The sequence below is a fragment of the Ornithorhynchus anatinus genome, unplaced genomic scaffold (genome assembly GCF_004115215.2).
Source record: "Ornithorhynchus anatinus isolate Pmale09 unplaced genomic scaffold, mOrnAna1.pri.v4 scaffold_93_arrow_ctg1, whole genome shotgun sequence".
Taxonomy (NCBI): Eukaryota; Metazoa; Chordata; class Mammalia; order Monotremata; family Ornithorhynchidae; genus Ornithorhynchus; species Ornithorhynchus anatinus.
This window is the reverse complement of record NW_024396943.1, coordinates 1,805,279-1,856,570: the sequence shown is the minus strand read 5'-3', so window position 1 is coordinate 1,856,570 and position 51,292 is coordinate 1,805,279. Positions and strand designations below refer to the sequence as shown.

The window sequence follows — 51,292 nt, the reverse complement described above, 5'->3', positions numbered from 1 at the left end:
AAGCCATGGGAGCAAACGAGCTCTCCAAGGGAGTGGGCATAGATGAAGAACAGAAGGGGACCCAGAAGTGAACCTCGAGGGACCCCCTCTGTCCGAGGATGAGAGGCAGAGGAGGAGCCAGCCAAAGAAACTGAGAAGGAGTGGCCAGAGATATAGGAGGAGAACCAGGAGCGGACAGTATCCGTGAATCCAAGGTTGGATAATGTTTCAAGGAGAAGGGGGTGGTCTACAGGGTCCAAGGCAGCCATGACGGGGGTCTTCTTTGCATTGGGTGAGGTCTCTGAGCCTTTTTTCCCCCCTGCTAAGGACACAGAGTGGGGTGTTTTGTTTATTCATTGGTGCCTTTGTGTGTGGATCCCAGGGTAATAGTAATAATAATGATCATGGTATTTGTTAAGCACTTACTATGCACCAGGCACTGTACTAAGTGCTGGGGGGGGGATACAAGCAAATCAGGTTGGACACAGTCCCTGTCCCACGTGGGGCTCATAGTCTCAATCCCCATTTTACAGATGCTTGAACTGGGACAAAGAGAAGTGAAGTGATTTGCCCAGGGTCACACAGCAGCCAAGTGGCAGAGCCGGGCTTAGAACCCATGACCTTCTGACCCCCAGGCCCACACTCTATCCATTATGCCATGCTGCTTTCTCTTTCCTTGTTTGCCTTTTCGCACACCATCCCCAACTTCCATTCTCCCATTGCACACCACGTACGATTCCCAATTTTTGAGTTTTCAGTGAAGGCCCATTTGTACATCTAATGCGAGCACTTGAGTCAGTGAGAGTGGATGTCACAGCAATCAATCAATCAATGGTATAGATTGTGTGCCTACTCTTTGCAGAGCACTGTAATAATAATGGTGGCATTTGTTAAGCACTTACTATGTGCCAAGCACTGTTGTAAGTCCTGGCGTAGATACAAGGTAATCAGGTTGTCCCTTGTGGGGCTCACAGTCTTAGTCCCCATTTTATAGATGAGGTAACTGAGGCACAGAGAAGTTAACTGACTTGTTCAAAGTCACACCGCTGACAAATGGCGGAGCCGGGATTAGAACCCCCGACCTCTGACTCCCAAGCCCAGGGTCTTTCCACCAAGCCATGCTGCTTCTTACTGTACTAAGCATCTGGGGGAGTACAGTAGAACAGTGGTGAAAAGTGATCCCTGCCCTCAAGGAGCTTACAGTTCAGTGGGGGAGGCAGACATTAAAATACATTTCAGACAGAAATGGGAACATTAAGGTACATAAGTGATGTGGGGCTGGGGGTGGCATGAGTATTAAAGTACCTAAGGGGTGCAGGCCCAAGTGCATAGGTAGCATGGAATAGGGCAGGGATATGAGGGCTTAGTCAGGGGAGGCATCTTGGAGGTGATAAGATTTTAGTAGGGCATCGGAGATGGGGAGAGTGGAGGTCTGTTGAAGGTGAAAAGGGAGTTCCAGGCCAGAGGGAAGATGTGAGCCAAGGGCAGAGGATGAGAAGGATGAGATCGAGGCATATCGAGTAGGTTGGTCCCTCCTCATATCAGGCACATCAAAGCCTTATCTCCAAGAAGCCTTCTCTGATTAAGCCCTCCTTCCTCTTCTCCCACTCCTTTCTGCATCACTCTTACTTGCTCCTTTATTCATCCTCCTCCCCTCCCCACAGCACATATGTATATATCTGTAATTTACTTATTTATTTATTAATATTAATGTCTTTCTCCCCCTCTAGACCGTGAGCTCGTTGTGGGCAGGAAAGTGTCTGTTTGTTGTGATATTGCACTCTCCCAAGCACTTAGTACACAGTCCTTCACACACAGTAAGGGCTCAATAAATACGATTGAATGAATGAATTGAATGAGAGGAGTGAAATGTGCGGAATGGCTTGTAGTGGGGGACAAGTGGGGTTAGGTAGGAGGGGAGGAGCTGATTTGAGAACCTTAGAGCCGACGGTAAGGAATTCCTGTTTGATGCGGTGGCGGACGGGCCACCGTTGGAGGTTTGTGAGAAGTGGGGAGAGGTGGGACAGAATGGTGCTTTTAGAATAATGACGGGGGAAGCAGAGCAGAGTATGGAGCGGGAGGCAGTGAGTCAGCGTGGAAGCTGGTGCAGTAGTTGAGGCGGGATACGTTAAGTGTTTGGACCAGAGTGGTAGCAATTAGGATGGAGAGAAAGGGATGGGATGAATTCTAGAAATATTGTGAAGGTAGGGCCAACAGGATTTGGTGACAGACTGAATGTAGCAAGAGAGATAAGGGGCAAGATCAATCCATCAGTGGAATTTGATTGAGAGAAAACAGGGCCAAGCTCTACAAGCATTGAACAGGGATGGGCTCTACAAACATTAAATACACAGTAGGTGCTCAATAAATCCCCTCTCAGAGTCACACCTGGAGAGTTTCCAGTCCTCTACCAGTCTCAGCTATGGGAGGGAGAATCAGGCAGAGGCCTACCCATTCCATTCCTAGCTTGGGCAGTGGCTAGCAAATGGAAGGCAATCTGCCACAAGTCAAAATTCACCCATGCCGGGCAGCAGAGGCGTGGGAGAGAGTCAAGGGCGGAAACTCGAGTTTACTGAGCGGAAGGCAGCAATGGTAAACCACTTCTGTATTTTTACCAAGAAAACTCTATAGATCCACTACCAGAACAATGGCAGATGGAGAACGGGTCGTTCTGGGAGAGATGTGTCTGTGGTGTCATTATGGGTCAGAAATGACCTGACCGTGTAAGACAAGACAAGATCAATAAATACAATTGATGAATTGGTCACAGGGTGATCAGGTAAGAGCTTGGATGCTCAATTCAACCCTTCACTATTAATCAGTCAATCATATTTTTTGAGTGCTTACTAAATGCAGAGCACTCTAGTAAGTGTTGGGAGAGTACACTATAACAGAGTTGGTAGACAACTTCCCTACCCACATCGAGCTTATAATCTAGAGGGGGTTATACTCTGCACTTGGATTTGCACCCTTTATTCAACCCCTCCCTCAGCCTCACGGCACTTAGGTACATATCCGGAATTTACTCATTTATATTTATATTTATATTAATGTCTGTCTCCCCCTCCAGACTGTGAGCTCGTGGGCAGGGAATGTGCCTGTTATTGTTGCATTGTACTCTGCCAAGTGATTAGCACAGTGCTCTAAACACAGTAAGCGCTCAATAAATATGATTGACTGACTGACTGCTGAGGGGCTGAGGGAGGGGTGAATAAAGGGAGCAGATCCAAGTGGAAGGGCGATGCAGAAGGGAGTGGGAGGAGAGGAAATGAGGGCTTCGTCAGGGAAGGCTCTTGGAGAAAATGTGCTTTTAATAAGGCTTTGAAGGTGGGAAGAGTGGCCATCTGTTGTATATGTAGAGGGAGGACATTCCAGGCCAGGGTCAGGACGCGGGTGAGAGGTAGGTGGCTGGATAGACAAGACTGAGGTACAGAGAGGAGGTTAGTATTAGAGGAGTGAAGTGTGTGAGCTGGATCTGTCATAGTAGAGTAGCGAGGTGAGGTAGGCGGGGGAAATGTGATGGAGTGCTTCAAAGCTGATGGTGAGAAGTTTCTATTTGATGCAGAGGTGGGTAGGCAGCCACTGGTAGGGGGGCATAGAGGAAATGGAACTGAGAATGGGGGTAAAGCAGGGCTGAGGGTGGGGAGAGCTTGGTGTGGATTAAAAAATGTGGCAGTTATTATCCATTAATCAATCAATCATTCCTATTTATGGAGCACTTACCACCTGCAGACCACTGTACTAAGCGCTTGGGAGAGTAGACACAGAGTTGATAGACACATTCCCTGCCCACAGTGAACTTACGGTCATGATTATAATTCTTGTTCTAGGATATAGACTGAAGGGGTGAGAGGTTGGAGGGAGGGAGCCCTACCTAAGGTCACAATCAAACTTACATGGACAAGAAACAGGAATATTGGTTCAAGGACTATAACCAAAGAGATTTTACCATTAGTGAATCCCTTGTTCTTTTATAATCTTCTATATTTCCTTGCGTGTTGTTATTCTTTATCTACAAGAAAAGCATATTTTCAAATTATTTAGATTGGCTAGTTTCAGAACATTCTCAATACAGTAAAATGCATTAAGGGTGCAAGAACATTTCATCAACAGTAGTCGTAATCGGACTGTTTGATTTATCATTCTCTTATATGGTGTATATTTTCCCCGGGAATGGAAAACTTATTATCTTGTCACAATTCTGCCATTCATTTCCTGGACAAGCTTTAGAGCCCTGGTTAATCAGAACACATCTCTGGGTCTGAAGAAAGGAAGATGAGAAATTTTCCAACTATCTATCTAATAGGGCTGTTGTGAAGGTATCTTGGAATTTAAAGTTAAATCCCTGAACACTAGGTCCTATAGAAATGTTTAGGGCAATCAGCCCCCCAGCAGTCATTCGCTCTCTGTGGAGCACTGTAAAACCTATACAAGTTACAAAGGACGTACAAGACACGATCCTGGTCTTCATGTGACTTCCTAACCCATGGAGAGACATGCATGAAACCACGAGTTAGTGCTGTATATCTTCACATGACTAACATAAAAATATAGGCACAACCCACAGTCTTGTACATAGGCTAAAATAAGTTTTCAAGCCCTCACAAATATTCTAATAATAATACTAATAATTGTATTTGTTAAGTGCTTACTATGTGCCAGGCACTGTGCCAAGCCCTGGGGTGGATCCAAGCAAATCAGGTTAGACGCCATCCCTGTCCCATGTGGGGCTCACAGTCTCATTCCCCATTGTATAGATGAGACAACTGAGGCCCAGAGAAGTGAAATGACTTGCCCAAGGTCACCCAGAAGACAGGTGGCAGAGCTGGGATTAGAACCCATGACCTTCTGCCTCCCAGGTCCGGGCTCTAGCCACTAGGCCATTATTATTATTCTACCCACACGCCCGTCTAAATTCCTTGTATTCAATCTCTCAGTGGTATTTATTGAGCATTTACTGTGTAGTGAGCTCCGTACTAGGCACTTGGCAGAGTACAATACAGTAGAGTTGGAAGACACATTCCCTGCCTTTAAGAAACTTCCATTCAAGAGGGGAAGTTAGACAGTGAAATGAAGTACAGTTGGGGAAAATGGGAAATTCCCTCCTCCTGCCCCTTCTTCAACTCTCCCATTCTTTCCCAGCAGTATCTCAAGAGGAGCCCTGCTGCCTTTACTCAAAATCCATCCCCTCCACCTGCGTATCTGGCCCCATTCCTTCTCACCTTATCAAAGCATTTGCCCCTTCCCTTCTTTCCTCCCTGCCCACCATCTTTGACTATGCGCTCTCCAATGACTTTTTCCCCACTTTCCAACATGTTCACATCTCCTCTATCCTAAAGAAGCTCTCCCTGGACCCCACGGCTCCCTCTAATTATCACCTCATCTCCCTCCTACCATTCCTCTCCAAACCCCTTGAGCGAGTTGTCTACACCCACTGTCTCATGTTTCTCTCCTTCATTTCTCTCCTTGACCCTCTCCACTCTGGCGTCCTTCCCCTTCTCTCCACAGAAACGCCCATCTCAAAGATCACAGATGATCTCCTTCTTGCCAAATCCAACGGCCTCTACTCCATCCTAATCCTCCTCGACCTCAGACCTGCCTTCAACATGACCGACCACCCCTTTCTCCTGGAAACATTTCCCAAACTAGGCGTCATTCATTCATTCATTCACTCATTCATTCAATAGTATTTATTGCGCACTTACTATGTGCAGAGCACCGTACCAAGCGCTTGGAATGTACAGTTTGGCAACAGATAGAGACAATCCCTGTCCAATGACGGGCTCACAGTCTAATTGGGGGAGATAGACAGCAGAGCAAAACAGAACAAACAAAAACAAGACAACATTATCACAATAAATAGAATCAAGGGGATGTATACCTCATTAACAAAATGAATAGGGTAATAAATAATATATACAAATGAGCACAGTGCTGACGGGAGGGAAAGGGGGAAGGGGAGGAGCAGAGGGTGGGGTGGGGAGGGGAAGGGGAGCAGAAGGAAAGGGGGCTCAGCTGAGGGGAGGGGAATGGGGAAGGGGAGGAGGGTGGAGGGGGAGCAGAGGGAAAAGGAGGGGAGCTCAGTCTGGGAAGGCCTCTTGGATGAGGTGAGCTCTCAATAGGGCTTTGAAGAGGGGAAGAGAGATAGTTTGGTGGAGGTGAGGAGGGAGGGCATTCCAGGACAGTGGTAGGACGTGGGCCAGGGGTCGACGGCGAGATAGGCATGAACGGGGGACAGTGAGGAGGTGAGCGGCAGAGGAGCAGAGTGTACGGGGTGGGCAGTAGAAAGAAGGGAGGTGAGGTAGGAGAGGGCAAGGTGATGGAGAGCTTTGAAGCCCAAAGTGAGGAGTTTTTGTTTCGTGTGAAGGTTGATAGGCAACCACTGGAGGTTTTGGAGGAGGGGAGTGACATGCCCAGAGCGTTTCTGTAGGAAGATGATCCAGCAGCGGAATGAAGAATAGACTGGAGTGGGGAGAGACAGGAGGATGGGAGATCAGAGAGGAGGCTGAGCCAAGAATCCAGTTGGGATATTATGAGAGCTTGTACCAGCACGATAGCCATTTGGATGGAGAGGAAAGGGCAGATCTTGGCGATATTGTGAAGGTGAGACTGGCAGGTGTTGGTGACAGATTGGATGTGTGGGGTGAATGAGAGAGCTGAGTCAAGGATGACACCAAGGTTGCGAGCTTGTGAGACAGGAAAGACAGTCGTGCCGACCACAGTGACAGGGAAGTCAGGGAGAGGACAGGGTTTGGGAGGGAAAATAAGGAGCTCAGATTTGGACATGTTGAGTTTTAGGTGGCAGGCAGATGTCCAGGTGGAGACGTCCTGGAGGCAGGAGGAGATACGAGCCTGAAGTGAGGAGGAGAGAAGAGGGGAGGAGATGTAGATTTAGGTGTCATTTGCATAGAGATGGTAGTTGAAGCCATGGGAGCAAATGAGTTCACCAAGGGAGTGAGTATAGATGGAGAGCAGAAGAGGGCCAAAAACTGACCCTTGAGGAACCCCTACAGTTAGTGGATGGGAGAGGGAGGAGGAGCCTGCAAAGGAGACCGAGAATGAACGGCCAGAGAGATAAGAGGAGAACCAGGAGAGGACGGAGTCCGTGAAGCCAAGGTGAGATAAGGTGTGGAGGGGAAGGGGATGGTCGACAGTGTCAAAGGCAGCTGAGAGGTCGAGGAGGATTAGGATAGAGTAGGTGCCATTGGATTTGGCAAGAAGGAGGTCATGGGTGACTTTTAATAATAATAATAATGTTGGTATTTGTTAAGCGCTTACTATGTGCAGAGCACTGTTCTAAGCGCTGGGGTAGATACAGAGTGATCAGGTTGTCCCACGTGGGGCTCACAGTTTTAATCCCCATTTTCCAGATGAGGTAACTGAGGCACAGAGAAGTTAAGTGACTTGGCCACAGTCACACAGCTGACAAGTGGCAGAGCTGGGATTCAAACCCATGACTTCTGACTCCCAAGCCCATGCTCTTTTCCACTGAGCCACGCTGCTTCTCTTGAGAGAGTAGTCTCGGTAGAGTGGAGGGGATGGAAGCCAGATTGGAAGGGGTGCATGAGAGTGTTGGAGTTGAGGAATTAACGGCAGCGAGTGTAGATGACTTGTTCTAGGAGTATGAAAAGGAAGGGTAGGAGGGAGATAGAGCGATAACTGGAAGGGGAAGTGGGGTCGAGAGAGGGTTTTTTTTAAGGATGGGGCAGACATGGGCATGTTTGAAGGCAGAGGGGAAGAAGCCATTGGATAGTGAGTGGTTAAAGATAGAAGTTAAGGAGGGGAGGAGGGAAGGAGCCATAGTTTTTATAAGGTAAGTGGGAATGGGGTCCGAAGCACAGGTGGAGGGGGTGGCACTTGCGAGGAGAGAGGAGATCTCCTCGGAGGATACTGCAGGAAAGGATGAGAAAGTAGGGGAGAGGGTTGGGAGCGGGGGGATGGGAAAGAGGGAGCGTTGACCTGGGGGAGCTCAGACCTGATTGTGTTAATTTTCATAATGAAGTAGGTGGCCAGATGGTTGGGGGTGAGGGATGGGGGAGGGGGAGGAACAGGGGACCTGAGGAGAGAGTTAAAAGTCTGGAACAATTGGCAGGGGTGACGGGCATGGGTGTCAATGAGGGAAGAAAAGTAGCTTTGCCTGGCAGAGGAGAGGGCAGAGTTAAGGCAGGAAAGGATAAATTTGAAGTGAATAAGGTTGGCTTGGTGCTTGGACCTCCACCAGCAGTGCTCAGTAGCTCGAGCATAAGAACGAAGGAGGCAGACAGAGGCAGAGATCCAGGGCGGCAGGTTAGTGGAGCGAAAGCAGCGGAGGGAAAGGAGGGTGAGCGAGTCAAGTTGAGTAGAAAAGGTGGAGTTGAAAGTGGTAACCTGATCATCGAGAGTGGGAAGAGAGGATACGGAGGCAAGGTGAGGTGAGATGCTTTGGGAGAGACAGATGGGATTACAGATACTCTCCTCTCCGGGTTCTCCTCTCATCTCTCTGGCCGCTCAGTCTCTTTTGCAGGCTTCTCCCCTACCACTCATTCAATAGTATTTATTGAGCGCTTACTATGTGCAGAGCACTGTACTAAGCGCTTGGGATGAACAAGTCGGCAACAGATAGAGACACCCACCCCCTAACTGTGGGGGTCCCTCAAGGTTCAGTTCTGGGTTCCCTTCTGTTCTCCATCTACACCCACTCCCTTGGAGAGCTCATAAAGAAGCATGGCTCAATGGAAAGAGCATGGGCTTGGGAGACAGAGGACGTGGATTCTAATTCCGGCTCCTCCACTCGTCTACTCTGTGACCTTGGGCAAGTCACTTAACTTCTCTGGGCCTCAGTTGCCTCATCTGTAAATTGGGATTAAGACTGTGAGCCCCACATGGGACAACCTCATTACCTTGTATGTACCCCAGCGCTAAGAACAGTATTTGGCACATAGTAAGCACTTCACAAATTCCATTATCATTATTATTATTATATTATTATTCACTCCCATGGCTTCAACTATCACCTCTATGCAGATGATTCCCAAATCTACATCTCCAACCCTGATCTCTCTCCCTCTTTGCAGTCTCGCATTTCCTCCTGCCTTCAAGACATCTCTACTCGGATGTCCTGGCGTCACCTCAAACTTGACATGTCCAAAATAAGACTCCTCTTCCCATCCAAACGCTGTCATCCCCCTGACTTTCCCATCACTGTAGACAGCACCACCCTCCTTCCGGTCTCACAAGCCCTTACCCCACACAGCCAATCCATCACCAAAATCTGCCGGTCTCACCTTTGTAATATCGCCAAGATCTGCCTTTTCCTCTCCACCCAAACGGCTATCTTACTGCTACAGGCTCTCATAATATCCCGGCTAGATTACTGTGTCAGCCTGCTCTGTGATCTCCCTTCCTCCTCTCTCTCCCCACTCCAGCCTATTCTTCACTCCGCTGCCCGACTCATCTTCCTGCAGAATCGCTCTGGGCATGTAACTCCCCTTCTTAAAAACAGTGGTTGCCTATCGACCTCCACACAAAACAAAAACTTCTCACTCTAGGCTTCAAGGCTCTCCATCCCCTTGCCCCTTCCTACCTCTCCTCCCTTCTCTCTTTCTACTGCCCACCCCGCACGCTCCACTCCTCTGCCTCCCACCTTCTCACCATCCCCCATTCTAGCCTATCCCACCGTGGACCCCTGGGCCACGTCCTCCCGTGGTCCTGGAATGCCCGCCCTCCTCACCTCCGCCAAACTAATTCTCTTCCCCTCTTCAAAATCCTACTTAAAGCTCACCTCCTCCAAGAGACCTTCCCAGACTGAGCTCCCCTTTTCCCTCTGCTCCCTCTACCCCCCCTTCACCTCTCCGCAGCTAAACCCTCGTCTCCCCCCTTTCCCTCTGCTCCTCCCCCTCTCCCGTCCCATCCCCTCACCACTGTACTTGTCCGCTCAACTGTGTATATGTTCATTACCCTATTTATTTTGTTAATGAGATGTACATCACCTTGGTTCTATTTATTTGCTATTGTTTTTATGAGATGTTCTTCCCCTTGATTCTATTTATTGCCATTGTTCTTGTCTGTCCGTCTCCCCCGATTGGACTGTAAGCCCATCAAAGGGCAGGGACTGTCTCTATCTGTTACCGATCTGTACATTCCAAGTGTTAGTACAGTGCTCTGCACATAGTAAGCACTCAATAAATACTATTGAATGAATGAATGAACTTTGGCATTATCCTTGATTCATCTCTCCCATTTAACCCACATATTCATTCAATCATATTTATCGAGCACTTACTGTGTGCAAAGCACTATACTAAGCACTTGGGAGAGTACATTATAACAACAAACATACCCATTCCTGCCCACAGCGAGCTCACAGTCTAGAGGAGGAGACAGACATTAATCTAAACAAATAAATAAATTACAGATATATACATATATGCTGTGGGGATGGGAGGGAGGAGGAATGAAGGAGTAAGTAAGAGCAGTGCAGAAGGGAGTGGGAGAAGAGGAGAGGAGGGCTCAATCAGGGAAGGCTTCTTAGAGGAGATGTGCCTTCCATAAGGTTTTGAAGTGGGGGAGAGCAATTATCGGTCTGATATGAGGAGGGAGGACATCCCAGGCCAGAGGTAGGATATGGGAGAGAGGTCGGTGGTGAGATAGGTGAGATCAAGGTACAGTGAGATTAGCATTAGAGGAACAAAGTGTGTGGGCTGGGTTGCAGTAGACGAGTAGCGAGGTGAGGTAGTAGGGGGCAATGTGATTGAGTGCTTTAAAGCCAATGATGAAGAGTTTTTGTTTGGTGTGGAGGTGGAGGGGCTTGATTCCTCTCTCTCATTAAATCCATCACTAAATTCAATCCATCACTAAATACTGTCAGTTCAACCTTCATAGCATCACTAAAACCCACCCTTTCCTCTCCATCCAAACTGCTGCCATGTTAATCCAAGCATTTAATCCTATGCTGCCTCCATTACTTTATCAACCTCCTTGCTGACCTCCCTGCCTCCTGTCTCTCTCTGTACTCCAGTCCATACTTCACTCTGTTGCCCAGATAATTTTTCTACAAAAAGTTCAGTCCATATTTCGCCACTCCTCAAGAACCTCCAGTGGTTGCCTATCCACCTCCACATCATAGGGAAATTTCTCACCATCGGTTTTAACACACTCCATCACCTTGCTCCCTCCTACCTCACCTCCCTACTTTCCTGCTAAAACCCAACCCGCACACTTCACTCCTCTGATGCCAACCTTCTCACTGTACCTTGATCTCATATATCTCTCCACTGACCCCTCACCTACATCCTGCCTCTGGCCTGGAACACCCTCCCTCTTCATAGCCAACAGACAATTACTCTCCTCCCCTTCGAAGCCTTTTTGAAGGCACATCTCCTCCAAGAGGCCTTCCCTGACTAAGCTCTCTTTTCCTTTCCTTCCACTCCCTTCTGCGTCGCCCTGACTTGCTCCCTTTGTTCACCCCCTCCCAGTCCCACAGCACACATGTACATATCTGTAATTTATTTATTTATATTAATGTCTGTCTCCTCCTCTAGGCTGTAAACTCACTGTGGGCAGGGAACATGTCTGTTTTATAGTTCTATTTTACTCTCCCAAGCACTTAGTACAGGGCTCTGCACATAGTAAGCACTCAATACAAACGATTGATTGATCCCGGAGATGAAAAAATGCAGAATTGGGACCCCGGGCACCCCCTATTTTCCCACAAGTTCTATAAACCAGGACAGAAAAACAGAAGTCCAACTTGACAGGAGAGGGACTGGAAAGAGGGTAAACAGACCATAAAACCCCACCCCGGACTTCATCTTTCTGTAGCTTAAAAGCCAGCTATGGTCCATTCTGCAAATCCACGTTCCTGGAAAGTTAAAGGGATATAGATAAAACAGAGCACCAGGCAAGCCAATGTGGGATAGAGCAGCTCAGGTTCCTGTCTGGAGAAAAACTGTGTGGTCTGGGCAAGTTGGGGGAACTCATCTATATAAGGCTGAGTTTGAATCCATGTGAGGCCTGAGGTAGCTGCTCTAATCAATCAGTCAATTGTATTTATTGAGCACTGACTTTGTGAAGAGCTCTGAACTAGACGCTTGGGAGATTACAGTGTAACAGAGTTGGTAGAGACAATCCATGCCCTCAAGGAGTTTACAATCTAGTTGGAGAGACAGACATTAAAGTAAATTATAGAGTATAAGGGAATGTACAAAAGTGCTGAGGGAGTGAGGGTGGGATGAGTATCCAAGTACTTAAGGGGTACACACCCAAGTGTGTAGGCAACTAGAAGGGAGGGAAAAGAGGGAGGTGACATGAGAGGTTTGTCAGGGAAGGCTTTCTGGGGGAGGTATGGTTTTAGCAGGGCTTTGAAAATAGAGAGCGGTGGTCTGATGGATATGAAGAGGGAGGGAGTTCCAAGCAGGAGTGAAAGCATGAGCAAGGGGCCAATGGAGAGAGATATGAGACTGAGTTGTAGTAAGTAGGTTGGTGGTAGAGGAGCAAAGTGTGCAGGCTTGGTTGTAGTGGGAGAGGAGCGAGAATAGGTAAGAGGGAGAGAGCTGATTGAGTGCCTTAAACCCTATGGGCAGGAGTTTCTGTTTGATGAGGAGATAGATGGGCAACCATTGGAGGTTTCTGAGGAGTGGGGAGACTTGAACTGAGGTTTTTTAGAAAATGATCCAGGCAGCAGAGTGAAGCATAGACTAGAAAGGGGAGAGGCTGGAGGCTGGGAGGCCAGCAAGGAGGCTGTCTCAGCACTCGAGGAGGGATAGAACAAGTGCTTGGACCGGCGTGGTAGCAGTTTGGATGGAGAGAAAGGGGCAGATTCTAGATGGTGCGAAGGTAGAACCAACAGGCAGGTTGAATGAGAGAGATCAGTTGAGGATAATGCCGAGGTCACAGGCTTCGGAGGCAGGGAGGATGGTGGTATTGTCTACAGTGATGGTCAAGTCTGAGGGAGTACAGGGTTTAGGTGGGAAGATGAGAAGTTCTGTTTTGGATGTGTTAAGCTTAAGGTTTCAGTGGGACATCCAAGTAGAGATGACATGAAGGCATGAGGAAATATGAGACTGCAGAGAGGGAGAGAGGTCAGGGCTGGGGAGGTAGATTTTGGGAATCATTCACATAATTGAAGCCATGGGAGCAAATGAGTTCTCCAAGGGAGAGGATGTGGATGGTAATTAAAAAGGGAGCCCCACAGTTCGAGTGTTGGAAGCAGAAGAGGACCCCGTGAAAGAGACTGAAAATGACTGGTCAGAGAGTTAGGCAGAGAACCAGGAGAGGACAATGTTAGATAATGTTTCAAGGAGAAGGGGGTGATCCACAGGGTCAAAGGCAACTAATTCTCTTCCCCTCTTCAAAACCCTACTTAAAACTCACCTCCTCCAAGAGGCCTTCCCAGATTGAGCTCCCCTTCTCCCTCTACTCCCTCTACCGCCCCCCCTTCATCTTTCCACAGCTAAACCCTCTTTTCCCCCCATTTCCCTCTGCTCCTCCCCCTCTCCCTTCCCATCCCCTCAGCACTGTACTCGTCTGCTCAACTGTATATATTTTCATTACCCTATTTATTTTGTTAATGAAATGTACATCGCCTCGATTCTGTTTAGTTGCCATTGTTTTTACGAGATGTTCTTTCCCTTGACTCTATTTATTGCCATTGTTCTTGTCTGCCTGTCTCCCCCGATTTGACTGTAAGCCTGTCAAATGGCAGGTACTGTATCTGTTGCCGACTTGTTCATTCCAAGCGCTTAGTACAGTGCTCTTCACATAGTAAGTGCTCAATAAATACTATTGAATGAATGAACTGAGAGGTCCGGGCAACTTCAGATCGGATAGAGTCCATTGGATTGAGTGGAAAGGAAAATCATCGGTGACCTTGGGGAGGGAAGGTTCAGTAGAGTGGAGGGGGAGGAAACCAGACTGCAGGGGGTGGAGGAGAAAGTGGGATGAGAGGAAATGGAGACAGTGGGGGTAAACCACTCTTACAGTCTAGAGAGGGAGTCAGACATTCGTATGAATAAAATGATTTCATATCCATCGCCTAGGCCAGGGGATCTCCTAGGGAAGCATTTCATCCCCCAGAAGGTGGCCAAGCTGTGTCCTACAGAGACGTTTCCTCCCCAGAGGATGGAACAGCGGGTGTCCGAGAGAGGCATTTCCTTTTCCAGAGATTGGTCAAGTGGGTGTTCTTGGGAGGATTTTCCTCTCATAGAGAATAGCCCAGAAGGTGTTCTTGAGAGGAATTTTCTCTCCTGAGAAAGAGGAACAACAGGTGTCCTAGAGAGATGCAGCATGGCATAGTGGATAGAGCTCAGACCTGGGAGGCAGAAGGTCCTAATCCTGGCTCCACTACCTGATTGCTTTATGACTTTGGGCAGGTCACTTCACTTCTCTGGGCCTCGGTTACCTCATCTCTAAAATGGGGTGTGAAACTGTGAGCCCCAAATGGGCCAGGGACTGTGTCGACCTCGATTTGCTTGTATCCACCCCAGTGCTTAGTACAGTGCCTGGAACATAATAAGTGCTTAACAGATACCATTATATAGAAGAGGTTACCCAGTGAGTGTCTTTGAGTGATATTTGCCTCCTTACACAGTAGGCCAGAAGGCATTCTAGGGAGGAATTTCTTCTAACAGAGAGTGGCCCAACAGATGTCCTAGAGAAGTATTTTCACTTCCAGAATTGCCCTTAGGAGGAACTACTTCTTCAGAGCCTGGCATGGGGGTGTCCAGAGAGTGGACTAGCAGTGTATCCTAGAGAGGCATTTCTTCTCCCAGAAAGTAACCAGGCTGGGTCCTATACTGGCATTTCCTCTCCCAGAGAGTGACAGAGCAGATATTCTAGAGTGGCATTTCCTTTCCTGGAACCCAAGATATGCCCAGAGATGCATTTCCTCCCCTAGAGAGTGGTCCAGCAGATGTCCAAGAGAGGCATTTCCTCTTGGCTCTGTTAATGTCCTAGCGAAGCATTTCCACCCTTAGAGAATGGGATGGAAACCCCCCCGGGGGAAGCCTTTCCTCTCACAGAGAGTGGTCCAGCCGGTGCCCTAGGGAGGCAATTTCTCTCACAGAGGGGGACCCAATTGGTGTCTTCAGAGAGGAATTTCCTGTCACAGATAATGGCCCTGCAGGTATTAAGCATCCGCTTGGTGCAAAACAGTGTACTAAGCGTTGGGAGAAAATATACTGGTTGCAATTAAAAATCAATCAATCAATCATACTTTATTCAGAGCACCATACTAAGAACTTGAAAGGGGCAAGTCGGTGGAGACGATCCCTGCCCACAAGGAGCTTACAGTCTAGAGGGGGGACAGGCAATAATATAAATAAATAAATCACAGATGCACCCACAAACATACATATATATGTATATATATATATGGGTATACATATACACATCTGCAAGTCCTATAGGTCTGAGGGAGGGGTGAATAAAGGGTGCAAATCCAAGTGGAAAGGTGTTACCGAAGGGAGTAAGAGAAGAGGACATGAGGACTTGGGATCCCTCTACCTTGTGGGACTCACAATCTAAGAGTGAGGCATTTCCTTTTCCAAAGGGTTTGCTAAGCAGGTGTCTGGGAGAGACATTTCCTATTAACCAGTCAATCAATCAATGGTATCATTTACTGAGCGCTTGCAATGTGCAGAACACTGTATGAAGCACATGGGAAAGAATATAATCCGATAGAGGTTGAAGACATGATTGATGCCCCAGAAGGAGCTTATAGTCAACAGGAGGAGACAGACAATAAAAGAATTACAGGTAGGGGAAATTCATTTATTCAATCATATTTATTGAGCGCTTACTGTATGCAGAGCACTGTACTAAGCGCTTGGAAAGTGCAATCTGGCAAAAAATACCAAAGTATAAGGATCTGTACATAAGTGCTGAGGACCTGGGGTGAGGATTAAAGTAATCAAGGGGTGCACAGTGAAGTGTGTAGGAAAGGTAGGAGGAGCCCAGGAGGTGTCTTTCAGAGGCATTTTTCTCCCAGAGGGTCTCAACTTGGGGAGCTACAGAGGTGGTTCCTGTTGCGGTGTCCCGGTGAGTATCCTAGCGAGGCATTTCCCCATTTAGAGTGGGCCTGAGGAATCCTAGGGAAACATTTTCTTCCCCAGAGGATGGCCAAGTGGCTGTCTTTGAAAGGCATTGTCACTTACAGAGAATAACTCTTAGAAAGGCATTTCGTTTCCCATAAATTGGCCCATGGTCTGTTCTAGTCATGAATTTCTTCTCAGAGAGAATGGCCTGGCAGGTATCCTATTTTATTATTATATTTGTCAAGCGCTTCCTATGTATCGAGCAAGTTCTATGCAGTGGGGTAGATACAAGTTAATCAGGTCAGACACAGTCCCTTTCCCACATGGGGCTCACAGCCCAAGTAGGAGGAGGCCTCGACTCACCATTTTACAGATGAGGAAACTGAGGCACAGAGAAGTTAAGTGCCCCAAGTCACAGCAGGCAAGTAGCAGAGATGGGATTAGAACCCAAGTCCTCTGACTCCCAGGCCCATGCTTTTACCACTAGGCCACGCTGCTCATCCTAGAGAGGCATTTCCTCGCCCAAGGAGTGGATAAGCAGATATCCTGGAGAGCTATTTCCTATCCCAGGGAATGGCCCAGGTAGCGTCGTAGAGTTGCATTTGTCCCTTAGAGAGAAGGCCAGAAGGAATCCTAGGGAGGAATTTCCTCTCATGGAGAGTGACCTAGAAGGTGTCCTAGAGAGATATTTTCACTTCCGGAGAATAGCCCAGGGAATGCCCTAGGGAAGCATGTCCCCTTCCAGAGAGGGAGCCAGCAGGTGCTCTGGAGAGGCAATTCCTAGCTGAGAGAATGGCCAAGGGAGGGACCTACAGAGGCATTCCTGCCCTTAGAGGTGGGATCAGAAGGAATCCTAGGGAGGCATTTCCTCTTTCAGAGAGAGCCCCAGCAGGTGTCCTACAGTGACATCTCCCTTTACAAAGGCTTGCTCAACAGATGTCCAAGAGTTTTCTCCTAAACACTGGCCTCTTCACTTTCAAGGACCCAAGGACGATTCAAGCATCTCCTCAGGGTATTAGCGGATTAAGTAGGTTTTGCTGTCTTTTACCTCACCTACAACGCTTAAACTTCATTGACCCCACCATGACCCTTCAATCCCCATCCCCAGTCAGCCCCTCCCAGGCCTCCCCTCCCTCCATGCCTCCCCTTCCCCCTCCTCCACCCAACCTCCCCCCACCCTTTGCGACATCCCAACTCCTCCTCCCCATCCCGTCCCTGTCGTCCTCACCCAGTGCCACCCCTCATCCCCAACTCCACCTGCACCGGCCCCTGTCAAATCACTCCATCCAACCCCTCCCCACCCCTTGGGCCGTCCCCTCCCCCACAAACCTTCCCCCTTGCCCCCACAGCCTCAACCAAGTGCAGCCTGTGGAACCTCTGCTCCATCATGGGGCAGCTTCCCTTTATCTGTGACCTGTTCCTGACCTAATCACTCCTCCTCCTCGCCATCACTGAAATCTGGCTCTGTCCAGACGACACAGTCTCCCATGCTGTTCTCTCCAGAGGGGGCCTCATCTTCACCCACTCCCCCAGACTCACAAAGAAAGGAGGAGGTGTTGGCTTCCTTCTCACGCCCCAGTGCCGCTTTGGTACCATTCCACCTCCCCCATCCCTTTCTTTCCCTTCCTTTGAAGCCCGTATATAATAATGATGATGATCACATTTGTTAAGCACTTACTATGTGCCAAGCACTGTTCTAAGCACTGGGGGAGATCCAAGATAATCAGTTTGTCCCACATGGGGCTCACAGTCTTAATCCCCATTTTCCAGATGAGGTAACTGAGGCCCAGAGAAGTTAAGTGACTTGCCCAAAGTCACACAGCAGACAAGTGGTGGAGCTGGGATTAGAATCCGCATCCTCTGATTCCCAAGCCCATGCTCTTTCCACTAAGCCACGCTGCTTCTCATATCATCTGCCTCTACCACCCATGCCAGATTCTAGTAACAGTCATCAAGGCCCTCCCCCCGCCCAACCCCCCAGTTCCCACCTCCACGTATTTTAAACATTTTAATCCCTAATCCACATAGATGTTCCTAATGACCCTTCTGCAGCCCTCTTTTTGTCATTCCTCAACTCCACGGACCTTCTGCTCCACCCCACCTTGCCCACTCACCAATTTGGATACACACTCCATCTCATCATCTCTAGCCACTGACCAATCTCTTCCCTCACCAATTCTGAAATCACTCTATCTGACCACAACCTCCTCACCTGCCTTCTCTCCCACACACCACTTCCGCCTCGCAAATCCTTGCTGTTCCCCCACAGAGACCTCAGTTTTTATGACCCCTTCCAACCTAGATTCTGTCCCATTCACTTCATAGAAACCACCCTCTCAAAGGTCACCAATGATCGCCTTCTTGCCGGATCCAGTGGCCTCTGTGCCATCCTAATCCCTTCGACACTGTCGACCACCCTTCTCCTGGAAACATTATCCAACCTCGGCTTCACTGACACCATCATTTTCTGGTTCTCCTCCTATCTCTCTGGCTGCTTATTCTCAGTCTCTTTCCTGGGTTGCCCCTCTGCCTCCCACCCCCTAACTGTGTGGGTCCCTCAAGGTTCAATTCTGGGTTCCCTTCTATTCTCCAGCTACTCCCACTCCTTTGTGGAACTCATTTTCTCACATGGCTTCAACTACCATGCAGATGAATTCCAAACCTACATCTCCAGCCCTGATCTCTCTTCCTCACTGCTGTCTCACATTTCCTCCTGACTTGAAGACATCTCTACTTGGATGTCCTCCTGTCACCTCAAACTTAACATGTCTAAAGCAGAACTTCTGTTCTTCCTAGGCAAACCTTGTCCTCCCCCTGACTTTCCCATCACCCTAGATGGAACCACTGGCCTTCCAACCTCACAAGCCCGTAATCTTGACTTAGTGGCTAGAGCACAGGCCCGGCAGTCAGTAGATCATGGGTTCTAATCCCAGCATGGCCTCTTGTCTGCTGTGTGACCTTGGGCAAGTCACTTCACTTCTCTGGCCTCAGTTATCTCATCTGTAAAATGGGGATTGAGACTGTGAGCCCCATGTGGGACAGGGACTGTGTCCAACCGGATTTGCTTGTATCCATCCCAACGCTTAGTACAGTGCCTGGTACATAAGAAGGGCTTAAACAAATGCCATCATTATTATTAGTATTATCCTTGGCTCCTCTCTCTCATTCAATCCACATATTCAATCCATCACTAAAATCTGTCGGTTCCACCTTCACATCGGTAAAATCCGCCCTTTCCTCTCCATCCAATCACTTATCCTATCCCACCTTGATTACTGTATCAGCTTCCTTGCTGACGTCCCAGCCTTCTATCTCTCCCAACTCCAGTTCATACTTCACTCTGCTGCCCAGATCATTTTTTCTACAAAAACGTTCAGGCCACATTTCCCCTCTTCTGAAGAAACTCCAGGGGTTGCCCATCAAACAGAAACTCCTCACCATTGGCTTTAAAGCACTCCATCCCCTTGCCCCCTCCTATCTCACCTCGCTACTCTCCTACTATAACCCAGCCCGCACACTTAACTCCACTAATGCTAACCTTCTCACTGTACCTCGATCTTGTGTATCTCGCCGCCGACCTCTCGCCCACATCCTGCCTCTGGTCTGGAATGCCCTCCTCAAATCCAACAGACAATTACGCTCCCCCTATCCCCATCCCTTCAAAGCCTCACTGAAGGCACATCTCCTCCAAGAGGCCTTCCCTGACTCAGCCCTCCTTTCCTCTCCTTTCTCCTAATACTGCGTCGCCCTGACTCGCTCCCTTTGCCCTTCCCCTCTCCCAGCCCTACGGCACTTAAGTACATATCTGTAACTTATTTCTTTATATTTATGTTTGTCTCCCCCTCTAGACTCTAAGGTCATTGTGGAGAATGAATGTGTCTGTTTATTATTCATTCATTCATTCAATTGTATTTATTGAGCACTTACTGTATGCAGAGCACTGTTACTAAGTGCTTGGAAAGTAAAATTCAGCAACAAATAGAGATAATCCCTGCCCACTGCGGGCTTAAAGTCTAGAAGCGGGGGAGGGGGGGATATAGACATCAAAACAAGTAAACAGGCATCAATAGCATCGATATCGATAAATAGAATTGTAGATATGTACACATCATTAATATAAATAAATAGTATAAATATGAACATATATACACAAGTGCTGTGGTGGGGGGCAGGTAGAGCAAAGGGAGCAAGTCAGGACGATGGGGAGGGGAGAGAGAGCAGAGGAAAAGGGTGGCTTAGTCTGGGAAGGACTGTTGTATTTTGTGTTATTATAGTGTATTCTCCCAGGTGCTTAGTATGGTGCTCTGTACCAGTAAACACTGAATAAATATGATTGACTGACTGACTGACCGACTAGCAGATGGTGGACTCCACTGAGAGTGCCCCTCTTCCTCTGTAGTGGAGGTCAACTCCGCCGAGAGTGGCCCCCTTCCCGTGTGGTGGAGTGAAATGTATGAAACAACTGCTGAGGGCAATGGGCATGGGAGTCAAGAAGGACGGAGTAATGATGTTGTCGGGCAGAGGAGAGGGCAGAGCTAAAACAGGTGAGGATGACTTCAAGTGGACAAGGTCGGCCAGATATCTGGATTTCCCCCAGCGGCACTCTGCAGCTCGTGCACCGGAGCGAAGGAAGCGGACTGTGGGGGCGATCTGGGGCTGTGGGTCAGTGATGTGAGATCGGCAAAGGGGTGGGAGAATGAGTGAATCAGATTTAGAAGAGATGGGGATGTTACGAGTGTCAATTTCTGCTCAAATGATGCGATCAATTGACCCATCGAGCGAGGCCTTTCCTGACTAGTCTCTCGTCTGCTCACCCTATTTTCCTGCCTTACTGCCCTGTGAACTTGAATCTGTATCTCCTAACTACTTGGACACTGTCCCCATTCCCTACCCTGACAGCACTCATATCCATATCTTTACACTCCGGTGCTTCTCCTCCCTGAAATGTATCGAAGAAGCACTGCAGGATGGCCCAGTGGAAAGAGCCCGGGATCTAATCCTAACTCTGCCGCTTGCCTGCTGGTGACCTTGGGGAAGTCACGTAAACTCTCTATAAATCGGTTTCCTCATGGTCTGTAAAATAAGGATTAGATACTAGTTCTCCTTCCCCCCTCATTCGGTGGCATTTATTGAAGATCTACTGCAGGCAGAGCATTGTACTAAGCACTTGACAGTGATTCCCAAGTGGGAGTGGGCCGTGTCCACTTGTATCTACTCCAGTGTATGGCACAGAGTAAGCACTGTCAGCAGTAGTAGTATTAGTATCATTCTTGCTATTACCAACATGACTATGATTATGTATCCCTCACACAAACATTGTAAGCTCCTCGAGGGCAGGGATCGGGCCTACTAACCCTGATGCATTCTCCCAGGTGTTTATCAGACTGCTCGATGGAGAGTTAGCGCTCAATAAACCCCACTGATTGACTGACAGTGTGGGAGCTGGGCGGCGGGGAGCGCTGGGGCCGGGTTTGCTCTGGCGAGGCGCCGCTCGGGACGGTAGGGGGCGGTAGGGAGCGCTGGGGCTTCCGAGGGCGGCGCGCCACCGTGTGGCCTGAGGGGGGAAGGCAGGGAGAGGGACATGGCGCCCCGCGGCCTGTAGGGGGGATTGGGGGGCCGTTTGCAGGAGGAGGAGGAAAGTGCTGCGCAGGCGCCGTCGTCGGGCGGGGCCGGGGAGAAGCTCGGGGCGCGGGAAAAGTGAGGCGACGGGCCGGCCGTGGCGGGTGTGGCCGAGGCGTCGAGGCCGAGGAGGAAGAGCCGCCGCGCTGAGGAGGAGCCGCCAGCGGGGAGAGACCCCGACGAGGACGTGAGGCCGCGGGCGCCGCGGGGCCGGCGAAGGGCGAGGAGCCGGGGGCGGGGGAGGGTCCCGGGCCGTCCATCTTGGGTGGGAGTGGAGTTTGCCCCCGCCACAGGGGTCGAGGGGCGCGATGGGCGGAGTTTACGTCCTTCCTCAGAGGAAAGATGGGGTACTCGACGGAGTTTACCTTCTCCACTGAAGGTGGCACTCTTAGCAGAGTTCTCCTCCACGGGGGAAGGGAGGGCGCTCGGGGCAGAGCTGATCTGCTCCACAGAGGAAGGGGGACGGACGGACACCGTCGTCCGAGTTGAGCCGCCATTAGAGGCGGGCGGCGGTCGAGGGTCGGGCGGAGGGAGGCGGGGCGGCCGAGGCAAACTCATCGAGTCTAGCGGGTGAGACACCGAACCCACTGAGGCCGCTAACGCGGAAGGAGAATCCAGGTAGGTTGAAGTGGAAACAGCGTTTGGAAAGGAAGTGTGGTAAGTGGTAGTAGTCTTCGTAATGGTGTTTATGACGTGTTTACTCCCTGCACAGAGTACTGTACTAAAGAAACAGGTGAAAACTTGTCACGGGTCCTGGCCCCCAAGGTCCTCGCATCGAGTAATGTGTTGGGAGAGAGGGTGACAGGCCCAAAGGGGAAGATGAAAGAGCAGAAACAGAAAAACAGTGGAAAAGACAAGGACGGCGATATACACGATGCGAGGGACAGGGCTCTGGGCGTGGTAGACATGAAAATAAATTACGGGTAGTGGAAGCACCTTACATCATCAGCATCATCATCATCGTGGTATTTTTAAGTGCTTATTATGTGCCAGGCACTCTACTAAGCACTGGTGTGGACACAAGCAAATCAGGTTGAACACATTGCCTGGCCCACGTGAGGCTTACAGTCAGTCTCCATCCCTATTTTACTGATTAGGTAACTATGGTACAGAGAAGTGAAATGACTTGCCCAAGGTCACACAGCAGACAAGGGGCAGAGCCAGGATTAGAACCCATAACCTTCTGACTCGCGGGTCTATGCTCTTGTGAGTGTTGGCGGGTGGTGGGGGCGGGGGGGAGTGCCAGAAGCAGCGTGGCTTAGTGGAAAGATCCTGGGCTCGGGAGTCAGAGAACGTGGGTTCTAATCCCGGCTCTGCCACTTGTCTGCTGTGTGACTTTGGGCAAGCCACTTCACTTCTCTGTGCCTCAGTTCCCTCATCTGTAAAATGGGGATTAAAAGTTGTGAGCCCTACGTGGGGCAACCTGATTACCCTGTATTTACCCCAGCGCTTAGAACAGTAAGCGCTTAACAAATACCATCCTTATTCAGCGCTTAGAACAGTGCTCTGCACATAGTAAGCGCTTAACAAATACCAACGTTATTAAGGGGCTGAGGTAGAGGAAGTAGTGTGACCTAATGTCAGTTAACTTCTCAGTGGAAAGAGCCCGGGATTGGGAGTCAGAGGTCATGAGTTCTAATCCCAGCTCCGCCGCTTGCCAGCTGTGTGACTTTGGGCAAGTCACTTAACTTCTCTGTGCCTCAGTTACCTCATCTGTAAAATAGGGATTAAAACGGCGAGCCCCACGTGGGACAACCCGGTTACCTTGTATCCCCCTAGCGCTTAGAACAGTGCTTTGCCCATAGTAAGCGCTCAACAAATACCACCGTTATTATTCTCCGTGCCTCAGTTACCTAGGTGGGTCAGAGACTGTGTTCTGATCATCTTGTAGCTACCCCAGTGCTTAGTGCAGTGCTTGGCACATAGTAAGCACATAAGAAATATCGTTAAAAAACAAGCTCAAAAGTGACCCAGGGAAGAGGGAAAATAGAATGGGAGAATAGATGAGAGGTTAGTGAGGGAAGGATGCCTGGAAGAGATAGGATTTTAGCAGGCTTTGAAGAGGGTTAAGGGGGTGGGGTGTCAGATATGAAGGTGGGGTGGGGAGGAAGCTCCGGGCAGGGAGGAGGGTGTGAGTCAGCCAAAGAAAGGAGATCGCGATTTAGTGAGTAGGTTGGTGTTAGAGGAGCCCAGTGGGTAAACTGAATTGTAATGGGAGTGGAGTTTGGCTAGGTTGGGGGAAGAGAGCCGATTGAGTGCCTTTAGACAGTGATGAAGAGTTTCTGTTGATGCTGTAGTGGACAAGTAACTATAGCCACCCTTACCAACTCTGAAATCCCTCTCTCTAATCATAACCTTCTCACCTGCCTCCTCTCTCACACTCCCTCCCCCTGCAAATCTGTATTACTCCCCCACAGAGACCTCCGCTCTCTTGACCCCATCCATTTCTCCCAAAGCATCTCACCCCACCTTGCCTCCCTATCCTCTCTTCCCACTCTCGATGATCAGGTTACCGCTCTCAACTCCACCCTCTCTACTCAACTCGCTCTCTCCCCTTTCCCTCCGCCGCTCTTGCTCCACTAACTCGCAGCTCTGGATCTCTGCCTCTGACTGCCTCCTTCGCTCTTATGCTTGAGCTGCTGAGCGCTGCTGGCGAAGGTCCAAGCACCAAGCCAACATTATTCACTTCAAATTTATCCTTTCCTGCCATAACTCTGCCCTCTCCTCCACCAGGCAAAACTACTTTTCTTCCCTCATTGATGCCCATGCCCGTCACCCCCGCCAATTGTTCCGGACTTTTAACTCTCTCCTCAGGCCCCCTCTCCCTCTCCCTCCCCCATCCCTCACCCCCAATGATCTGGCCACCTACTTCATTATGAAAATTAACACAATCAGGTCTGAGCTCCCCAAAGTCACCCCTCCCCCTTCTCCATCCCCTCCCGCTCCCAACCCTCTCCCCTACTTTCCCATCCTTCCCTGCAGTATCCTCAGAGGAGATCTCCTCCCTCCTCACAAGTGCCACCCCCTCCACCTGTGCCTCAGATGCCATTCTCGCTCACCTTATAAAAACAATCACCCCTGCCCTCCTCCCCTCCTTAACCTCTATCTTTAACCACTCACTCTCCAATAGTTTCTTCCCCTCTGCCTTCAAACATGCCCATGTCTCCCCCATCCTAAAAAAAACCCTCTCTCGACCCCACTTCCCCTTGCACTTATCATCCTATCTCCCTCCTACCCTTCCGTTCCAAACTCCTAGAACGTGTCGTCTACACTCGCTGCCTTGAATTCCTCAACTCCAACTCTCTCATGGACCCCCTCCAAACTGGCTTCCGTCCCCTCCACTCCCCAGACACTGCCCTCTCAAGGGTCACCCATGACCTCCTTCTTGCCAAATCCAATGGCTCCTACTCTATCCTAATCCTCCTCGACCTCTCAGCTGCCTTTGACACTGTCGACCATCCCCTTCTCCTCCACACTTTATCTCACCTTAGCTTCATAGCCTCCGTCCTCTCCTGGTTCTCCTCTTATCTTTCTGGCCGTTCATTCTCGGTCTCCTTCGTGGGCTCCTCCTCCCCCTCCCATCCACTAACTGTAGGGTTCGTCAGGGGTCAGTTCTTGGTCCTCTTCTGTACTCCATCAATATTCACTCCCTTGGTGGACTCATTTGCTCCCACGACTTCAACTATCATCTCTACGCAGATGACACCCAAATCTACATCTCCTCCGTGGTTGTCTCCTCCTCCCTCCAGGCTCGTATCTCCTCCTGCCTCCAGGACATCTCCACCTGGATGTCTGCCCACCACCTAAAACTCAACATGTCTAAAACTGAGCTCCTTTTCTTCCCTCCCAAACCCTGTCCTCTCCCTGATTTCCCCGTTACTGTGGACAGCACGACCATCCTTCCCGTCTCACAGGTCCGCAAACTTGGTGTCGTCCTTGACTCAGTTCTCTCATTCACTCCACACATCCAATCCGTCACCAACACCTGCTGGTCTCACCTTGACAATATCGCCAAGATCCGCCCTTTCCTCTCCATCCAAACGGTTATCGTGCTGGTACAAGCTCTCTTTATATCCCAGCTGGATTCTTGGGTCAGCCTCCTCTCTGATCTCCCTTCCTCCTGTCTCTCCCCACTCCAGTCTCCTTTTCATTCCGCTGCCCGGATCATCTCCCTACAGAAACGCTCTGGGCATGTCACTTCCCTTCCTTAAAAACCTCCAGTGGTTGCCTATCAATCTCCGCACGAAACAAAAACTCCTCACTCTTGGCTTCAAAGCTCTCCATCACCTTGCCCCCTCCTACCTCACCTCCCTTCTCTCTTTCTACTGCCCACCCCAAACACTCTGCTTCTCTGCCGCTCACCTCCTCACTGTCCCCCGTTCACGCCTATCCCACCATCGATCCCTGGCCCTTGTCCTCCTGCTGAACTGGAATGCCCTCCCTCCTCACATCCACCATACTAACTTTCTTCCCCTCTTCAAAGCCCTACTGAGAGCTTACCTCCTCCAGCAGGCCTTCCCAGACTAAGCCCCCCCCCTTTCCCTCTGCTCCCCTTCCCCTCCCCTCCACCCTCTGCCCTTCCCCCTTCCCCTCAGCACTGTGCTCATTTGTATATATTATTTATTACCCTATTTATTTTGTTAATAAGGTGTATATCTCCTTGATTTTATTTATATTGATGATGGATGTTATCTTGTTTTTGTTTTGTTCTGTTTTGCTTTGCTGTCTGTCTCCCCCATTTAGTCTGTGAGCTCATCATTGGGCAGGGATTGTCTCTATTTGTTGCTGAATTGTACATTCCAAGTGCTTAGTACAGTGCTCTGCACATAGCAAGCACTCAATAAATACTATTGAATGAATGAATGAATGAATGAATGAATGAATGAAGTTTTTGAGAAATGGAGAGATATGGACTGAATGGATTTTAGAAAAATTATCTAGGCAGCAGAATGAAGTAGCGACTTGTGAGTGGGGAGGCTGGAGGTGGGGAGGTCAGCGAGATGGCCGAGGCAGTAATCCAGATGGGATAGGAAAAGTTGTTGGAGCAGCCTCATAACAGTTTTCAATATAGATTCATTAATGTAGCGCTATTACTCATCTGTAATGAAGTACAAAATTCTTCTGGATTTTGGTTAAAAAAAGGTGTCTGACTTGGGAACCAGCCCTGTATTTACAACTTTATTCCCATGAGAAATTTGGTTCCAGGTAAAATTCTTTCTGTCACGTGATTTTCAGGAACTAATTATGTCGTAAGTCTCAGGACTGCCGATAGTCGTAATGGTGTTCATTGAGCACCCACTTGCAGTCTCTGTGGGCAGGTGAATTGTATACAAACTCTGTTGTGTTCAGCTGTCCCCAGCATTTAGTACAGTGCTTCGGATTCAGTAAATGCTCAATGTATACCATTGATCAGAGAAGCATTGTGCTCTAGTGGATAGAGCACTGGCCTGGGAGTCAGAAGGACCTGTGTTCTAATCTGATCTCTGTCACTTGTCTGCTGTCATTTAACTTATTGCTGGCTCAGTTTCCTCATCTGTAAAATGGTGATTAAGACTTTGAGCCTTCTGTTGGACCTGGACTGTGAACCTGATTAGTTTGTATCTACCCCAGTATGTAGAAAACGCTTAACAAATACCATTTTAAAAAATTGATCAATTAAGACAATGGAAAAGCAAGACAATTTCCCTACCCATAAGGAACTTGCATTGTAATGGGGAAAACGTGTCAAAATGTCTGCTAATAGTGGAATCAGAATAAACCATTCAAAGTACAATCAGATTACATATAGTATACTATACCTTGACTATATCTATATGTATATGTATACACACACGTACATACAAACGCACATAAGTGTTGAGGGGAGGTATAAAAAAAAAGACATGTCTTAGAGGTGGCTGTTGGGTTGATACAACTAGAAGCGTTGGGAGTTAAGTAAGGCTTGTGGCAAGAGCTGGGATTTTAGTAGGGCTCTGGAGGTGGAGTTAGCAAAGGTCTGGTAGATTGTCCGAGGTACTTTTCTTACCTTTCCATATGCTGAATGCTAAGAAGGGATGCCCATGGACAAAAAAGGGAGAGATTAGACCACCCCTAGCCACAGAGCACTTATGTCCATTACCCTTAGAGTCTCCCATTTTCCTCATCTGTGATTTATTTTACTGTCAGTCTCCTCTAAACAGAAAGATCTTTGTGGGCAGGGAAAATGTCTTCCAACTCGACTGCATAGTACTCTGCCAAGTGCCTCATACAGTACTTGGTTCACAATAATTGCTCAATAAATGCCACTGAGTGATTGAATCCAAGGAACTTTGGCAGCGTGGCGGGTGGGATTTCTCTAAAGGCTTGAAAACTTGTTGCAACCCCTCTACCAGACTGTGGGTTGCGTCTGTATTTTTCTGTTAGTCATGTGTAGCTATACAGTACTTATTTGTGTTTTCCTGGCTCTCCATGGGTTAGGAAGCTATGTGAAGAGGAGGATCATGTCTTGTACGTCCTTTGTAACTTCCATAGGACTTATTACAGTGCTCCACAAAAAGCTAATGATTGGGGGCGTTGATTGTCCTAAACATTTACATAGGGCCTGCATTCAGAGATTTAAATTTGAACCCCAAGATATCTTCACAACAGTCCTATTACATAGATGGTTGGAAAATTTCCCAAATTCCTTTGTTTGATGGAGGGAAATTCAGAGGCAGAGACATTTTCCAATTAACTGGGGATCTAAAGCTTGTCCAGGAAATGAATGGCAGAACTGTGAACAGATAATGGGTCTTGCCTTTCCTGGGAAAATATGCCATATGTAAGAGACTGAAAAATCAAATGTCCCGATAAAGAGTATTGTTTACGAAATCTCCTTGCACCCTTGATGTGTTTCACTGCACTGCCTATGTTCTGAAACTGGCTGATTTAAATAATTTGAAAATTCATTTTTCTTGTAGATAAAGAATAAGAGTACCTGAGGAAAAATAGAAGGTTATAAGAACATGGGACTCACTTGTGGTAAAATCTGTTTGGTTCTACTCCTGAATGGATTTTCCCATTTCTTGTCAATGTATTGTTTGTTCAGTACCCTTAGGTAGGACTCCCTCCCTCCAACTTCTCACCCCTTCAGTCTATATGGTACAATAAGAATAATAATTGATAATGAATGTAATATTTTTAACACCGCCTAGCCAATCTCTACATATCACCTGAATATCATGTCAGCGTTTGGAGCAAAAAGGTTTCCTTGTCCCTTTTCCTCTAGAGCCACTACCTGCCCTTCCTAACCACTGTACCCCTACCTTCATTCTTACCTCTATTTTACTTTCATTCCCTCCATGCCCCTTGCCCCTCTTAGCCTCATTTTCCCCTCCACACCATTCCCCCTCACCAGCAGGCCTCACTCAAAATCTCACTCGAAAACCTCTGTGCTTATGTGTGAAAATGTAAAAGAATAGTTAAAGCCATTTGAGAGAAATAGCTTAACAGAAAAATGACTGCTTTCTGTGTTTTCCAAGTTAATTTTGCAATAGAATGTAACACATAATTTCACAATACCATTTTGTAAAGCAGTTATTTACCTAAAAGTTAGAGCTGTCATCTAAAGGAGGACTGAATATTTGAGTACTTTCTGTTTCTCTCAGAGATGTTATGCATGAGGAAAAATAATTCCAAATGTTAACAGGTTCATTTTCAATGTGGAAAGCAGGTACAATCTTCATTAACTCTTTTTTGTTTATTTGTTCATTGTTTTTAAACAGCCGATATCAATGTGGGTTTACTGCTGGACTGCATTAAGCAGCAACTAAACAACATTCCTGCTGTAACTAATGCTTTGCTCTTAATTACTTCAATTTGTCAAGAACACAGTAAGATGATTCACTGAAATTTGACCCGGGATTTTCTTTATTTTACATTGTGAGATTTCATGATGCAAAAATGTACAATTGTTTACTTTCAAAGACGATGGTGGAGCATGCCATTTTCTTGCCTCTGCAAGAACGAGTTTTTTGAAATGAAATAGTGGGAACAAGAGATCTTTTTTCTGAAGGAACTTGGTATAAAGTAGATTGTGAGCCTCATGAGAGACCAGGACTGTGTCCCATCTGCCAATCTGATTATATTATGTCTACCCCAGCCCTTCTACAGTGCTTGGCATAGAGAAAATGTTGAATAAAGACCATTATTATTATTCTCAAGGAATCTCTATTCCTCGGAGTACCTGCTCCTGTGTTAGTTAGGGAGGGGGTTACAGTAGCATCAACAGTTGAAGGAGAACAAGCTCCTAGGCTTGTAGGGATGTCAAACAGGTGTCTTCAAGTTGAGAACAGGCCCCCAGAGGCTTTCAGCCAGCCCACCAACCTAATCATGATAATAGTGATAAGGACAACAGTAGTATTTGGTAAGGGCTAACCATAAGGAGCAGGGTTGTCTAGCAAAAGTGCACGGTCTGGGAGTCAGAGGACCTGGGTTATAATCGTGGCTCTTCCACTTGCCTGCTGTGTTGCCTTGAGCAAGTCAGTTCACTTCTCAGTGCCTCAACTTCCTCATCTATAAAATTGTGATTCAATACCCATCCTCCCTCCTACTTAGACTTTGAGTCCCAAGTGGGACAGAGATTGTATCTGACCTGGTAATCTTGTGTCTAACCGAGCACTTAGTACAGTGCTTGGCCTATCATAAGCGCTTAGAAAACACCACAGTTATTATATCATATTCATAATAATGACAACAATAATGATATCATCATGTACCAAGCACTGTACTCAGATCTGGGATAGAAAAGGGGCAGTCAGATCAGACTTGCTCCTGTCTCACCTGGGCTTCTCAGTGTAAGGTGGAGGGAGACATGGGCGACACAGATTTGTGCTGCCCTTCTCCCACCCCTCTTCCTTCTGCAGGCCTGGTGCTCAGTTCCAAAACTGGTTTTTAATACCAGCTTTCTCACTTGCCTGCTGTGTGACCTTGGGCAAGCCACTTCACTTCTCAGGGCCTCAGTTTCCTCATCTGTAAAATGGTGATTCAATACCTGTTCTCCCTCCTACTTGGACTTTGAACTCCAAGTGGGTCAGGGACTGTATCTGACCTGGTTATCTTGTGTCCACCCCAATGCTTAGAACAGTGCTTGGAATGTAGTGAGTGCTTACAAATATGATGATGATGATGATGAAGACGATGATGATGATTATGTTTATCACCGTACTCAGATCTGGGATAAATGCAAGGCAGTCAGATCAGACCCGATCCCTCTGTTACCTGGACCTGTCAGTATAAGGTGGAGGAAGATGTGGGTGACTCAGGGTTGTGCTGCCCCTCTTCCACCCCTCTTCCTTCTCCAGGCCCGGTGTGTAGTTCCCAGTGCCCCCACCTCTGCTCAGCTAGATGCTGTGTTGCTTCTGGGTGCTCCTCTGGGCAGCTGGCGACGAGAAACTGTATTTTCCCTGTGATAGACGGGAGCCGGACAGTAGTCGTATAAGGCCAGAAACTTTGGTGCCATCTGTAGGGGAATGAACCAGGAACCAGAGTGAGAGGCCTGCACTGGGATGGATGCTAGAATTCTTGGGTTCTGCAGAGGACGTTAGGGAGAAGAGAAGAGGAAAGAGAGGGAGAATGACTGTGAAGGAGAGTGACTAGGACAGCGAGAGACTGTGAGGAAGAGCACGAATGTATGTGGTGGCTGGAGTAGACTGAGGCTGGCGTGGATTGCAAGTAGAGGTGACAGTTGCAGTATTTGTTAAGCATTTACTATGTGCCAAGCACTGCACTGAGTTCTGGGTGAATACAAGATAAGCAAGTCGTGAACAGACCCTGTTCCACAAGGAGCCCAGAGTCCAAATAGTAAGGAGAATAGGTACTGATTCCTCCTTTTATAGATGAGGAAACTGAGGGCTAAAGAAGTTTAGTGACTTATTGAAAGTCCCACAGCAGGCAGGTGAGACCCTGAACTAGAACCCAGTTCTTCTGACTTCCAGGCTGCTGCTCTTTCCACTGGACCATGTTGCTTCTAAGTTAGGGCTGGAAAGAGCAGGGACAGTGGAAAAGCTCATGAGAATTGAAGGAGGGAGGGTGAAGATGGGGTATTTTCTAAACTGGGAAAGTTGTGTTCAGAGTCGGGCAGCAGTAGTAAAGGGATGCAGATGGGGTGACAGGCACTTAAATTCATGGGTTTGGTCTCCCCAACCTTGGTTCCGGGTATCCTCCCCTCCCTGGTGCTGTTGGGCTACTCTATCCTCATTCTAAGGGGAGTGATGGAACTGCCGAATGAAAGTTTTTGATTCCCGAATATTTCAGAATAATTCAGAAACTTTGTTTGATCTTCCATTTTCTTTTTGCAAATCCTGTAGGCAATACCTGTGTTTATTTTCAAGATATTGGTGGTTTGAAGTTGGTACATAAACTTGCAAGGTCAGATGTGCCCAGCTCGTTAAAAGAAGTTGCCCTGTATATGTTAGGATCTCTAGCCAATTCTCATGGTAAGATAGAGCATTTTTATCACTTATTCCACATTAATGCATCTGTTGAACCATTTTAGACTTCTTTTTTCTATTTTCCCCATTTTTGCATCCAGATTTTATCCATGTGCTATATTAATCCCCAAACAAATGAATCAATGCAAATTAAACTAAAGAACCCATCATATTTCTGTGTGTGATTTATTGGCAGTCAATAAACACTTGTCATCAGTCTTCATGTGTAATTAACTTGAACTCAAATGAAAATTTTGATTTGTCAAATCAAACTGATCATTAAGCTTCAAAAGCATTTTAGGTATTCATCTGAATGCAGTTTCCACATACTTCAAAATCTAGATGATTAGAAATGATTTTGCCTCTACAGCTGTTCACCTTATTATTATGGTGATAACTAGATTTCATCACTAACTCTTCCTACTATTCCTTGTATGTGTAAAGTTACTGAAGGAACGTAGAAAAAACAGACAATGTCATAGGATGATTGTTTTCCCAAGTAGTGTTTGGAATCTAAGTTTTGAAAATGACTTTTCATTTTTTTCTTTTCTCTGTGTATGGTTTGCGTACCACAGAAAAGAGTTTCAGTGTTTACCAGTCTGTATATATATATATTTTTTTTATTTGAGGATAGGGGTGGGGGGCAATTTTCCCCAAGTAACTTCCTCGTTGAGGGCAGAAAGACCCATTTTTAAGCATGATTTATGTGCATCTGATATGGAAGGAATCGCTCAGTTGTAGTGGAATGTGTTAAACGTGGCTCATTTGTTTTGGATTATGATAGCATTGGCTTATACACTGCAGAGTTCAATTGGAGCCACACAAAAGGAGTTTAGGCCCACTTCTGGGGTGCAACATTTATTGAATTTATTTTTAAAAGTATTTGTGCTTTTCAATAACCATTCTTATGACTTTTGTTCTTCTTTCAGTCCTCTGTCAGCAAAGTCTCTGTACAACTGAATTGTTTGATGAAATGTTGACATTCATGGTTGATGAGAACTCTAGCACGAATTTGCAGTCAGTATCTGTCTCCGTTCTGTTGAGCTTGGTTTCAAAGAATGGTAAGTGCAGGTTACTGAATACTTCTTTATCCATTTTATTTTGTCCATGTGTGAGAGCAGCTTTTCTCGACCCTTTTAATTCAGTTTCCACTTCAGTTATTTGAAAGCTACCTGTGGCCATCTCCAGTTAATGAAAATTTCTGGATTTAGTGGGGTAAAAAAATTCAACACAATGTTTTTTATTGTTCAGTATTTTAGAGCTGTCTGGGTTGAGAAGCAGTAAAGTGCTGATCTTCCTGCCTCGATTAGCCGATTAGACTGTAAGCCCGTCAAATGGCAGGGACTGTCTCTATCTGTTACCGATTTGTACATTCCAATCGCTTAGTACAGTGCTCTGCACATTGTAAGCACTCAATAAATACTATTGAATGAATGAATGAATGCCTCCAGTCTTTCCCCACTGCAGGCCATACTTCACTTTGCTGCCCATATCATTTTTAAAAAGTTCTATCTATGTCTTCCGGCTCCTCAAAAACCTCCACTAGTTGCCCACCCCTGTCCATATGAAACAGAAACTTAACCATCGGATTTAAGGCACTTGATCAGTTCTCCCCCTCTTATCTCACCATGCTGATCTGCTAGTGGAAGCCAGCCCGCATACATTGTTTCCCTAGCTCTAATTTTTCATTTAATTTCTAATGTTTCAGATGCTTTATTTCCTCCTCAAATCCCTTGGACCCCCGCATTCCCCATCTCTTGCCCCTAATGACCTGGCCAAGTAGTTTGTTGAGAAAACTAAAACCATCTCTGAATTCTCCACGGCTCTTCTCCAATCCCTCCCTCTTTCTGTACCTTATTCAACTCTCCCATCTTCCCCATCAGTATCTCAAGAGGAGATCTCCCAACTCCTCTCACAACCCACCCCCTCCACCTGTGCCTCTGACCCCATCCCTTTGCACCATATCAAAATTCTTATCCCTCATTTTTCCCCCACAAACCGCTATATTCAACTGTTCACTCACTCCCAAGTAGCTTTTTCCCCTCTGCTATCAAACGTGATCATGTATCCCCATCCTAAAACAAACCCTTCTTTGACACCATGTCTCCCTTCAGTTATCACCCCATCTCCCTCCTACCATTCCTCTCCAAACTCCCTGAGCAAGTTGTCTGCTCCTGTTCCCTCCACTTTCTCTCCTCCACTCCTCTCCTTGACCCCCTCCAATCTGGCTTCTACCCCTTCACTACGTCGAAACTGCCCTTTTGAAGGTCACCAACAATCTTCTTCTTGCTTCTACTCCATCCTAATCCTCCTCGACCTCTCAGTTGTCTTCGACATTGTCGACCACCCCCTTCTCCTGGAAACGTTATCCAACCATGGCTTCATTGATACTGTGCTGTCCTGATTCTCCTCTTATCTCTCTTTGGCAGGCTTCTCCTCTCCATCCCATCCCCTAATTGTAGGAGTCCCTCAAGGCTCCATTTTGGGTCCCCTTCTATTCTCCATCGACACCCACTCCCTTGGAGAACTCATTCACTCCCATAGCCTCAGCTACCGACCCTATGTAGATGATTCCCCAGTCTACCTCTCCAGTCCTGATCTCTCCATTCTCTGCAGTCTTCTATTTCCTCCTGCCTTCAGGACATCTCTACTTGAATGTCCCACCAACACCGCAAACTTAACATTTCCAAAACAGATTTCCTCATATTCCCACCCAAACCCTGTCCTCCCTGTGACTTTCCAATCAGTGTAAACAGTACCACCATTCTCCCTGTCTCACAACCTATAACTGTGGCGTTATCCTCCACTCATCTTTCTCAATCAGCCCACATATATGGTCTGTCACCGAATCCTCTTGGTTCAGCGTTCAGATCACTGCTAAAATCCACCTTTTTCTCCCCATCCAAACTGCTACCATATTAATTCAAGCAGTTATCCTATCCTGCCTTGATTACTGCATCAACCTTCTTGCTGAACACCCTGCCTCCTTCCTGTCTCTCCCCCAACTCCAGTTCATAGTTCACTCTGCTGCCCAGATCAGTTTTTCTGCAATATGTTTAGTCCTTATTTCCCCACTCAACAATCTCCAGTTGTTGCCCATCAACCTCCTCATCAAACAGAAACTCCTTAACATAGGCTTTAAAACCCTCAATCACCTTGACCATTCCTACCCTACCTCGCTGATTTCCTACTGCAATGCAGCCCGCACACTTGGCTCCTTTAATGCCAACCTACTCACGGTACCTTGATCTGGCCTGGCCTGGCCTGGCCTGGCCTCTGGCCTGGATCACCCTCCTCTTCATAATTGACAGACATTCACTCTCCCCACCTTAAAAGCCTTAGTAAAAACACATCTCCAAGAGGCCTTCCCTGACTAAGCCCTCATGTCCTTTTATTCCACTCCCTTCTGCGTCCCCTTTGTACTAGGACTTGCACCCTTTACTCACTCTTCCCGGAGCCCCATAGCAATTATGTACATATGTTTAATTTAATTCATGAATCTTTGTCTCCCCCTCTAGACTATAAGCTCACTGTGGGCAGGAAACGTGCCTACCAACACTTTTATATTGTACTCTATTGTACTGTATCAAGTCTTGGAAGGCACTCTGGCTTAGTGGCTAGAACATGGGCCTGGGAGTCAGAGGACTTGGGTTCTAATCCTAGCTCAGCATTTGTCTGCTGTGTGACCTCAAGCAAGTCAATTAACTTCTCAGTGCCTCAGTTACTTCATCCACACAATGGGGATTTAATACTGGTTCTCCTGGTACTTAGACTGTGAGTCCATGTGGGACCTGATTATCCAGTATCTACCCCAGAGCTTAGTACAGTGCATGATGCATAGTAAGCGCTTCATAAATCATTTTCTCTTCTTCTTCTCCTCCTCCTCCTCTATTGATATCTAAATAAAAAAATGATGGTATTAGTTAAGCGCTTACTATGTGCAAAGCACTGTTCTGAGCACTGGGGGATACAAGGTGATCAGGTTGTCCCAAGTGGAACTCACAGTCTTAATCCCCATTTTACAGATGAGGTAACTGAGGCACAGAGAAGTTAAGTAACTTACCCAAGGTCACACAGCTGGCAAGCGGAAGAGCCAGGATTAGACCCCACGACCTCTGACTCCCAAACCCGGGCTCTTTCCACTGAGCCATGCTGCTTCTCAAAATCTAACCAGTTTGGGTTTTTTTTTTGTTATTTTTAGGGGATGGACAAAGGCTTTTGAGAGAAACAGATTGTCTTTCTGTTCTGCAAAAGTTATTCAGGTAAACAAACTAGTCTCCAGTCAATATAGTAACAAGCATTTGTGAACTTAAAGAATTTTGATCCATTTCATTATTTGTTTCCTAATAGAGAAACTCTCACAAAATCTGAAATTGATTCCTCGAATGAAAGCTTCATGGAAAAATATCCCCTATGGAATGCACTGTGCAGTACTCTGGGTGCAGCTGTCAATAATCCTCAAAATGGTAAGTATAATGAATTTCCTACTGTATTTGTGGCCACTGAAATGTTTATAAGAAAAATGAGAAACCAAGTGAAGTGCTGACAGCTGAGATATTCCAGTGGCATGCCTGTACCAAGTCAAACTTTTACATGATTTGGTTTTGGTTTCTTTTCTTGTCAGAGGAAAATCAGAAAATTTGCTGTTCCATTTTGCCACATGTACAGACCTTGTTAGAAGTCTCTAAGAAGCCTGAGATAGTTTGTCCTCTTTGCCTACTTATTGGACTCACAGTGGCAGAAAACCGTAAGTATCAACTATTTCTTAATTGAGATACATTTAGAAGAACCATTCTCATGGAATAATAAGTATACTGGATTCCCTCCAATGCTTGAGTTTCTGTATGGTAAACGTAACCCAAATCATGGTACCAGCTTGTCAGCACTTTAAAATGTATGGTGCATTGACAATTTAAAGTGAAAGTTAAGTCATAGTGCCAGTATCACTTTGAAGGAGGAGTTTCAGGGAGCTTGAAAACAAGACAAGCTAGATGCATTTCACTCAAAAGTCAGGATAAATCCTGAATTAGAATGTGGTCAGAGCATTGGACCTACCTAGAGGCTTAATCAATCAACCAATCAATAGTATTAATTGAGCACTTCCTGTGTGCAGAGCACTGGACTAAGTACTTGAGAAAGTACAATGTAACAGAGTTGATAGACACATTCCCTGCCTACAGTGAGCTCACAATCTAGAGGAAAATCTAATTCCCAAATTGCTGCCAATGGAATTCTAAGGAAAAAACAGAAAATGAAAATACAAGTCCACTGAGAAGGGTGCATCAAGTGATAAAACATGCCATTACATAGGTCCCCTTTATTTAGGGTCTCTAGACCTTGAATACAACATTTTCTCATTTGCCTTTGAATACAACATTCCCTACTTTTCCACCTGTCATAAGAAATATTTTGCACTTTAGAAGAGGTTTCTAAAATAACCCAATCAATCCATCAATGGTATTTATTAAACATTTACTGTATGCAGAGCACTATGCTAAGTGCTTAGGAAAGATCATTACAATAGAGCTGGTAGTCATGATCACTCCCCACAAGGGACTTACAGTCTTTTTTAAAAAGAGTATTTATTTTTAAGGTATTCATTAAGCATTTACTATGTGCCAAGCACTGTTCTAAGCACTAGGGTAGATGCAAAGTAATCATGTTGGGCCCAGTCCGTGTCCCAAATGGGGCTCACAATCATAATCCCCATTTTACAGATAAGGTAACTGAGGCACAGAAAAGTTAAGTGACTTGCCCAAGATCACACAGCAGACAGTGGTAGAGCTCTCTGCAGTCATTACACAGTCTACAGATGCCTAGCAAAATTCCTGATGGAGCTAGTGTTGGAAGCAACATGGCATCGTGGATAAGCACGGTCCTGAGAGTCAGAAGGTCATGGGTTCTATCCTGGGTCTCTCACTTATGTGCTGCATGACCTTGGATAAGTTGCTTCACTTCTCAGGGTCTCAATTACTTCATTTGTAAAATGGGGATTGAGACTCTGAGCCCCTCATGGGAAAGGGACTGTGTCCAGTCTGGTTTGTTTGTATCTACCCTAGTGCTTAGTGCAGTTCCTGGCACATAGTAAACGCTAACAAATACCACAATTATCTTTATTATTGTTCATGTTGGACTGGGAGGAATATAGTTCTCTAATTCTCTTAGAATTAATCTAATTAACAATTAACAAGAATTAACAATCTAATTCTCTTCCCCTCTTCAAATCCCTACTTAAAGCTCACCTCCTCCAAGAGGCCTTCCCAGACTGAGCTCCCCCCTATTTCCCTCTGCTCCCTCTACCACCCCCCTTCACCTCTCTGCAGCTAAACCCTCTTCTCCCCCCTTTCCCTCTCCTCCTCCCCCCTCCCGTCCCACCCTCTCGGCACTTTACTCGTCCACTCAACTGTATATATCTTCATCACCCTATCTGTTTTGTTTAATGAGATGTACATCACCCTGATTCTATTTATTTGCCATTGTTTTTATGAGATGTTCTTCCCCTTGACTCTATTTATTGCCATTGTTCTTGTCTGTCTCCCTCGATTAGGCTGTAAGCCCGTCAAAGGGCAGGGACTGTCTCTATCTGTTGCCGATTTGTACATTCCAAGTGCTTAGTACAGTGCTCTGCACATAGTAAGTGCTCAATAAATACTATTGAATGAATGAAGAGTTCAAGGTTCCACCCAAGATGTGAATCCATGGAGAGGTGTCCATCTCTGGGGACAGGATATCTGCTTGCTCCTGAGCAGGCCCTAGGGGAAGGAGATGGCAGACCCCATTTTGGAGCCTTTTTCAAGCTCTTTTCAACAAAACAGGTGTCTTTTTATGTCAAGGAAACATTGCCTAGCAGCACAATACATTTGTTAGTCATTGTGACACTACTAGGAGAGTAAATGGTGAAGGGACAAGGTATATATGAAGTGGTTCCTAAAAAAATATATTGTTAGACTCTCCAATATAGGCTCATACACCCCAGAAAGTAACAAAAGCATAGGCTAAAATAAGTGAAATGAAAGAAATCTCCATCACTCAATCAGTTGATCAGTGGTATTTATTGAACGCTTACTGTGTGCAGAGCACTGTCCTAAGCACTTGGGAAAGTGCAATACAACAGAATTGGTAGGTATATTCCTTGACCATAAGGAGCTTACAGTCCAAAGAGGGAGACAGACATTAAAATGAATTATGGCTCTGCCGGAAGAGCTGTGAGACTGAGGGTGGGGTGAGTATCCAATGCTTAAAGGGTACAAATCCAAGTGCTTAGGTGACCAGAAGGAAGGGAGAGTAGGGGCAATGAAAGCTCAGTCGTGAAGGCCACGTGGAGAAGATGTGCTATGAGTAAGGCTTTGAAGATTGAAAGAGCAGTGGTAGTCAGTTGGATATGAAGGAGGAGGGAGTTCCAGGCCGGAGGGGGGAAGTGAGCAAGGGGTCAGAGGTGTAATAGGCAAGATCGATGTAGAGAGGGTAGGTTCGCATTAAAGGAGCTAGGCGTGTGGGCAGAGTTATAGTAGGAAATCAGCAAGGTAAGGTAGGTGGGGGAGAGCTGATTGAGTGTTTAAAAAAGCTGATGGGGAGAAGTTTCTGTTTGATGTGGAGTTTAGATAGTCAACCAATGGAGGTTCTTGAGGAGTGGGGAGAAGTGAAATTAACTCTTTTAGAGAAATTATCCAGGCAACAGATTGAAGTAAGGACTGCATTGTGAAGAGGGAGGAGCCAGGGAGGTCATCATGGAGGCTGATGTAGTAGTCAAGGCAGGATGTGTTTGGTCTTTGTCTCTGAACTCGATTGAATTCCAGTGGTGAGTTCTCAGTAAACGATGAATACCTTTGATCGACTGTGTTGGAATTTAGAAATTTGGCAGCCTACTGATTACAATAATATTGAATGGAGTCAATGGACTTCTTTGTTAAATAGCCTGAATTGGATCATTCCATTAATTTGCGCTGATGGGAAAAACATATTTTTCTAATACACAATAAATATTTCTTTAATTTATTCATATAGCTATAATTTATTTATATGTATGTAGTTTATTTACAACATTTCTACAAACTCTGTTATATTGTACTCTCCCAAGCAGTTAATATAGTGGGCTTTGCACACTGTAAACGCTCAATGAATACAATCGATTGATTGATTGATTGAAAAATACTTCTTTAGATGCACATGGGAAAAGTATTATTTTAAGACAAGAATTCTGTCCTAGAAATGTCAATGTACTTGCATGCATTTTGTAAATGGATGTAAGAATCCCTTTGCTTGATCAAAATATTGACTATTCTATAAATTTATTCCTGAAGCCTCTGTTCAGAAATTCTTCATGTCTATTGGTGGATTGGATATTTTGGCTGATGTTTTTATCAAGCTGGCTGGAGATGCATGTCAGAATATTTCTAGTGCTAAGGTGGCAGTAACTGTGACAATTACCATGGGTGTCTGCATTGCTGATAACCGTGAGTGATTCAAATACTTGCATGTACAGTATTCCAGTAATTCCATTTGGTAGGATTGTTCCACAGATCAATGCTTGATTTTATAGAGAATTGATTTACATGCAAATACTGTGAATGACTTATGATGTTTTATCAGTCATATTGCCATTCTCTTTCTGGGACCACAAACTCCATACTCTCTGCCTCCTGCTGCCACACCCGCAAACTCCCTAGGTTCCAGTGGGGTTGCAAAATTCCCCTGGCTGACCTAGGAGCCTGTTGGGGAAGAATTAAGTCCCCTGCCCAGTCCTCTCACCACCTGACACCCGTCTCCGTTTGGCCCTGGAAGCCAGCTACCTATGAATGGAGTCACCATCTTGCGGGTCCTTTTCCTTTCGATTCCTCCCCATCTGCTCCAAAAGCCTTGGAAACTATTTCCTGACAATCCCAACTCTAGGGCACGGAGGCAGTTGCTCCCTTAACTGCCCGGGATTGGGGCTTCTGTGTCCTGTTCCCCTGAGTTAATCCTATTCCCTCCTTAACTCCTCCCCCCTTTCCCCATCGCTATCAAAGGCATTAGCTGTCCTTTCTGACCCCAACTCGTTCATAACATCGGAATCATCTTAGATGCCTCTTTCTCATTCTTTGCCAACATTGAAATCATCACCATGACATGCTGGTTATATCTCAGTATTGTATCATGGATCATCTCCTTCCTCTCCATTCCTCCAGTTACTGCTCCAACTGCACTGTGTTCCCGGTTCACCTTGACAACCTTCTTGTTGGTCAGTCAGTAGCAATTAATTGAGAGGGGATGGTCTATCTACTGTGAGAAGAAAAGGGAAAAAACATCATGGCAACTAGCCACAACAAAAAGGGGCAAAAAATAAGTTTACATATAGTTGAGCAGAAAGAAACAGTGCTATGGTTCTTGGTAGCAGGAGGATGGAAAGATGAATAGATAAGGATGAATTACTACAATTAGAGAATGTGCCTATGCACCGAGGCGAATAAACCTAAGGGCTAAGGGCAGCTGTTGGGTGGACACAACCTGGGAAGCTTGCTTCATCAGGAAAGGCTTCCTGGAGAAAGTGAGATTTCAAAAAAGTGTGGCTCAGTGGAAAGAGCCTGGGCTGGTCATGGGTTCTAACCCCAGCTCCGCCGCTTGCCAGCTGTGTGACTTTGGGCGAGTCACTTAACTTCTCTGTGCCTCAGTTACCTTATCTGTAAAATGGAGATTAAAACTGTGAGCCCCAGGTGGGACAACCTGATAACCTTGTATCCCCGCAGCGCTTAGAGTAGTGCTTTACACATAGTAAGCACTTAACAAATACCACCATCATTATTATTATTATTAGAAAAGTCTTTGAAGAGGGGTAAGGCTATTGTTTGGAAGATTTGAAGGGGGAATGAGTTCCAGGCAGGGGGAACAATATGAGTGGGGGGATGGAGGCAGGAGAGCCTAAAATGGGACGCAGCGAACTTGGAAGGAATGGAGAGTGCAAGCTGGGGACTTAGTGTGAAAAGTGAGTGGGTAAGTAAGAAGGACAGAGCTTATGGCATGCTTTGAAAGCACCTTCTTCATTCATTCATTCAATAGTATTTATTGAGCGCTTACTATGTGCAGAGCACTGTACTAAGCGCTTGGGATGAACAAGTCGGCAACAGATAGAGACAGTCCCTGCCGTTTGACGGGCTTACAAGAACAAGGGGGCCCGGTGATGTCACTGAGTGTGTTAGGGCATGTATGTGGAGGAGCACTGTTTAATCAATCAAGCATATTTATTATTTACTCTGTGCAGAGCACTGTATTAAGCACTTGGGAGTTTAATAGCACTGTTGTATGCCATGTGGAAATATCTATCTCATCCAAAGCATGATACCAATCAGTGTGTCATAGAGACAGCACAGCTAAATACTGGGTGAGCAGAATAGCTCCTGAGACAAGCAGCCATGCAACAGCAACCATGTGTCTATTCCTCGCTGAAGATCGCTATCATTGAATGGTTCCAGATTTGGGAGAGTTTGAGGATTAATGATGAAGATGATGATGGTATTTGTTAAGCGCTTACTCTGCAGGGGACAGCGGTCCAAATAATCACATGGAGTCAGAAGAGGACCTGAAAAATTTCTATTTGGATTTTGTTTTTCACCCTGATGATTAAAAAATATGTGTGTCAATTTTACTTATGTTTAAAAATATTTTATACTACTAGCTCCTGGTAGTAGGATTCTAGCGAAGCATCAAGTTGTGCCCAAACTTCTGACTTTGCTGCTTTTGGACAGTTTGGATCCTGGAGAAAAAAATAGTGTTCTGTTTACCCTTGGGCATACCATAGTATCGTGTGGTAAGTATGTGTGTTATTTAATGGGTTTGACTCTATAGTGAGTAGAATACATTTTCCACTTGCTGTTTAATAATAATAATAATAATGTTGGTATTTGTTAAGCGCTTACTATGTGCCGAGCACTGTTCTAAGCGCTGGGGTAGACATAGGGGAATGAGGTTGTCCCACGGGGGGCTCACAATCTTAATCCCCATTTTACAGATGAGGGAACTGAGGCACAGAGAAGTTAAGTGACTTGCCCACAGTCACACAGCCGACAAGTGGCAGAGCTGGGATTCGAACTCATGAGCCCTGACTCCAAAGCCCGTGCTCTTTCCACTGAGCCACGCTGCTTCTGTTTATATACAGTATCTATGTATCTGCATATATGTGTTGAGTGTTCACTTCCTTCATAGCTTAAAAAGACACTACTGCCAATGAAGTTCACCTGTGGGGATGATAGATATAATAATAATAATTATGGTATTTGCTGAGTGCTTACTATGTGCAAAGCGCCGTTTTAAGCGCTGGGGTTGATACAAGGTAATCAGGTTGTCCCACATGGGGCTCACAGTCTTAATCCCCATTTTACAGATGAGGTAACTGAGGCACAGAGAAGTTAAGTGACTTGCCCACAGTCACACAGCTGACAAGTGGCAGAGCCGGGAGTCGAACCCATGACCTATGACTCCGAAGCCCAGGCTCTCTCCACTGAGCCACGCTGCTTTGCCGCTGCTGCTTGTGAGACAGGGAGGATGGTGGTGCTGTCTACAATGGTGGGAAAGTCATGGGGAAGGCAGGATTGGGTGGGAGTATGAAAAGTTTTGGTTTGGACATGGTAATTTTTTGGTGTTGGTGGGTCATTCATGTAGAGATATCCTGAAGGCAGGAGGAAAAACGAGACTGCAGAGAAGGAGTGAGATGAGTGCTGGAGAAATAGATTGGGAACCCAGCTGCGTAGAGATGGTAATTGAAGCCATGGGAGTGAATGGTTTCTCCAAGGCAGTTGGTGTAGATGGAGAGTGCAAGGGGACCAAGAACTGAGCCTTAAGAAACTACCGGAGTTAGAGGAGCCTGAAAAAGAAACTGAGAATGAGCAGCCAGAGAGATAGGAGGAGAACCAGGAGAGGACAATATCAGTGAAGCCAAGGTTGGATAATGTGTCCAGGAGGAAGGGGTGGTTGACAGTGTCGAAGGCAGCTCAACACTGCTCGACAGGTTGAGGAAGATTAGGACAAAGTAGAAGCAAGAAGATCATTGGTGACCTTTGATTAGGCAGTTTCTGTGTCATGAAGGTGGAGGAAGTCAGATTGGAGGGCATCAAGGAGAGACTGGGAGGAGGGGAAGTGAAGGCCGTGGGTGTAGCCAACTCACTCATGGCGTTTGGACAGGAATGGTAGGAGGGAGATGAGGCAATAATTGTGATTGTTGTCTTCTTTTTGTCCGTCTGTCTCCCCCGATTAGACTGTAAACCCTTAAATGGGTAGGGATTGTCTCTATCTGTTGTCCAATTGTACATTCCAAGCGCTTAGTACAGTGCTCTGCACATAGTAAGTGCTCAATAAATACTATTGAATGAATGGAGGGAGCCATGGCTTCAGAGTCGGGTTTTGTAGGATGGGGAGACCTGAGCATGTTTGAAAACAATGGGGAAGAAGCCATTGGAGAGAGAACAGTTGAATATTTGATGGCTGTACCATTGGCTGTGCATCTCTATGCAGATGCTAAGGATGGGTGTAAACATCCAAGGGCTCAGGAATGGGACTGGGACTGTAATTTGGTTAGAAAATGAAGGAAAAATGTTCTATGTGTTTTGTTAGCATTTTCAGCTGCAGATAACATGAGAGATAAACGATTTGATGCCAAATTACTGATGGGTTTGTGACTTGGATTCTAAGCATTATTCTGTAAATGATGGACTACAGAAGGATTACCATTCTTACCTTCCCTGTTGCCTTTAAAGAGATTGCATTTTTTACTCCCAACATCATTTCCAAGGGAAAATTGGGGTTCCACAACAAGGAATATGACATTGGTTTAGTGTTTATGTGATGTTTTGTGAACTGAAATTTGGTGACATCCAAGTGGTTGGTGGGCAGGTTTGGTGAATTTGTTTTCATGACAAGAAAGCATTAGCATGAAAACCTTTGTAATACTGTCCAAACTCTCTTTACCCCACCCCCACCTCTTTCACACAGCTGAGGAATTGTTTGTGCAACATCTTGCTAATGCTTCTCAAGAGATTCCTGAAACGGAAGAACGAGGAAAAGCTCTGGGTTCCTTGAAGAGAAACAAAAACATCCTACCTAAAAAAAAATGCGTAAGAGAAGAAGACGAGGTTTGCCTATTTGTTTCGAAGATTCTATATCCCCTTCCAAGGATGGTAGGGAAGGTCTAATCATTCTTTGCATGTGAATCATAATTTGGGCAAGGACAGAAAACTGAATTGCTAATTCTCCAGACTGTTCATTCTCTTATTTTCTGTGTAGATACAGTACAGGCTCTCATAATATCCCAGCTGGATTATTGTGTCAGCCTTCTCTCTGATCTCCCTTCCTCCTGTCTCTCCCCGCTCCAGTCTATTCTTCATTCCGCTGCCCGGATCATCTTCCTGCAGAAACGCTCTGGGCATGTCACTCCCCTCCTTAAAAACCTCTAGTGGTTGCCTGCCTATCAACCTCCACATAAAACAAAAACTTCTCACTCTGGGCTTCAAGGCTCTCCATCACCTTGCCCCCTCCTACCTCACCTCCCTTCTCTCTTTCTACTGCCCACCCCACATGCTCCACTCCTCTACCTCTCACCTCCTCACTGTCCCCCGTTCACGCCTATCCCGCCGTCGACCTCTGACCCACATCCTCCCGCTGTCCTGGAATGCCCTCTCTCCTCACCTCCGCCAAACTAACTCTCTTCCCCTCTTCAAAGCCCTACTGAGAGCTCACCTCCTCCAAGAGGCCTTCCCGGACTGAGCTTCCCCTTTTCCCTCTGCTCCCTCTGCTGCCTCTCTGCCCCCCCTTCACCTCCCCTCAGCTAAGCCCCCTTCCCCCCCTTTCCCTCTGCTCCTCCCCCTCTCCCTTCCCCTCCCCTCAGCACTGTGCTCATTTGTATATATTTTTATTACCCTATTTATTTTGTTAATGAGGTGTACATCCCTTGATTCTACTTACTGCGATTAAATTGTCTTGATTTGTCCGTCTGTCTCCCCCGATTAGACTGTAAGCCTGTCAGTGGGCAGGGATTGTCTCTATCTGTTGCCAAATTGTACATTCCAAGCACTTAGTACAGTGCTCTGCACATAGTAAGCACTCAGTAAATACTATTGAATGAATGAAGAGAGACATTCAAGGAAGGGAATCCAGGCCATTCATAAGGAAAGGCCAATTGGGCCAATTGCGCTAAGACCCTACTTCCTCTTTGGGACCCCACCCTCCTGAGGGATGGAGCTCTGGACAGCTGCTCTTGTTCATTCATTCCATCTTTTTTATTGAGGGCTTATTGTGTGCAGAGCCCTGTACTAAGTGCTTGGGAGAGTACAATACAACAATAAACAGACACATTCCCAGCCCATAACAAGTTACAGTCTAGAGGTAGGGAAACAAAAATAAATATAAATAAATAAATCACAGATATGTACATAAATGCTGTGGGGCTGGGAGGGGGGAAGAATAAAGGGAGCAAGTCAACGCAATGCAGAAGAGAGTGGGAGAAGAGAAAAGGGCCACTTAGTCAGGGAAGGCCACTTGGAGAAGATATGCCTTCAATAAGACTTTGAAAGGGGGGAGAGTAATTGTGCGAGAGAGGTGGACAAAGCCACTTATCCAAGTCCCCAGTGCCCCTTCTCTCTCCCACTGCTCCTCACGCGGGTAGCTCTCTGGGGTCCCCTGGCCGGGGAAGGTGGAACCCCCTAGGGTGAGGGGCCTGAGACCCATCAGAAGGGGTGGGGGGATTGGGAGGCAGCACATGTGGGTGGCCATGGGCCCTGAACCTCCTGGGATGCCCCTGAGAGGAATGTGGACCAAGATGAAACAATGACACTGTAGTTGGTTGTCTCTTAAGGATAGTCATGATAGTACATGCTGAAGTATAGGGCTAAATACTCCAGTGTGAAGGATTTAGTCTTAGAATGGGAGGTGATAATTAGGGCCCCTTTAACTTGGAGTCTGCAGTAGCTGGGAAAAACTTCAAGAGTGAATCTGCACCCAGTAAGTACTCAGTAAATACCCTTGATTGATTAATTGATTGATTGATTTAAAGTAGTCTGAAGGGCATCTGTGTAGCTATTCTTACTGTTGGAAAATGACCTGCCCAGCTTGAGATTCTGTCCAGGTGTGTGCAGGTGTAGAGTGTAAGCTCCTTGTGGGCAGGGATTGCATCTACCGACACCTAAGTGAAATATGTGCATCTGAAGGAAGTACTTTTCTGTTCCTCTGCCCTTTGCACATCCTGGCCCTGCTTTTGATTTGGCCTGTTACTATTGTGATTTTCCAGTAGTATTTATTGTGAGCCTACTGGTCATTCAGTCTTATTTATTGAGCACCGAATGTGTGCACAGCACTGTTGTAAGCACTTGGGAGAGTACCTTAGAAATAGCAGACCGACCCCTTTTTTTAAAAACTTGTATTTCCTCTAGTTATCTCCACTCATTTTCCACATTATGGGAGGGTGATGCTATGGAGAGCCACAGGCAAACCTGCCTCTTTGGAATTGTTTCTGTGGTGTCTGGCATTGCAGGAACAAGGCCCTAAAACAGATGGTGTGGTTGAAGATGCCTTGCTGAAAGACAGCGACCAAGAAGAGGCCCTTCCAAACCAATGTTCCGAGTCAGGTGCTCAGATTTGCCACATGCCTGCAAAGGATGAGCTCAAGAGTCAATTAGAGAGTCCTGGAGAAGATGCCGCAAGTGTTTTTTGTGGCAAGCATGAGCCAACTGGAAGGTAAACCATAACCAAGGGTAATGCAGTGGTTACATTTACTTCAGACTAGCCATACCTTGTAAATGCAAAATCCAGATTAAATGAAAATTCAGTGATTTTTAGCAGTGAGTGATATAGGGGATAGGGAACCTACCTGGCCCCTTCCTCTTGCCCACCAAAACCCCTAGAATTCTGACATGATTGAGCTCATGAGATGAGTCTGGACCATGCAGAATCCAGAAATTGAGGAAGGAACCTTGAGCGGTCACCTGGGCCACCCTTTCACAAAATCCTCCACTGGCTTTCCACGTCTCTCCGCATGAGATGACAGCTCACTGCTGTCTTCATCGCTCTACACCTTCTGGCAGGCAGTGTGTGTCTTGTTAACATTGTTCATTCCCAAGTGCTTCGGACAGTGCTTGGCTCAGTGACTGCCTATGATTGTTCGATTGTGGTTGGTTATGACCCTCTCCGGCCTTCTTCAGATGTTTTGTGGCTGGACAGGCTTTCCCCATTGGCTTGCCCTTTTTCTCCTGAAGTGTACTATCTCACACTGTCCTTTCTGACTTCCACTGTCATTTTACAGGATCATTTGTCGAGGGTCACTTGGCCTTCCAAAATGTTAGCCATCATACTCAGTTTTTTATTGACTGTAAATTTGATGAGCATTCTCACAATTCATTCATGCCGAGCTTTAATCGAGATATTAACTAGAACCATCCATTATGTCCTTTTAACGTACTGTCCCTTTGCTCTTAGTGAACGTGTGTTTGACCACCCAGCTCCGGAAGATGAAACTAGAGTGCAGCAGCCACCGAAGGAAGGTAGAGTAGCAAATGTCATCTCTCCTCTCTGTTAAGGTTAGCTGGAAATTTGAGGGGAGAAAGTAGGTCCACTCTTCACCACCTCCAGTGGCTGTTTCAGCTCTTACCTCCCACTGCAGATGGCTCCGTCACCCAGAACCTTTCATCTTCTGAACTGTAGCCTTTAAACAACAGGGAGACTGGATTGGTAGTTGAGAGTTCAGAGTTAGGAATGTTTTTTCAGGGTGAAAAGCCTTACCACAATGGCAAGAAAGTTTTATTCATGGGAACGTTGAAGAAGTTTGAAGGGAAAATCATTTTTGTCCCGATCTGATGTCATTATGTTCCGAGTTACTCGATCAGTCAATCAGTGGTAATTATTGAATGCTACCATATGCAGAGAGCACTAAACTAAGTGCTGGGAAATGTAAACTATAATGGAGAGATTAGGCACCTTTCACTGCCCACAAGGAGGTTACAGTCTAGAGTTGAAGACAGACCTCAAAATGAATTAGGGCTATGTACCTGAATGCTAGAGTTGGCCAAAGGGATGGTATGACTCAAAGTGCTGAGAATTGAATTGGGGAAAGCAGGTCGAAGGAGGAAGGATTTAAGGAGGGATTTGAATGAGGGGAGAGCTGTGGTCTGTCTGATGTGGGGAAGGAGGGAGTTCCAAGTCAAAGAAACTGGGTGACTGAGGGATTGGAGGCGGGAGACTCGAGAGTGAGGTACAGTGAGAAGGTTGGCTATGGGGTAATAAGGAGTGTAACATGGGGAATAGAAGGTAGAGAGAGCAGTTAGGTCAGAAGGGGCCAGATGGTGGAGAGCCTGGAAGCCAATTGTATGGATGGTTTTGTTTGATGTGAAGTGACACAGTGAGTCAATGGAGGGTTTTGAGTCAATGGAGGGTTTCCAGGATAGGAGAGATGTGGTCCAGGCGGTGATGGTTTGGGAAGACGATCTGTGCAGCAGTTTGTAGCGGGGTGGAGTGGTACTTATTAAGTGCATACCATGTGCAGAACACAGAACTAGGTCCAGGGAAGCATACACAGGTGGAATTAGACATGGTCCCTCACACAGTTCTCTCGCATGTGTCAATAAGATATTGAAGGGAAATGAGTGGGGGCAGCCATGCTGGTTGCAGAATTGCTGGCAGTCCCTATTCATCATCCCCTTAGGGGGATGATGCTCCCTAGCATTGCCCACACTGTGCTCCTTTAAAAAGGAATTGTCCCTCCTCGTACTTGCTCTGCAGAGGCAAGTCTCTCAGCCATTACGACCATCCGGGTGAGGGGTAGGGGCAGGTGGATGGACAGACAGATGGACGGCCCGAGAGGTAATGCAAATATGCAGACTGAGAAAGCCTTTCATTTTACATGTTTACGTAATGATTACAGAACAACCCGAGAATCCCTGAAGAAGGTGCAGAGAAAAAGTAGCTTCCATTTTGACTCCAATAAAGAAACCGGGAAACCATTGGAAGTGAACTTCATGGTCTTACCCAGGAAGGTAGATTACAATGCATCTGGCCTGAGAATACTACAAGTTAGAGAAATTAAATGATATGTAATTCCCGAAAGCATTTTTTTTTGTTTGTGTGTCTAGAGATTTTTAAAATAGGTAACTGTTCTTCATTTTAAGTGAGTTTTGTCATATCGATCCCAGTTAGTTTTACTGCATGATATTCAAATGGGGGTCAGTGATATTGTTTCCTAAAGGATTTTATGATAGCATGATAGTTCTGGAGTTCTATGTTTCGCTTGTTCAAGAAGCAGGCCGCAAAGTAAGAAACACACAAGTATTGGCTACTTTTTTAACTGTTGGTTTTAGAATTTGCCTTTTGTTTTTCCTAAGATAAACGATTAAGGAGGGCAGAGGTACTAACTGTTATAGTAGGATTTTTGATTGTTAAAAAATGTTCTGTGAATGAAATAATTTGTGGAATGTTAAAAATATCCTTTTTCCTAAGTCAGTAAGAGCCTAGCTTACTATCAAAGAGTGAGTTATGTACCAGGGAAGAACATAGCCCATTGTTCCCACATCGTTGTGTCGTCTCTGGCCCGCTATACGGAAGAGAGTGTAAGATACCTTGATCGATAAAGTGAAAGTTTTTCAGTAATTTAAACGAGGTGCCATTATTAAATAAAAAGGTTTGTTTTTTTCCCAAAAATCTATTGGAGTGGTCCTACTGAGTATTTATTTGCTCTTGAGTCTTTTCTGGCTTGCAGGAACTGTACCCGTTGGACTTGGCCCCACAGCATTATATATCACTGGTTCTCTTAAATTTTCATTTTCCCATTCCTTTTATTCTGTGGCCTCCCATCCTTTCTGGTGTCCTGGCTTCATCACTGAAATACATACACACAGCATTATTTCTCTTCCCTGACTTGAGAAGAAAAGCCTTTAATACACATAGGCTCAGGGCTCCTAAAGGAAGAATTGAAAGTGTCACCTGATCCCAAAATACCACAGACTCCGTATAGATGATTCCACTAAGCATGCTCTGTTGGCACGATGGTGTGGGGAACACAGCTGCTTCTCTGAAGGATGGTGCACATATTCCTGTGTGTCACACTTCCCTGAGGAATGTAAGAGGACATACCTTGGGGACTTTGGTTACAGATGAGATGTGACCCCTTTCTGAGTTTCTGGCTAAAACGAGTAAAATGGCAGCCACCACCTCCCTCGAATGGACTATGAGTGAAGTCTGAAGCTTTTGCAGTGAAACGAGAACTCCCCAGTCAGTTGAACATCAAGCATC

The 51,292-nt window shown here is 46.5% G+C and overlaps 1 protein-coding gene and 1 non-coding gene across 2 annotated transcripts; both read left to right on the top strand.

Moving 5' to 3' along the window:
• Nucleotides 1–2,349: 2,349 nt before the first annotated feature.
• Nucleotides 2,350–2,487, top strand: LOC114809008. The gene has a single exon (XR_003756761.1). It is a non-coding gene; the product is annotated as a small nucleolar RNA SNORA7 (small nucleolar RNA).
• Nucleotides 2,488–21,673: 19,186 nt separating this feature from the next.
• On the top strand, nt 21,674–50,695 carry LOC103166503 (telomere repeats-binding bouquet formation protein 1-like). The gene is made up of 14 exons (XM_029057377.2): nt 21,674–21,795; nt 28,547–28,607; nt 29,351–29,458; nt 31,934–32,062; nt 32,986–33,117; nt 36,258–36,318; nt 36,407–36,522; nt 36,681–36,803; nt 40,357–40,509; nt 42,705–42,836; nt 45,014–45,153; nt 47,547–47,749; nt 48,488–48,552; nt 49,929–50,695. Exons 2-14 carry the CDS (start codon nt 28,592–28,594, stop codon nt 49,946–49,948), a joined length of 1,398 nt encoding a protein of 465 aa, XP_028913210.1. The 5' UTR covers nt 21,674–21,795; nt 28,547–28,591; the 3' UTR covers nt 49,949–50,695.
• Nucleotides 50,696–51,292: the final 597 nt, after the last annotated feature.

Coding starts and splice junctions, on each gene's coding strand:
- LOC103166503 (XM_029057377.2), top strand. Junction 32,063..32,985: donor ATCTCTAGCCAATTCTCATG/GTAAGATAGAGC, acceptor TTCTTCTTTCAG/TCCTCTGTCAGCAAAGTCTC. Junction 36,523..36,680: donor TGTCAATAATCCTCAAAATG/GTAAGTATAATG, acceptor TTTTCTTGTCAG/AGGAAAATCAGAAAATTTGC.